Here is a 72,089-nt window from a genome sequence, read left to right as displayed (position 1 = left end):
AGCGAGGGGTCACGGTTTTTCTCTAATCGTGCACACTGCTTACACTCTGGCATTTCTTCACAGGGTCTTCGAGAGAGAGCATCGGCGTTTCTATGATGAATTCCTGCTCGATGACGAATGTCAAAATCGTACTGACCGAGCCTTTCTAACCATCTAGCTACCTGACCTTCGGGAGATTTGAACGAAAGTAGCCACCTGAGAGAAGCATGATCTGTACGTATCAAAAATCTCCTACCGTACAGATAATGATGAAAATGTACTACGGTTTTAACAACAGCTAAAAGTTCTCGACGAGTGACACAATAATTTCTCTCAGTTTTACTCGAAACTCTGCTGAAATAGCTTATCACTCTCTCTTGACCTCCCTGAATTTGTGACAGAACCCCGCCTATTCCTAAAAAAGAGGCATCAGTATCTAAAATAAAAGGAAGTTCGACCTCTAGATAAGCTAAAATCGGCGAAGAAATAAGATTTTCTTTTAATTTCTTGAAAGCCTCTTCGCATTCCGGGGTCCAGTCAAAAGGAATCTTGATTCCGGTCAAATGATGGAGAGGTTTAGCTATACTAGCGAAACCTTTTACAAATCTTCTGTAATACGTACAAAGGCCTAAAAAGCTTTGAATTTATTCTTTATTCTTAGGTGTCGGCCAAGAAGAAACCTTCTCTATTTTGGATGGGTCGGTCTTCACACCTTGTGCTGAGACGATATGTTCGAGGAAGCCTACTTCTTTCTGGAACAAATGGCAATTTTTCGGGCTCATTTTTAGGCCTGCTTGCTTCAGCCTGGCGAAAACTTGTTTAAGATTTTGAACTTATTCTTCAAAATTTTTGCCAAAGACGATTATATCGTCTCAATAAACGAGGCATATTTTGCCAGTGAGCCCATGGAGAACAGCCTCCATCATTCGTTCAAAGGTAGCCGGGGCATTACTTAAACCAAACGGCATAACCTTGAACTGCCATAATCCTCCTAAACCCGTAACAGAAGCTGTTTTTTCTTTATCCTTTATCCTTTAGAGAATCCATTTCGACCTGCCAGTATCCGCTCTGAAGATCTATGGTGCTGAACCAAGTTGCACCAGCTGTCAGGTCGAGTGTCTCGTCGATTCTGGGTAGAGGGTAAGAATCCTTCTTCGTTATATCGTTCAGCTTCCTGTAATCGATACAAAATCGTTTGAATCTGTCCTTTTTGTTGACAAGGACGATTGGTGAAGCCCAGGGACTAGACGATGGCTTAATCACATCGTTCGCTAACATGTCTTCCACAAGCTTCTTCACCTCTTCTCGGGCGTTGAGAGCGAGTCTTCGAGGAGCTTGTTTAATTGGTGAACTCTCTCCGACGTCGATCTTGTGCTTGACAGAAGTACATCGGCCCTTATCACCACCATCTTTGGCTAAAGAATCTATAAATTCTAGCAAAAGAGATTTAAACGATTCTACCTGAGCTGGATTCAACGAAATCGAAGATTTCTCAAAAAGGCTCTGTAAATGTGCAGGAAAATGTCGTTGAGAATCATCCTCTGAAAGTTCTATTTCACGAATTCTAGGAGGAGTCCAATAAATTCCATTTCTATCCGTACAAAGAGTTATTTCGCGATTGTTTGAAGCTAGTGAATTTCTCTTGGTCGAGATAACACAGTTATGAGCTGTAAGAAAGTCTATCCCCAAAATTCCTTCATCCTCTATATGTGCTATAAAGACCTTATGTGGAGAGTCGATACACCCAAAAAGGTTAATTTGGACAGTAACCTGTCTCAAAACCGGGGTCGTCTCTCCAGTGGCTGTTTGCAGGGATAAAGAGAGAACAATCTGTTCATCGGATTTAAAGAGATCCGATCGAACTACGGTTACTTCCGCACCGGTGTCTATCACCCAAAGACAATCGATGCCATTTACAGTACCGCGCGCGTAAAGACCAGACTGTCGTAGACTTCTAATTAAAAACTGTACTCTAAGAGTGCTTTTACTCTTAACAATCTGCGATGATTTTCGCCCCGACAAATCATCCGAAATTAGTTTTTTGGACGAGTCCCTGCTGAAGAGCTCGTCTGAGGACTTGCTTCCCCAATCTCTTTATCTTTCTTACGCCAGTTATAAGTGTTTGAATTCGAACTTTGCATCGGCTGCCCATTAATCTTTTTAATCAGGAAACAATGGTTGGCGTCATGTCCTATTTTTTTACAAAATATACAAGTCAAGCTGGTTTGATTTGACATGGCCGCGTTTTTAATTTCACGTTTGTTTTTCTGGTCTTGAAAAGAACCACGATTTCTTTGTTTAAAATTATTATTGTTATTTTTATTTCTAAAATTTTGAGGTTTTGGCTCCTCCGAGTATTCAAAACCTCGTCTTTCCGAGGTGTTTTCGGACACCTAAATCCGACGAAAGCTTGCTCGTCCCAAAATATTGTTTCCGCATTGCCTCCACCTCAAGGGCTTTGGCCGTTGGCTCTCGCAGAGAAGTGAGACCCGATGTCCCAACGGCCATTTTGATTTCTGGATCACTAATTGCGTTTAAAAAGGCTTGAGTCGCTAATAAATTACGAGACGGCTCGTGATCTGGCAATGCTACTCGTGAAAGCCGTTCTATATCCTGGCTAAGTGACGCGAGGTCTTCGTCTCGTCCTTATCTTCTAGTCTGTAATTGAGCCGTGTACAGTTTCGTCAAGTGGTCATTTCCATATCTCAATTTGAGTGCAGAGCTAAGTTTCTCATAATCGGAAATTTCTTCTTCAGACAATGCCGTTAAAACATTCAGAGCCGGCGTCCGAAGACAAGAGGCAAGGCTGTGGGCTCTCATGGCGGAGTCCCACTGATTATGCTTTGCAATAGTGTTAAATTGACGTTCATACTCTGCCCATGGAATCTTTCCATCAAAAATTGGCGGTTTCAAAGGACAAAAGGGTTTCTCATAAATCTGAGAAGTAACCCCAGGAAGTCTCGAATTATTCAATTGACTCAAATGAGAGTAGGGCTGAACCTGAGACAGAGGATCGGAAAAATCAACCTCATTATTCACTCTGTTTCTACAAACTGGGGATTCAACTACTCCCCTAATAAAAGGCACAGACCTTGAGTCTCGAACACCCTGGATTCGTCCTGGATGTCGGATCTCTTGAACAACGGGAACAGGAACAGGCGAGGGAACAGGAGAGGGAACAGGAGTAGCGACTCTAGAACCTTGTGGTGTAACAGCCGGTCCTCCAGTGCCACTCATTTGATGAACGGATTGAAGGGCCGCCACAGTCGTCCGAAGAAGGTCTTAAAGATTAGTTTCTGAACGCTCTCGAGCCTCCCCCTCGCGCCTTCGTTGTTCCTGTTGCTCTTGAAGCAGCTGGATTAGTTGTTGCTGTTGTCGAGCAGCAGCTTCTTGTTGTTGTCTTGCCGCTTCTTGTTGTTGTGTCAAGATCTTTAGCAGATGAAGCTGAGAGACCGCCGAAGGAGTTAAAAGAGGGTCCACTGAAGGTGATGAAATTTCTTCTGGAACCCTCGGATTTTACATGAGAGAAGATTCTTCTCCGCCACTTTCCCTTCGACGTGAGCGTGTCATACGACTATTGCTCATAGTTGAAGTTCGCGCACTGAATTGACTCGATTCATAAGAACTCAAGATCCCACTTCTGACACCAGTGTAACGTTCTTGACGTTACGTTAATAAAATATGGATCCGCGAGTTTAATCATCAAGCCAAAATCAAAGGCGAAAATAAAATGTTGTGAAAAAGCTTTAATGCTAGATATGTGTTTCTCGTTTAACGTCCGAAACAAGACTGTTTTACAATAATGTTGGTTGACGCAGCAACCTTATTCTTTTTAAACGACATGAGAGGTTTATAAACGTCTTTTATCTATGATGACTACTAGATCATTAAAAAGGGGGCAAAACGGGTGATTTCACCCTTTGTAACAATATATATTATACATTATTATAATTGAATAAAAATGGAGGTGATTAGGTCAAATAATTCAATGACAAAAGGAAATAATTGATTAAATAAATTATATTTCCTAATGAATAATATTTTCATTTCAATTAACCCGTTGAGGACACACGGGGTCCAGCGCACCCCACGCAGAAAAACAGTTCTCATTTGTGTTTCACGCTATGTATCGACTTAAAACCGGTGCGAAACTTTAATTTTATTCCATTAGACGGCTGGCGATAGTTCGAGGTCGAAGATTATAAGACATCTGTATATATACACACATATATATTTAATTAATAACCATTATTTATTGCTGAAAAAAAAAAATTCAATTCATGCATAAATACTTACGTTTACAGAAACAATATAACATCAATCAACGATAAAAAAAAAATTGAATTTTTTTAAGATTTTGCCACAGTACGGCCACACGGGGTCTACAGAACCCCAAAAAAAAAACACGTGCGCACTAATATGTCTCTGCAGGATGACTAGTGCCAAAGAGACCTTCGTAACGTGTCAAAACTTGTTGTGGAGACTTCAAACAACAACAGATGGTGCTATATATCTAATTCCTAAGGGTCTTTGTAGATTTAAAATTGCATTGAAATTTGTCTGGGGTCCGTTGGACCCCATGTGTCCTCAACGGGTTAATATGTGAGCAAATAATTAAAAAATATACAGGATCTTCTCAAGAATTATATTTATTTTTAATGAAATCAATTATTGGGAAAACAATTTTTTTTTCAAAAATTTCTCTTTTTTCAAAAGTAAATTTCAAATCATAATATATATATATATCCATGTATATTATTATATATGTATTTATGTATATGTACGTATATGATACATTAATATAATTGAATATAAACGGAAGTAATTAGGTTGAATAATTTAATAAAACAAGGAAATAGTTGATTTAAATAAATTATTTTTCTTAAGGGATAATATTCATATTTCAGCAAATAACTAAAAAATACATATGATTTTTTAAATAATTATATTTATTTTTAATGAATTTAATTATTGTAAGAATATTTTGTTTTTCTGATTTCTCTTTTCTTGAAAGGAAATTCAAAATTATAATATATATATATATATATATATATATATATATATATATATGTATATTATTACATATATATATGTGTATATATATATGTATATTATACAATAATACGATTGAATATGAATGGAGGTAATTAAGTCAAATAATTTGATAGAATGAGGAAATAATTGATTGAAATGAATGATTTTTCTTACCGAATAATATTCATATTTTAATTAATATGTGAGCAAATGATTAAAAAATATACAGGATCTTTCCAATAATATTTATTTTCAATGAGTTCAATTATTGTAAAAAAAATTTTTTTTTCTGAAATTGCTCTTTTTTTCAAAGTAAATTCAAAATTATGATATATGTTATGTTTATGTTTTTTATAAATAAATGAACAAGACTATGTAAGTAAAAGTAAGATTTAATAATAATAAATGATAGGATAATGTTGATGCGTTAATACGCTACAAGGGCTGAAGCCGTTCTGCGAAGTCAGTGTGTACGCCCTCTAAGGCTCATACTGTACGTGTTGTACTAACCATTCAACATACATACAACATCCTTCCTCTTTTAAAATAGACAAGATTGATAATTATTATGTTTGGTAATCGTTTCAGTACGCTGGTCTTTTTACCGTGCGTCCTGATCTAGTTTGGCTTAATTTATCATTACTTTGGTTTTGATTATTGCTCAATGAACTCTCTTGCACGCTTAAACTATTATTATTTTGTTGAGACAGTTTCAAAGAATGCTCATTACACCCGTTTTCACTATTTACTTCTCTACTATCATAGTTATTATTATCTTCATTGAATTTACCGCCATGAATAAGCATTCTTCGATTCCTTCTCATCATTTTTCCATTCTCTTTTTTAATCATGTATGATCTATCTCCATCTGAAGGTCCTAAAACTATCGCACTTTCGTTAGGTGTCTATTTGTTTTCATCTCTTATTTTAACAATTTCACCCTCTTTTAATTGATTTAAACTTTTAGAACCTTTGTCATAATACAATTTTTGTTTAGCTTGTTTCGCAATTAATTCTTTATGTCTTTTTTCATTAACTTTGTTAATTATTTTTCTTTTTTCTCCTTCTGGTATAAAATTACGTACTTTTCTGTTATACAATAGTTCCGCAGGTGTTTGGCCTTCATTATTTATTGGAGTATTTCTCATTTGTATTAACGCTATACAAGGATCTCTACCGTCTTCTTTGACTTTTTTTAATATTCTTTTCACAGTTTGAATATGTCTTTCTGCTAGCCCATTAGCCTGATGGTGTTGTGGACTAGTTACTTTATGGTTAATACCCCAACTCTTACATAATTCTTTACATTTCAGTGCTGTAAATTGAGTACCTGAGTCCGAATACATTTCTTCAGGTATTCCATGACGTGCGAATATTACTTTTAACATATTAATTGTCGTTTCCGCATACATATCTTTTAACATCTCAATTTCTACAAACTTACTGTACATATCAACCACTAGTAAATATCGTTTGTCATCTAAATAAAAAATATCAACAGCCACTGATTGCCATGGAAGCTTTGGTACAGTTTTGCTTATCATTGGCTCTTTTGCATTATTATTTTGATATCTCTTAGATACGTCGCAATTTTGTATTAAGTCTTCTATTTGTTTAGACATCATTGGCCAAAATAATGTTTTTCTCGCTAGCATTTTACATTTCTCTATACCTAAGTGTGCATAATGTATTTTTTCTAATATTTCACTCTGCATTTTTGATGGAATTACAATTTTGTTAGCCTTATACACAATTCCATTATACACACTTAATTCATCTCTATATGTGAAAAACGATTTTGCTTTTTCGCTTACTTCATTTTTGTTATTTGGCCAACGTTCTTTTATGTATTTAATTACTTCAATTAACTCATCATCACTCTTTGTTTTCTCTTTTATTTCTGTTAACTTCATATTTGTTATATTGTAACTACTATTTATCATAGCTACGTGAGCTTCTATATCAATTTGACTTGATTCTTCACTTTCATCTAAATATGACCTACTCAAGTGATCAGCCACTAACAACTTTTTACCAGTCTTATAAACTAATTTAAAATCATATGGCTGTCGACTTAACATAATACGTTGTAAACGCGCTGGACATTTGTTCAGCGGTTTATTAATAATAGATACTAACAGTTTATGATCCGTTTCTACTGTAAATTGTTGAGCACACAAATATTGATGAAATTTTATACAGCCATGCCATATTGCTAGAGCTTCTTTCTCTATTTGACTATAGTTCTGCTCAGTTTCTGTGAGTGCTCGTGAACCGTACGCTACTGGTTTATTTTTTTGTAAAAGTACTGCGCCTAAGCCTTGTTTTGAAGCATCTACACTTAGTGTTATTAGCTCATTTACATCAAAATATGCTAAAACTGGTGGTTCACAAAGTTTTTTCTTTAAGGCTTCAAAAGCAATTTGTTGTGTTTTACCCCATACAAACGGTATTTCTTTTTTTGTTAACATTCTAAGGCTTGCTGTTATTTCTGATACATTAGGTATAAATTTTGAAACATAATTAATCATACCTAAAAATCTCATTAACTCTTTTTTATCACAAGGCTCTTTCATTTCAACAATGGCTCTTACTTTCTCAGTGTCTACTCTAACACCTTCTTCAGATAATATATGTCCTAAATATTTAACTTGCTTTTGCTTAAATTGACATTTTCTTAAGTTAAATTTAACACCGCGTTCTTGAGCTCTCTCACATACTTTTTCTAAAATTTTATCATGTTCTTCCTCTGTTTCTGCTCTTATTATAATATCATCACCATATATATCAACACCATCTATACCTTTAAATATTTCAGAAAATACTTTATAAAATACTTCCGGAGCCGAACATAATCCAAACGGTAATCTATTATACATATATCTGCCAAACGGTGTGTTAAACGTGGTTAATTCACGTGATTCTTCTTCGAGCTCTATCATCCAAAACCCTTTATACGCATCTAATGTAGTAAATATTTTAGCTTTAGGTTTATTAGCGTTTATCTCTTCTACAGTAGGTATTTGTAGGTGTTCTCTCTGTATTTGTTTATTTAAATGTTGAGGATCTAAACATGTTCTTATTTCAGCATTTGATCTTGTCGTTACTACTAGAGAATTAACAAACTCTGTTGGCTTATCAATTTTACTTATTATTTTCTCATTTTCCATTTTATCTAAATTTTCTTTTAACTTAGGTTTTAATTTGAATGGCACGTGTCGACAAGGTTCAATTTTTCCTACAGCATCTTTCTTTAATTTTATTTGGTATTTATAACCTTTAATTTTTCCAACTTTACCATCAAATAAATTTTTAAATTTTTTAACTATAGGTAAGTTTTCTTTGTCCTCAATGCTTTCAACTTTACTTTTTGCTCTTTTCAATAATCCTAGCTTATCAATACTTGGTAAACCTAATACAGAAGCATTATTTTCTTTAGTTACTTCAAATCTTAAAGAGCTTATTTTACCATTAATCTTACATTTTTTATGAATAAAGCCAACTGTATCAATTTCTTTGCCATCATAATTAATTAACTGCACGTTACTTTTTTCTACATTATCAATTCCAATTTGTTTACATGTTTGCATTGATATTACATTACTTTGTGCGCCTGAGTCAAGTTTACACCTAATACTTTTATCATTTTCAACAAAATGCACTTGCTCATACCAACCATTATTTACGCTTCCTACAGTGTTAACATTAATCACTTGTATGAGTAATTCTCCTATATTACTAGTTACATCATCATACTCATTGGCTATCTTTTGTACCTTTTTAACATTTTTACATAACTTACCGAAATGACCTTTTTTCTTGCACGCATTACATATCTTGTTATACGCCGGGCAGTTGTTTCTCTGATGTTGATATCCACACCTTTGACACGTCTTCTTTTGTTCTTCTTGCGTCGATCTGTTCGTTGACTGCCTCTGTCCTTGTCCTCTCGAAGCTTCTCGATGTTGATCACGTGATCCGTGTGCTCCTCTCCCGGCTCCTCTCCCGCGCGTGCCTTGTGTTCTCTCCGTCTGTATTGCAGCTATCTTCGTTTTATGATTCAATTTCTTCACTTGTTCGTTTGCTAATTCTGCCCCTTTACATATTTGCATTGTTTTTTGAAGCGTTAATCCACTTTCTCTCAATAGTCTGTCTTTTAATTTTTTCTCATGTATTCCAGCTACTATTCTATCTTTAATCATTCTATCTTTCATGTTACCAAAATCACAATCTAAACTTAATTTTTTCAGATCCGTGACGTATGAGTCAAACGTTTTACCTGGTTGTTGATCTCTTGTAAAAAACATGTGTGCACAGACACTTTCATTTTTCGTTGGTATAAAATATTCTCTGAACTTTTTTAACACTTCCTCATATTTATCTTTGTCTGCTTCGTTCGTAAATACAAGTGTTTCAAATATGTCTTGACACGCTTCACCCATGCAATGTAGCAATAAATTCACTTGCACATCTTCACTTTTCTTGTGTGCACCTGACGCTTTTCTGTATCTCTCGAATCTTTTCTCCGATCTTTTAAATTCTTCTGCCGTTAAGTTTTGTAGGTTATCCGGGGGTCTTAAGCCTGTAATACCTTTTTCTACTTGATTCACCGTCACTGTCGGTTGAGGCTGTTCGGGAGGCGCCATTTTTCTTTGTTTCTTTGTTATACGTTGACGTTCACACCAATTCACTCTGTACTTTTATTTAGTCTTTTCGTCTTCTTTAATTCACTAATTTATGCTACTTTTTCACTTTAGCCGTAGCGCGATGTTATGTTTATGTTCTTTATAATTGAATGAACAAGACTATGTCAATAAAAGTAAGATTTATTAATAATAAATAATAGGATAATGTTGATGCGTCAATACGCTACAAGGGCTGAAGCCGTTCTGCGAAGTCAGTGTGTGCGCCCTCTAAGGCTCATACTGTACGTGTTGTACTAAGCATTCAACATACATACAACAATATATATATGTATATATATGTATATTATACATTGATACGATTGAATATAAACGGAAGTAATTGAGTCGAATAATTTGATAAAATAAGGAAATAATTGATTCGAATGAATGATTTTTCTTACCGAATAATATTTATATTTTAATTATTATGTGAGCAAATGATTAAAGAATACATAGGATTTTTATATAATTATATTAATTTTTAATTAATTCACTTACTGTAAGAAAAATTTTTTTTTCCTACTTTCTCTTTTTTTGAAAGTAAATTCAAAATTATAATGTATATATATATATATGTATATTATTATATATGAATATATGTATATATATGTATATTATACATTAATATAATTGAATATAAGCAGAGGTAATTAGGTTAAATAATTTAATAAAACAAGGAAATAATTGATTTGAATAAATCATTTTTCTTGACGGATAATATTTATATTTTAATTAATATGTGAGCAAATGATTGAAAAATACATAGAACTTTTTAAATAATTATATTTATCTTTGATGAATTTGATTATTGTAAAAAAATTTTATTTTTTCGAATTTCTCGTTTTTTAAAAGTAAATTCAAAATTATAATATATATATATACATGTATATTATTATATATATATATATGTATAAATATATTATAGAGTCTTGGTGATCGGTCAATTAAGAAAACGTATTTTTAGTTAACGTCTCGACCCAGATATGGGCCCTCCTCAGAACGATTTATTTGAAAACCGTCAAAAAAACAAAAATAGGATTTCATAATATAAATAATGGTACTAGAAGTAATCGGACATAAATATTATAGATGTAATATTCTTAGAGCTATTAAATATTGTTGATAGTAAGAGCCTTATGATTAATTTTGATAAGGATGTTTTCTGGTGTTATTTACCTTTTGAGTTAAGTAAGTGTAATAAGATGTAGTCGAATTCACAATTGCAATTGGTGGAAACAGTGTTCTTTTGAGTGACGGTAGACAATGTCAATCTTTCAGTTATTTTTGTGGCAGTTAAAGGTTGGTAGTCATTAATTTAAAAAGATTAAAGAACTATGTTTCTTCACAGTCAATATGTCATAGTGTTAAAAAGTTATTAAAGAAGGTCATTTAGCAATGAAATTAATTCACAGGTGTCAATTAAGTGGAGGTAAGCTCTTTATAATTAAGTTCTACATGTCTAACGAAATATTGTTGGTTGAACCACTTGGGTCAACAGGTGAATAACGACTGATGGGAGAAAACAAAATAATCCAGAGTGAAGGTGAACCTATTATAAACATTATACAGAAAAAACAATAAATATTTTGTAAGAAAGGTTATGTAGAAAGAAATGTAAATGGAGACTAATTAATTTTTTTTAAAACATAAAAAAAAAATAGTTTAGGTTAAACAATATTAGTTGTGTGGGCAGAGATTAGAGGTTTGTAAATATTGCTTAAATGTTCAACGTCTTGTCTGAGATTAACCGTATTGGTATGACCTACAATGTTGCACATTTCTAAAAGCAATCTTCTGTAATAATTTTGTTCTTCACAAAGGATGTTTGTGTTGTCGTAATTGAATGTGTGTTGTTTATCAATCCTATGTTTCGTTAGAGCTGTGTGCCGTTCATCTGTCTCATGTATGTTACGTTGGTGTTCCCTAATTCTGGTGTTGAGATGTCGACCCGTTTGACCTATGTAGACTTGATTACAGTCCTTACATGGTATTTTATACACTACATTTGATCGTTTGCCTATGGGGATCTTATCCTTACCTGTATCAAAAACTAGTTTTAGGTCTTTTTAATTTTTTCCAACAAACTTTACATTATATTTATCGAATAAACGATCAAGTGACTCAAATAGGCCGGCTATATATGGAATGGGGATATATGTAGTAGCAGGTCTATTGTTATCTTCAACAGGAGCAGAGTCAATATTATGGTCAAGTATGTTGTTGATGTAGGAGCGTCTCTTATTAATTTGTTTTTGTAATCGGCCATGAGGGTAATCATTAGATCTTAGTACATTGTATATGAGCGCCAAGTTTTTTTCCTGGAACTCTGTACTAGCAAGTTTTATACCTCTATCAACAAGGCTAAAGATGGTGCCTATTTTGAAGGACAAAGGATGGTGAGAGTTAAAATTCAAGTATCTTTGTGACCATGTTTTTTTGTGAAACCAATCTGTCTTAATATTATTATTGCTGTGTATCAACAAAACGTCTAAGAAACTGATGGCATTATTATCTTCTGTTTCGATAGTGAATTGTATTCTAGGATGATACCCGTTAAAAATATTAAGAATGTGATGTATTTTTTCATTTGGAACGGCGGTAAGAATATCATCCACGTATCGAAAGTAGAACGGTAAATTAAAACCTAGATCGTTTATGCAAGAGGTTTCAAGGTCTTCCATGACGAGGTCTGACAAGATTGGGGAAAGGGGAGATCCCATAGGTAAACCAAATTGTTGTGCATAGGTCTCGTTATTAAATTTAAAAATTGCGGATTCAAAACATATTTTTAAGGCTTTTTCTAGTTCAATCAGAGGGATTGGGATCTTATTTTCTAAAGTAGCCCAACGGTTGTTTATTGCACGCAATGCGAGAACTATAGGAACATTAGTAAACAATGAAATTACATCTAAAGATATTAACGTGTAATTGTCCGGGATAATCAATGTCTTAATTTTATCAACTAATAAAATACTATCCTTAACTCTCGAGATGGGAGGTTTGATATTGGTGGTGAGCCATGAATTGATAGTTTTGGCTAAGGTATAGGTCGGGCTATTAACAAATGAGACTATTATCCTTAAAGGGACATCCTCTTTGTGAATTTTTGGAAGCCCATATGCGCGTGGAGGGATACTATTGTACGTAGAAATGTTTCGATCTAGATTTTTGGTTATAAGTTTAGAGGTAAACCAATTAAAAGTGAGCTTATTCACCCTGTTTTGTAGGGAATTACACAAATCATATCTAGTAATTCTATACGTAGTGGTGTCAGAAAGCTGTTGTCTCATTTTTTTATTATACGTGTCTCTGTACATAGCAACGGACGTATTACCTTTGTCAGCTTTTAGAAACATTATTTCAGGGTTATTTTTTTTAAAATTCATGGTCTCACGGATTTTTTGATCAGTGACATAATTATTGAAGTTGTTTTTGGGGGTACTTACTTTTAATCTGCCAAAATCAAGAACCAAAGCTTTACAACTCGCAACCGAGTTCCAAAGTTCTCCAGTGAAGTTAGAAATCAATGATCTGCACATACACATCATAAATTCTGAAAGAACTATGATTAACCTCTCTGAAAAAATTAACTTGAAACTTGGAAGTACTTTGGGAAACAAATTTTTCGAATCCCAACATCGGATGCTTAACAACAAATGTATTGCTATAAAGAACAGGAATATCAATAAATTCACAAATTTACTTGCCCAAAAAAAATCTTTGAACAAACAAAAAAACTCTTATTCAATTGGAAATACTACCAAAAAAAATTGGTTAATTAATCTAACTGATACTCCTATTCCAGATGATGTTACTGAAATAGTACAATTAGGTCCCAATTTCGGTCGCACATACAACAAACGTGATCTTCCCGTCTTCAACCTTATTTCTAATTTTGAAGAAAAAATTACGAGTTTTTCGAATGAGTCGAGAAATCAAGCTAGATCCAATTTTACCAACCGTGTACTTGTTCTCCCTAAGTACCCCAAAAACAACTTCAATAATTATGTCACTGATCAAAAAATCCGTGAGACCATGAATTTTAAAAAAAATAACCCTGAAATAATGTTTCTAAAAGCTGACAAAGGTAATACGTCCGTTGCTATGTACAGAGACACGTATAATAAAAAAATGAGACAACAGCTTTCTGACACCACTACGTATAGAATTACTAGATATGATTTGTGTAATTCCCTACAAAACAGGGTGAATAAGCTCACTTTTAATTGGTTTACCTCTAAACTTATAACCAAAAATCTAGATCGAAACATTTCTACGTACAATAGTATCCCTCCACGCGCATATGGGCTTCCAAAAATTCACAAAGAGGATGTCCCTTTAAGGATAATAGTCTCATTTGTTAATAGCCCGACCTATACCTTAGCCAAAACTATCAATTCATGGCTCACCACCAATATCAAACCTCCCATCTCGAGAGTTAAGGATAGTATTTTATTAGTTGATAAAATTAAGACATTGATTATCCCGGACAATTACACGTTAATATCTTTAGATGTAATTTCATTGTTTACTAATGTTCCTATAGTTCTCGCATTGCGTGCAATAAACAACCGTTGGGCTACTTTAGAAAATAAGATCCCAATCCCTCTGATTGAACTAGAAAAAGCCTTAAAAATATGTTTTGAATCCGCAATTTTTAAATTTAATAACGAGACCTATGCACAACAATTTGGTTTACCTATGGGATCTCCCCTTTCCCCAATCTTGTCAGACCTCGTCATGGAAGACCTTGAAACCTCTTGCATAAACGATCTAGGTTTTAATTTACCGTTCTACTTTCGATACGTGGATGATATTCTTACCGCCGTTCCAAATGAAAAAATACATCACATTCTTAATATTTTTAACGGGTATCATCCTAGAATACAATTCACTATCGAAACAGAAGATAATAATGCCATCAGTTTCTTAGACGTTTTGTTGATACACAGCAATAATAATATTAAGACAGATTGGTTTCACAAAAAAACATGGTCACAAAGATACTTGAATTTTAACTCTCACCATCCTTTGTCCTTCAAAATAGGCACCATCTTTAGCCTTGTTGATAGAGGTATAAAACTTGCTAGTACAGAGTTCCAGGAAAAAAACTTGGCGCTCATATACAATGTACTAAGATCTAATGATTACCCTCATGGCCGATTACAAAAACAAATTAATAAGAGACGCTCCTACATCAACAACATACTTGACCATAATATTGACTCTGCTCCTGTTGAAGATAACAATAGACCTGCTACTACATATATCCCCATTCCATATATAGCCGGCCTATTTGAGTCACTTGATCGTTTATTCGATAAATATAATGTAAAGTTTGTTGGAAAAAATTAAAAAGACCTAAAACTAGTTTTTGATACAGGTAAGGATAAGATCCCCATAGGCAAACGATCAAATGTAGTGTATAAAATACCATGTAAGGACTGTAATCAAGTCTACATAGGTCAAACGGGTCGACATCTCAACACCAGAATTAGGGAACACCAACGTAACATACATGAGACAGATGAACGGCACACAGCTCTAACGAAACATAGGATTGATAAACAACACACATTCAATTACGACAACACAAACATCCTTTGTGAAGAACAAAATTATTACAGAAGATTGCTTTTAGAAATGTGCAACATTGTAGGTCATACCAATACGGTTAATCTCAGACAAGACGTTGAACATTTAAGCAATATTTACAAACCTCTAATCTCTGCCCACACAACTAATATTGTTTAACCTAAACTATTTTTTTTTTATGTTTTAAAAAAAATTAATTAGTCTCCATTTACATTTCTTTCTACATAACCTTTCTTACAAAATATTTATTGTTTTTTCTGTATAATGTTTATAATAGGTTCACCTTCACTCTGGATTATTTTGTTTTCTCCCATCAGTCGTTATTCACCTGTTGACCCAAGTGGTTCAACCAACAATATTTCGTTAGACATGTAGAACTTAATTATAAAGAGCTTACCTCCACTTAATTGACACCTGTGAATTAATTTCATTGCTAAATGACCTTCTTTAATAACTTTTTAACACTATGACATATTGACTGTGAAGAAACATAGTTCTTTAATCTTTTTAAATTAATGACTACCAACCTTTAACTGCCACAAAAATAACTGAAAGATTGACATTGTCTACCGTCACTCAAAAGAACACTGTTTCCACCAATTGTAATTGTGAATTCGACTACATCTTATTACACTTACTTAACTCAAAAGGTAAATAACACCAGAAAACATCCTTATCAAAATTAATCATAAGGCTCTTACTATCAACAATATTTAATAGCTCTAAGAATATTACATCTATAATATTTATGTCTGATTACTTCTAGTACCATTATTTATATTATGAAATCCTATTTTTGTTTTTTTGACGGTTTTCAAATAAATCGTTCTGAGGAGGGCCCATATCTGGGTCGAGACGTTAACTAAAAATACGTTTTCTTAATTGACCGATCACCAAGACTCTATAATATATTACATACGAGGTCGAGAATTCATATTCATCATATATGTATAAATATGTATATTATACATTAATACGATTGATTATAAATGGAGGTAATTAAGTCAAATAATTTGATAAAATAAGAAAATAATTGATTCGAATAAATGATTTTTCTTACAGAATAATATTTATATTTTAATTAATATCTGAGCAAATGATTAAAAAATACATAGGATTTTTATATAATTATATGAATTTTTAATTAATTTAATTATTGTGAGAAAATTTTTTTTTTCTACTTTCTCTTTTTTTGAAAGTAAATTCAAAATTATAATACATATATATATATATATATATATGTATATTATTATATATATATATATATATGTATATATATATACATATTATACATTATTATAATTGAATATAAATGGAGGTGATTAGGTCAAATAATTCAATAAAAAAACAGAATAATTGATTGAATAAATTATTTTTCCCAATGAATGATATTTTTATTTCAATTAATATGTGAGCAAATAATTGAAAAATATACGGGATCTTTTCAAGAATTATATTTATTTTTAATGAAATCAATTATTGTGAAAACAATTTTTTTTTTCAAAAATTTCTTTTTTTTTAAAAGTAAATTTCAAATCATAATATATATATATATATATCCATGTATATTATTATATATGTATTTATGTATATATATGTATATTATACATTAATATAATTGAATATGAACGGAGGTAATTAGGTTGAATAATTCAATAGAACAAGGAAGTAATTGATTTAAATAAATTATTTTTCTTGAGGGATAATATTCATATTTCAAATAATATGTGAGCAAATAATTGAAAAATACGCAGGATTTTTTAAACAATTATATTCATTTTTAATGAATTTGATTATTGTAAGAAAATTTTTTTTTCTGATTTTTTTTTTTTCAACAGTAAATTCAAAATTATAATATATATACATATATATATACATATATATATATATATATATGTATATGTATATTATTATATATATATATATGTATATACATGTATATTATACATCAATACAATTAAATATAAATGGAGGTAATTGAGTCAAATAATTTGATAAAATAAGGAAATAATTACTTGAATAATTTATTTTTCTTGATGAATAAAATTTTCATTTCAATCAATGTGTGAGCAAATAATCAAAAAATATACAGGATCTTTTCGATAACCATATTTATTTTTAATGAATTTAATTATTGTGAAAAATTTTTTTTTCAAAAACATCTCTTTTTTTAAAAGTAAATTCAAAATTTTAATATATATATATATTAGGGTGCTTTTTTTTGCACTTAATTTTTTTTTTCGGTCCCATCGTGAAATTTTGTTGGAAATACAACAAAAAAAAATTCCCTGAAAGATTGAGCCCTTAATATTAATATGAAGTGCTCGCCCAAGGCATGTAAAGATTTCCCGCTTCAAATACACGTAAACTTCAATTTTTTTCTTTAAAACATCTACAGTTCAGAGGCATTCTATGGTGTAGTCTAGGACGTCAGTAGGTTTTCTTCGGAATGAAATGCTCTACAAAAGTGCTCATTGCGGTGAAGTCGTAACTCACACCGGCGAAGTCGTACGGGCCACCCAAACCCAATTTTTTCATGAACTTCTTGTCTTTTTGCCCGTATCTCGTAAATAACAAGAGCTACAAAAAAAAAAAAAAATATTCAACAAATTTGTAGGAAATTTGATTTCCTACAAAAAAGTTTCATAAAACCAAATTGCTAACATCGATATTTATTGAGATATTGGGCTTTTAAGGTGAGGAAGTATGGAATTTTCATGAATTATTGAGTTAAATTGTCGAATTATTGATTGTCGAATATTTTTTTGTTTTGTAGCTCTTGTAATTGTAATGACAAGAATTGTAATTGTTAAAGCTACAAAACAAAAAAATATTCGACAATCAATAATTCGACAATTTAACTCAATAATTCATGAAAATTCCATACTTCCTCACCTTAAAAGCCCAACATCTCAATAAATATCGATGTTAGCAATTTGGTTTTCTGAAACTTTTTTGTAGGAAATCAAATTTCCTACAAATTTGTTGAATATTTTTTTTTTTGTAGCTCTTGTTATTTACGAGATACGGGCAAAAAGACAAGAAGTTCATGAAAAAATTGGGTTTGGGTGGCCCGTACGACTTCGCCGGTGTAAGTTACGACTTCACCGCAATGAGCACTTTTGTAGAGCATTTCATTCCGAAGAAAACCTACTGACGTTATAGACTACACCATAGAATGCATCTGAACTGTAGATGTTTTAAAGAAAAAAATTGAAGTTTACGTTTATTCTAAGCGGGAAATCTTTACATGCCTTGGGCGAGCACATAATATTAATATTAAGCGCTCAATCTTTCAGGGGATTTTTTTTGTTGTATTTCCAACAAAATTTCACGATGGGACCGAAAAATAAAAAATATAGTCCAAAAAAAAAGCACCCTAATATATATATGTATATTATTATATATGTATATATGTATATATATGTATATTATACATTAATATAATTAAATATAAATGGAGGTGATTAAGTTAAATAATTCAATAAAATAAGCAAATAATTGATTCAAATGAATTATTTTTCCTATCGGATAATATTTATATCCTAATAATTGTGTGAGCAAATGATAAAAAAATACGTAGGATTTTTTGAATAATTATGTTTATTTTTAATGAATTTAATGATTGTAAAAAAATTTGTTTTTTCCAAAATTTCTCTTTTTTTGAAGGTAAATTCAAAATCCAAATCTTGGTTCTCATCCATGTTAAATGTAATGAATACTAAATTTTCTTGGGAACTTGGACAGAATTGATCAGATTCAACTTATCAAAATTTGCAACGTTTCGTTGGTTTTATTTATTTTCCAACTTCATCCGGCAAGCTGTAACAGATGTACATAAACTTTAAAATTAAGTTGCATAAAACGATAGACATGATACATGTGAGTTACAAATTCAGAAATAATAAACTAAACAAAATTACAAAATATTTACTTTTGAGGTTAAATAGTAGTAGACCAAGGCCGGTTCTGGATACAAACACCTTCTTTACCGACCGAGCCGCTCCGCGCAGCCCAGACTCAAACCCTTTTCCGCGATGACGTCACAGTCTGACGTACCGAAGGTCAATTGCCGACAGTTCGAGGGTCAAAATCATGCTGTTTTACCTACAATCTTACCGACAGTTGATCGATCGAGGGTCAAAATCGTGCTGTTTTACCGACAATTTTGCCGACCGAAGGTCTGTAGTGCTCGCCTGTCCCACGATAGGACTGCTGATGTGTAACATGAACCACTCCGAATTCCTTTCCCACGGTAGGACTGCTGACGTGTAACGTCAACCACCTCACATTCCTTTCCCACGTTATCAACCACGTGACATTCCAAAATTAATGGTTCCGAGAATCGTGTTTCACTTATTCGGTTTGATATCCAAGGTCGACCGATAGTCGCGGTGCAGAACCTGCGGTGTCAGGTTACTATCGCTCTTGGAATGCCAAAAGGTGCGCGCGCATCCGTACAGCTGTCTTATAAAAAGGACGCTCATCACAGCAAACGATCATTACGTCACAACCTGTCAAGCATACGTGAGAGCTCAAGATGGAATCCGCGAAGTGTTTGAGATTGATCGATATTATGGAATCGGCGTTCAAGATTTTATCGGAAAAATCGTCGCCGACAGAAATTGCAAAATGGATTCGACTCGGAACCCAAAATATCAGGCTTTTGAATAGAATCTTACGCAACAACGCCTCAACGATCGGGGAGAAGACAAGAATTTTGACTACAATTGGAATTCTGAAATCGTTGACAGTCAAATTTCAACAATTGCAGAAAGTGGGTGACGGATTACGAAGCCGACGAAGAAGCGATCGAGTACGGTGGGAAGATTTGGAATCAGCTTTCGAGAGTAGAATTCGAACTGGATCCATCGTCAATTTGAAGCATAAAGATGTGGAGAGATTTCTAGAAGACGCAAAGGTACTAGCTGTGGCGAGACTGAAAAACGCTCTGAAGAAAGACGGGAGCTTGAAAGCCAACGTTATCCTGGCTTGTAAATTTGAACTCAGAAAAGTTGATCGCACGGTGGAAGAGATCAAATTTTTTAATACGAGAAATGAAATCATCCTCCGGACAACGGATATCAGCGAATGGTTCATCGAAAACGCGACGGAGCGTTTGTTGAAAAAGGTGGAAGATTTCCAGGAAAAGGATTCGGGCTGGTCGCTGACCGAAATAATCAATTTGACTGTGAATATCAACAAGTACGTGCCACTACGAGGCGGTGTCTTCACATACACACCACTACCCAAAGATATTCAAGATAAGAAGGCTGTCGTCAACATCCGTAACAGCGACTCGTATTGCTTCCTCTGGTCGGTCACCGCAGCTCTGTTCCCAGCCGACAACAATCCCAGCAAAATTACTTCGTATCCACATTTCAGCTCAGTGCTACGGTATGATGGTATAACGTTTCCTATGTCTCTAGACAAAAACACCATTTCAAAATTTGAGAAGCTTAACGGTCTTTCAATTAACGTTTATGGTATAGACCAAGGTGATCGGAAAAAAAGTGATATAGTACCGATTCACCTAAGTCAGAATAAGTCTGACAAACCTACAATTCATCTTTTGGCGATAGAAACTGAAACCACTGACGATGACGATGACGATGATATGGTAAATTATGAAAAAAATAGAATCTTTCATTTCACTTGTATTCGAAATCTGTCTCGATTGACAAGTTCTCAAATTTCCAAACGCGCACATCAGACGTGGTTGTGCGATAGGTGTCTGTCTCATTTCAATTTCGAAAGATGTTTGTTGAAGCACCGAGCTGATTGCATGAATTTAAACAAAACCAAAGTTATTCTACCTACAGATGAGGAAAAAATACTGAAATTCAAAAATTTCAAGCACAAAGAAACCGTTCCATTCTGATCCTCTGACTCCTTTGGCACGTTTAGTGTCTGTCTCATCTCCCATCACTCGGAATGCGTACAGTTTAGCTCGTAACCCTACAAATTCGAGCATGATTTTGCCGTTGTTCTCGTCTTTCATCAAACCGAGAACTTACTTGTTTGCTCGAGGCATTCCATAAGCGTTGTCAAGCGGATAATCAGACGTGTCAAATTTATGCAAGTCCGCCTTTATATGTTCGTATATATCGGGGACGGTAAAATTGTAAATTAAACTATCAGTATCTGTGTACATTAATTTGGCTAGGTTACCGAATTTCTGTTTGATATAATTATAATGAAAATCATAAATGTACGTTTTAGCTAGATCCATTATGGAGAAACCTGCATACAATGGTTTGTTCAACTTGACTTTCATCTTACTCATCTCAACGATAACCATCTCTTTGTCGAACACGGTGCAGCTGTGAAAATTAGGCTTGGCTATGATAGCTCTCGCACCGTACCGTCCATCCCATTCGGTGATCAGCCTGACATCTCTATACTTCCTAACATTTTCCATAGTTTTGCCAAAAACTGCGTTGTTCATTAGCTTGTAAAAATTTTTCTCAAATTCGTTGTCAGATTTTTTTCGCAAATCGGTATTTAAATCTATATATTTTTTCAGCCACGGTGTTTGCTTGAATTTCAGAACTCTATGAATTTTGAGTAATTTTAAACCTAATTGTAGACATTGTTTCAAAACGCGGTAGTGAACAACGTAGTTTTCCTTGGAAAATAGCGTGGGTGTCAATTTTGGCTGTTTATTGGTCGAAATCGGAGGTACATAGTGCTCCGGACACAATGGTAAATCCTTATGAGTTTCATGCAGTTCCTCAGGATATTCCAAATCTACCTCCAGTACGTAACCAAACTCCGCATCGTCCGAGATGGTAAGAACGTCGCATTGTCCGAAGTCTGATAACCATTCGAAGGAACTGTATGGCAGAGCAAAGCTCATAGCAGCACCGTACAAATTATTAACGTCAAAGTACATGAGATAAGATTCTTCGACCTCAGGATCGAATTCCTCTCCCATGTACCTGTTGTTGGCCTTTGCGTATCTGTTCGAACACTGTGATACACCACCACGAATACCCTTTTCGATAAACATAACCATGTCTATGTCGGTGAGAAGCTCGAGTTCGATGTCTGTACATTTTAACATTGCATCAAACGACAGACCGGGCGCTGTGTAGTAATGTAACGGGTCCAGTTTGTACGTCGTCCAACAGCTCTGTCGAAAATTTTGAAAAACGTCAGCCAGTAAAAACACGTCCGTCTGTAAATACAAGTCCGAATACTCTCCCAAAGTTTGGACGTTAAAAGTTTGCCATACGTCGCACGCATGCGCGTAATCGTCGTCTGATATATTCCGGTCGTTCAATTTTGAATAAAACTGTTCTTTGGCTGGTAAACGTTTCTCCTCGAGCTTCTCCCAACTGTCTATGTATTCGTACGGGAAGACACCTTTCCTAGTCATCAACCGAAATTTGTTCAAGCTACTGCAGAATTTACGTGTTATTGTTTTTCGGCAATCGTCCAGATACGATGATAATTTATCGAGACTACTGGGCATGAAACGGTACGAATCTATGAATCTAAACTTTATATCTGTCCCCTTAACGAATTTAGTGAAGGAAATGTACTTTTCTTTGTTTACGGGTAGAAGCTCAGTTGTGCCCTCGAACGATGTAGCCAGTGCTTTGATCAGGAAATGTGAATCGTAACCCGACAGATTGTGGAATATCACTGAGATGGTGTGCGAATTTTGGTAATTTAGATTACAGCTGCGGTGAGCAGCACCACGGTACTTTCCTGTGAAATGACAGTGATCTCGATGTTTCACGTCTGTGAGCGTAAACGGTTTTTCACAAATATGACAGACCGCCGACAAATCAAATTCGTTGATCTGATTGAAATTTAGTGGTTCCATCGGTACAACAGTCTTGTAGTATCCCTCTAACGAAAGTGCCAATTCCTTTAATTCGTTCACAAACCATTGGATGCAAGTTTCTCCACGATTAATTTTGAATTTTGAAAGCGAATCGTCAAACGCGCACTGCAGATAGTAAGCTATACTATACGGAAGATGCTTCTGATATATTGTTCTATTTTCCCCAAAACTTTCATGTGTGGGTTGCAGTAAACATTCGAGATCCGCGTAAATGCAGAATGGAACGGTTTCTTTGTGCTTGAAATTTTTGAATTTCAGTATTTTTTCCTCATCTGTAGGTAGAATAACTTTGGTTTTGTTTAAATTCATGCAATCAGCTCGGTGCTTCAACAAACATCTTTCGAAATTGAAATGAGACAGACACCTATCGCACAACCACGTCTGATGTGCGCGTTTGGAAATTTGAGAACTTGTCAATCGAGACAGATTTCGAATACAAGTGAAATGAAAGATTCTATTTTTTTCATAATTTACCATATCATCGTCATCGTCATCGTCAGTGGTTTCAGTTTCTATCGCCAAAAGATGAATTGTAGGTTTGTCAGACTTATTCTGACTTAGGTGAATCGGTACTATATCACTTTTTTTCCGATCACCTTGGTCTATACCATAAACGTTAATTGAAAGACCGTTAAGCTTCTCAAATTTTGAAATGGTGTTTTTGTCTAGAGACATAGGAAACGTTATACCATCATACCGTAGCACTGAGCTGAAATGTGGATACGAAGTAATTTTGCTGGGATTGTTGTCGGCTGGGAACAGAGCTGCGGTGACCGACCAGAGGAAGCAATACGAGTCGCTGTTACGGATGTTGACGACAGCCTTCTTATCTTGAATATCTTTGGGTAGTGGTGTGTATGTGAAGACACCGCCTCGTAGTGGCACGTACTTGTTGATATTCACAGTCAAATTGATTATTTCGGTCAGCGACCAGCCCGAATCCTTTTCCTGGAAATCTTCCACCTTTTTCAACAAACGCTCCGTCGCGTTTTCGATGAACCATTCGCTGATATCCGTTGTCCGGAGGATGATTTCATTTCTCGTATTAAAAAATTTGATCTCTTCCACCGTGCGATCAACTTTTCTGAGTTCAAATTTACAAGCCAGGATAACGTTGGCTTTCAAGCTCCCGTCTTTCTTCAGAGCGTTTTTCAGTCTCGCCACAGCTAGTACCTTTGCGTCTTCTAGAAATCTCTCCACATCTTTATGCTTCAAATTGACGATGGATCCAGTTCGAATTCTACTCTCGAAAGCTGATTCCAAATCTTCCCACCGTACTCGATCGCTTCTTCGTCGGCTTCGTAATCCGTCACCCACTTTCTGCAATTGTTGAAATTTGACTGTCAACGATTTCAGAATTCCAATTGTAGTCAAAATTCTTGTCTTCTCCCCGATCGTTGAGGCGTTGTTGCGTAAGATTCTATTCAAAAGCCTGATATTTTGGGTTCCGAGTCGAATCCATTTTGCAATTTCTGTCGGCGACGATTTTTCCGATAAAATCTTGAACGCCGATTCCATAATATCGATCAATCTCAAACACTTCGCGGATTCCATCTTGAGCTCTCACGTATGCTTGACAGGTTGTGACGTAATGATCGTTTGCTGTGATGAGCGTCCTTTTTATAAGACAGCTGTACGGATGCGCGCGCACCTTTTGGCATTCCAAGAGCGATAGTAACCTGACACCGCAGGTTCTGCACCGCGACTATCGGTCGACCTTGGATATCAAACCGAATAAGTGAAACACGATTCTCGGAACCATTAATTTTGGAATGTCACGTGGTTGATAACGTGGGAAAGGAATGTGAGGTGGTTGACGTTACACGTCAGCAGTCCTACCGTGGGAAAGGAATTCGGAGTGGTTCATGTTACACATCAGCAGTCCTATCGTGGGACAGGCGAGCACTACAGACCTTCGGTCGGCAAAATTGTCGGTAAAACAGCACGATTTTGACCCTCGATCGATCAACTGTCGGTAAGATTGTAGGTAAAACAGCATGATTTTGACCCTCGAACTGTCGGCAATTGACCTTCGGTACGTCAGACTGTGACGTCATCGCGGAAAAGGGTTTGAGTCTGGGCTGCGCGGAGCGGCTCGGTCGGTAAAGAAGGTGTTTGTATCCAGAACCGGCCTTGGTCTACTACTTTAAATCATCGTTAAGGGGTATGGCCACTGTAAATATTTTTAAAAATCGATTTTTTTTTTATTGGCTTCAAAAATAGTTGAAACCCTCTAGAATAAGGAAAAAATGTCCCGTGCGAGAAAAATTTTTTTTTGGCCCCCAAATCATCTTCAAGCGGAAAAACTGTCCTAGATATCGCGATGGATATCGCTGTTTGCACATTCAATGGCGGCCTTACCAACGTCTTGCAAATATTCAAGATATTCATACAAGATATTCACATACAACAGCACAAGAAAACAAATTTGAACTAACTGGTGATAAGAGGAATTAACGACATCAGAGTCAGGGCGGCTAGGTGGTCTAGTGGAGTAAGGCTCCGGTAAAGCATTGCTAGATACCAGGTTCGATTCCTGGCTCCGTCGTTAATTTTTCGAATTTACCAGTTTTTCAAATTTACATCTTGAAATATTCAAGATGTTGGAGGTGGAAATTGGTGTACAGTTATATAATTTCTGCATCGAAGCCGACGCCAAACGCATTACGCACGCGGAGACATATCTGAGCGACGCGGAAAAAAGTGCGCGTGCGCTCCAAAAATCTACCAGGAAAGACGAAGAAGACGAAAATTTGGCCATCAAAGGACAAATGTATGGTGCTGGGATTGCAGACTAACGGTAAAATTTTTTTTTACCTCCTTTTTTTTATTTCTTCCGATAAAAAACTATTCGCAAAACTTTAAACGCGTTTTTCTCGAAACACGGTTTTTCAAAATGGCACGCAGCATCACTCGAACAATTTTTATTTTTTTTACTTGAAATTTTGACCAGATGTGAACATTAACATTATCTTGAGAATGTCGATCGGGATTTTCAATAACTTTATTTATTGATTTTTTATTAACAAAAAACTAGCCATTTTTTCGTCAAAAATCAATTTTTTTTTTCAAACGCACGCCAAATCCACAAAAATTGATAATTTTCGAAATCCGATCGACATTCTCTAGCTATAACCCTCTGGATTGATGGTTTTTTTTTTTGTTCTAGATTCAAAAGTGCACCAGTGGTGCTGCGTGCCGCGGAGCCCTGCAAGCAAAACATGCCCCGGGAAGATAGCTGTGAAACCGCCATTTTGTTTTTTTTTTGCTGTAAAAAAATTTGATGATAAAGTTTAATGTATGCCCGATAACACCCTTAAAAGTTTTTTTTCAATTACTTTCAATTTTGGAAGCAAAAAATTCGTGAAAAAACCTTTTTTTTTGGACCGTTACAGTGGCGTTACCCCTTAAAATCCTTTGGTCCATAACATCAAGTCAAAAATATGTTTAAATAAGACTAGACAGATATATACATTTTTTTTTTTTATTAATAAAATTATAAATTCATTGTGCCAATAAATCAATTTAAATAAAATAAAATGGACAAATATAATGATGGACAAATACACATGTCAAACCTAGTGACTCTTAAATCACAGACCGTACTTCTCTCACACAGTGTGATAGTACGTGTGGAGCTCGCATTATCTGTATTGTCAACATGACTCTGTTGTCCATGACTAGTACTATTCATATTGTGCGCGAAAGTTCAACCTCTAAGTAAAATAAAAATAATTACTATGACCTCACTAAATCCTTAACATCATTTATCAGGTCACTGTAAATTGTACTGAGGTTTTGCGTGTCGGATCTAAAATTGACACAATTCATCGCCTTAATAAAAATCATTTCACTTAGGTTTCTCTTCATGTAATTTTTCTCCAGATCTCAAATCTCAACATCCTCGAACTGAAAGTTATGACCATCCTCAACAAAGTGATGTTCCGCTAATGCTGTTTTGTTGTTTTTTATGGACTTCTCAGGTCTGCAGTCAAGTTTGTGTTGTCTCACTCTGGCTTTTAATTTTTGCCTGGTCTGTCCAACGTACCATTTCCCACACGAGCACGGAATCCTGTATACCAGGCCAGATCTATCTTCTTTCTCCACTTTGTCTTGTCACAGAAATGAATAAGTTGGTTGGCGACCGTAAAACATATGAATAGATCAAAAGAGATCCTACGTCAAAGCTACAAAACATAAGCAACCGCTTGATAAAGAAGCCTGTGGATATTAGTATCCTTGACAACATCCAAGGTAAGCTAATGCGAACTCACAGTGCATTGGCACCAAGAATCTATGGCTTAAGGAAAACCCACAAACCTGGGTGTAAACTTAGACCAGTGGTCAGTAGCATAGGATCACCAGGTTATGAGATCGCCAATTTTGTTCATAAGAGTCTGCTACCGTTCGTAATGAGTCTGAAATATAATGTGACAGATTCATTTCATTTTTTAGACCAAATCAAACTGAAAAAGGTAAACGAAGACCATGTTTTAATATCACCGGACATAGTATCTCTTTTAACTAATGTTCATAACAGTTTAATAGGGAAAATCATCATTGAGCGGTGGGATGAAATCCAGAAATTTGTGCAATTGGACCAGACTACTCTACTAGAGCTTATTGATTTTTGTTACAACTCGGGATATTTCGTGTTTGATGGCAATTTTTACCTTCAGAAGGAAGGATGTGCTATGGGGAGTCCAGCAAGTCCTTCAATTGCCATCATTGCAGTAGATTATGTTGTTTCGATGGCGTTGACTCACCTTGACTTTGAAATTCCGATTATTAAGTCGTATGTTGATGATCTCTTCGCAGTGGTTCCAAAGGATAAAGTAGACAGCATCTTAGATGTGTTTAATAGTGTTGACAAGGACATCCAGTTTACCTTGGAAGTTGAGAATAACGGGAAGTTGCCTTTTTTGGACATACTAATAGAAAGATCAGAAGATGGTGATCTTATAACTTCTTGGTTCAAGAAACCGTACAGCTCAGGAAGAATTTTGAATTTTAATTCCAATCATCCATTGAGCCAGAAATTGGGGGTTGTAAAAAGGTTTTTGAACAGAGCCATGCGCTTGAGTCATGTGAACAAGACCAAGGAAAGTATTCGCATGGTTAGAAGATTACTGTCATCTAACAATTATCCAAACAAGATCATCAGCAAGTGTGAGAAAATTGTGTCCGAGAGGATTAGAAACAACATCAGGAGCAACAATGTCAACAGGAATTGGTCGTTTAGCAGATTTCCCTACATAAAAGGCTTGTCACCAAGACTGGGATCTTTATTTAGGCACACCAACTGCAAGTTGGTATTCTATAATGTATTCAAGGTTAAGGATCTATTTTCCCGGCTAAAAGACAAAGTGGAGAAAGAAGATAGATCTGGCCTGGTATACAGGATTTCGTGCTCGTGTGGGAAATGGTACGTTGGACAGACCAGGCCAAAATTAAAAGCCAGAGTGAGACAACACAAACTTGACTGCAGACCTGAGAAGTCCATAAAAAACAACAAAACAGCATTAGCGGAACATCACTTTGTTGAGGATGGTCATAACTTTCAGTTCGAGGATGTTGAGATTTGAGATCTGGAGAAAAATTACATGAAGAGAAACCTAAGTGAAATGATTTTTATTAAGGCGATGAATTGTGTCAATTTTAGATCCGATACGCAAAACCTCAGTACAATTTACAGTGACCTGATAAATGATGTTAAGGATTTAGTGAGGTCATAGTAATTATTTTTATTTTACTTAGAGGTTGAACTTTCGCGCACAATATGAATAGTACTAGTCATGGACAACAGAGTCATGTTGACAATACAGATAATGCGAGCTCCACACGTACTATCACACTGTGTGAGAGAAGTACGGTCTGTGATTTAAGAGTCACTAGGTTTGACATGTGTATTTGTCCATCATTATATTTGTCCATTTTATTTTATTTAAATTGATTTATTGGCACAATGAATTTATAATTTTATTAATAAAAAAAAAAATGTATATATCTGTCTAGTCTTATTTAAACATATTTTTGACTTGATGTTATGGACCAAAGGATTTTAACGATGATTTAACCTCAAAAGTAAATATTTTGTAATTTTGTTTAGTTTATTATTTCTGAATTTGTAACTTACATGTATCATGTCTATTGTTTTATGCAACTTAATTTTGAAGTTTATGTACATCTGTTACAGCTTGCCTGATGAAGTTGGAAAATAAATGAAGCCAACGAAACGTTGCAAATTTTGATAAGTTGAATCTGATCAATTCTGTCCAAGTTCCCGAGAAAATTTAGTATTTAGTAAATTCAAAATTATGACAAATATATCTGTATATTATTATACATGTATATATGTATATATATGTTCATTACACATTAATATAATTAAATATAAATACATTTATTTGCATGTATATTATACAATAATATAATTGAATATAAATGGAGGTGATTATGTCAAATAATTCGATAAAAAAAGGAAATAATTGATTGAATGAATTATTTTTTCAATGAATAATATTTTTATTTCAATTATTAGGTGAGCAAATAATTCAAAAATATACAGGATATTTTTAAAGACCATATTTATTTTTGATGAATTTACTTATGGTAGAAAAATTTTTTTTTTCAAAAATTTCTTTTTTTTTTAGAAGTAAATTCAAAATTATAATATATATATATATATGTTCATAATTATACATGTATATATGTATATATATGTATGTCGTACATAGATATAATTAAATATAAGTGGAGGTAATCAAGTTAAATAATTCAATAAAATAAGCAAATAATTGATTTGAATAAATTATTTTTCTCACCGGATAATATTGATATTTTGATTAATATGTGAGCAAATAATTGAAAAATACATAGGATTACTTGAATAATTATATTTATTTTCGATGAATTCAATTAAAGTGAAAAAATTTTTGTTTTTCAAATTTCTTTTTTTCAAAAGTAAATAAAGAATAATAATATACATATATGTATATATTTGAATATCATACATTTATATAATCAAATATGAATACATTCATTTATATATATATATCATGCATTCATATAATTGAATATAAATGAAGGTAATTAGGTTAAATAATTTAATAGAATAAGGAAATAATTGATTGAAATAAATTATTTTTTCCAACGGTTGATATTTATATTCTAATTAATATGTGAGCGAATAATTAAAAAATACATAGAATTTTTTGGACAATAATATTTATTTTCAATGAATTTAATTACAGTAAAAAAAATTTTTTTTTCTCAAATTTCTTTTTTTTTGAAAGTAAATTAAGAATCATAATATATATATATATATATATATATATATGTATGTATATATTTGAATTTTATACATTAATATAATTGAATCAAAATACATTTATTCATATACTCGTATATATTATACATCAATACAATTGAATATAAATACATTTATTTATATATATATATTATACATCAATATAATTGAATGTGAATGGAGATAACCAAGTCAAATAATTTGATAAAAAAAGGAAATAGTCGATTGAAATAAATTGTATTTCCTAAGAGATCATATTTTTATTTCAATTAATATGTGAGTAAATAATTGAAAAACATACAGGATATTTTCAATGATTATATTTATTTTCAATGAATTTAATTATCGGAAAAAAAAATTTTTTTTTTCAAATTTCTTTTTTTTTTGGGAGTAAATTCAAAATTATAATATATATATGTTATATGTATATATGTATTTATATGTATATTATACATTAATATAATTGAATATGAATGGAGGTGATTATGTTGAATAATTTAATAAAATGAGGAATTAATTGATTTAAATAAATTATTTTTTTAACTGATAATATTTATATTTTAATTGATGTGTAAGCAAATAATTGAAAAATACGTAGGATTTTTTGAATAATTATATTTATTTTCAATGAATTTAATTATTGTAAAAAAATTTTTTTTTTTTTAAATTTCTTTTTTTCTAAAAGTGAATTAAAAATCATAATATATATATATGTATATATTCGGATATTATACATTAATATAATTAAATACGAATACATTCATTCATATATATATTATACATTATTATAATTGATTGTAAATGGAGGTAATTGGGTTAAATAATTTGATAGAATAAGGAAATGATTGATTTAAATTAATTATTTTTCTTAACTGATAATATTCATGTTTCAATGATTATGTAAGCAAATAATTGAAAAATACGTAGGATTTTTTAAACAATGATATTTATTTTGAATTAATTCAATTATTGTAAAAAAAATTTTTTTTTTGTCAAATATCTCTTTTTCTCAAAGTAAATTGAAAATAATAATATATGTATTGTATATATATTTGTATATTATACATTAATATAATTAAATATAAATACATTTATTTGTATGTATATTATACAATAATATTATTGAAAATAAATGGAGGAAATTATGTCAAATAATTCGATAAAAAAGGGAAATAATTGATTAAATGAATTATTTTTTTTTATGAATAATATTTTTATTTCTATTATTATGTGAGCAGATAATTGAAAAAAGCATAGGATTACGCGAATAATTATATTTATTTTCAATGAATATAATTATGGTGAAAAACTTTTTTTTTATCAAATTTCTTTTTTTTTAAGAGTAAATTGAAATTAATAATATACATATATGTATATATTTGAATATTATACAATGATATCATTAAATATGAATACATTTATCTATATATATATCATACATTATTATAATTGAATATAAATGAAGGTAATTAGGTTAAATAATTTAATAGAATAAGGAAATAATTGATTTGAATGAATTATTTTTCTTAACGGATAATATTTATATTTCAATTAATATGTGAGCAAATGATTAAAAAATACGTAGGATTTCTTAAATAATTATATTTATTTTTAATGAATTTAATTATCCATAAAAAAATTTTTTTTTCAAAAATTTCTTTTTTTTTATAAGTAAATTCAAAATTATAATATATATATATATATATATATATATATATATATATATATATATATATATATATATATATATACATATATATATATATATTAGAGTGTCCCAAAAAAACCGACTGTTTTTTTTTTTTCAAAGAACATTGAAAAATCGTTAGAGTATCTCTAGAAAATGACCCTGTGAAAATATGAGCTCTTAATATCAATATTTAGAGGTGGCGATTTGTAATTTTCTATTTTCCATTTAAATAACATGGGAAAATTTTTTTTTGAACTTTGGAATTTTGTGATGGGATAACGAGCTACTTCATAAGTATGACAAAATCAGGTCTCATAGGAAATTTGATGCTCTACAAAAAAGGTCGGATTGACATTTTGCGTAAATCCAGCCGTTTCAAAAATATTGAGCCTCAAACTTCGGACTGTTTAAAATTATGCTTTTTTTTTCGTAAATACAACAAAAATTAATTTATATGTATTATAAACCCAGAATTATCAACTGAAGAATAAATATAAGAATAAATACATGCATATATTTATTGTTCAGTTGATAATTCTGGGTTTATAATAAATATAAATTAATTTTTGTTGTATTTACAAAAAAAAAGCATAATTTTAAACAGTCCGAAGTTTGAGGATCGATATTTTTGAAGCGGCTGGATTTACGCAAAATGTCAATCAGACCTTTTTTGTAGAGCATCAAATTTCCTATAAGACCTGATTTTGTCATACTTATGAAGTAGCTCGTTATCCCATCACAAAATTCCAAAGTTCAAAAAAAAATTTTCCCATGTTATTTAAATGGGAAATAGAAAATTACAAATCGCCACCTCTAAATATTAATATTAAGAGCTTATATTTTCACAGGGTCATTTTCTAGAGATACTCTAACGATTTTTCAATGTTCTTTGAAAAAAAAAAAATAGTCGGTTTTTTTGGGACACTCTAATATATATATATATATATATATATATATATATATATATATATATATATATATATATATATGCTTATTTTATTGAATTATTTAACTTAATCACCTCCATTTATATTTAATTATTTTAATGTATAATATACATATATATACATATACACATATATAATAATATACATATATATATTAGGTTGCTTTTTTTTTTGGACTATATTTTTTATTTTTCGGTCCCATCGTGAAATTTTGTTGGAAATACAACAAAAAAAATTCCCTGAAAGATTGAGCCCTTAATATTAATATTATGTGCTCGCCCAAGGCATGTAAAGATTTCCCGCTTAAAATACACGTAAACTTCAATTTTTTTCTTTAAAACATCTACAGTTCAGATGCATTCTATGGTGTAGTCTAGAACGTCAGTAGGTTTTCTTCGGAATGAAATGCTCTACAAAAGTGCTCATTGCGGTGAAGTCGTAACTCACACCGGCGAAGTCGTACGGGCCACCCAAACCCAATTTTTTCATGAAATTCTTGTCTTTTTGCCCGTATCTCGTAAATAACAAGAGCTACAAAAAAAATATACAACAAATTTGTAGGAAATTTAATTTTCTACAAAAAAGTTTCAGAAAACCAAATTGCTAACATCGATATTTATTGAGATATTGGGCTTTTAAGGTGAGGAAGTATGGAATTTTCATGAATTATTGAGTTAAATTGTCGAATTATTGATTGTCGAATATTTTTTTGTTTTGTAGCTTTAACAATTACAATTCTTGTCATTACAATTACAAGAGCTACAAAACAAAAAAATATTCGACAATCAATAATTCGACAATTTAACTCAATAATTCATGAAAATTCCATACTTCCTCACCTTAAAAGCCCAATATCTCAATAAATATCGATGTTAGCAATTTGGTTTTCTGAAACTTTTTTGTAGGAAATCAAATTTCCTACAAATTTGTTGAATATTTTTTTTTTTTGTAGCTCTTGTTATTCACGAGATACGGGCAAAAAGACAAGAATTTCATGAAAAAATTGGGTTTGGGTGGCCCGTACGACTTCGCCGGTGTGAGTTACGACTTTACCGCAATGAGCACTTTTGTAGAGCATTTCATTCCGAAGAAAACCTACTGACGTCCTAGACTACACCATAGAATGCATTTGAACTGTAGATGTTTTAAAGAAAAAAATTGAAGTTTACGTGTATTTTAAGCGGGAAATCTTTACATGCCTTGGGCGAGCACATAATATTAATATTAAGGGCTCAATCTTTCAGGGAATTTTTTTCTGTTGTATTTCCAACAAAATTTCACGATGGGACCGAAAAAAAAAAATATAGTCCAAAAAAAAAGCACCCTTATATATATATGTATATATATGTATATTATACATTAATATAATTGAATATAAATGGAGGTGATTAAGTGAAATAATTTAATAAAATATGGCAATCATTGATTCAAATAAATTATTTTTCTCACTTGATAATATTTATATTTTAATGATCATGTGAGCAAATAATTAAAAAATACGTAGGATTTTTCGAATAATTATATTTATTTTTAATGAATTTAATTATTGTTAAAAAAATTTTCTTGTTTTTCAAAATTCTCTTTTTCTAAAAGGAAATTGAAAATCATAATCTATATATATTTGTATATTATACATTAATACAATTAAATATAAATACATTTATTTGTATATATATTATACATCAATATAATTAAATATAGATGGAGGTATTTATGTCAAATAATTTGATAAAATAAGGAAATAATTGATTAAATAAATTATTTTTTTTATGAATAATATTTTTATTCCAATTAAGGGAGCTTTCCAGTGTGAAATTTTCAAAAATTCGATATTTTTTTTTTTCGCTTTATCGACTAGTATACACTCTTTCGAATATTCCCTGAAATTTTTATGCCGAAATTCAGATTATTTCGGTTACTGTACAGCATTTCTTGGTAGAAGGCAACGGAGCGCTACAGCTGCCGCGTCGGCCGTCTGCCCGTGCGACCGTTATTTCTATTGTCTCGTTCCTACCTGCACGTACATGAACTTGGCTCGCCAATTGTCGAAAATGTGAATTCGGACTATTGCATAATTTGCCGTTAATTAGCCGTAAATAAGTCGCGTGACTTATTTTTTTGTCACACTCAATTTTCAAAAAAAAAGCGGATGGCGTGCTAAATTCTTGAAAATCAATCAATCACTGTGTGTGGCAACTAGCCGCAAAGCACGTATTCTGCGGCAAGCAGATAGTAGAAATCGCTACGCAGTGTGCTGTGTGCACCTTCAATGAAGGTTACTACCCAATTTCAAAAATTTTGGAGACGATGGGATGGACGATAGGGCCGAGCGCCGCAGATTTCGCCGCTAAGTACAAGAATGCGCGCATCACCCAAGCAAACCGCCGGGCGTCCCTGGATAGCAAAGAGGCGAGGACAGCTCGTCGGACTGAACAATCCATTGAGCACGATCTTTTCGAAGAAGCAGAAGGGATATTGTATGGACCTGGCATCGCTGATTGACCGTAAGTGAACGATTTACCTAAAATTTCCTCACTTGAAACTTTGAACGCGTTTTTCTCGAAACAGCATTTTTCAAAACGGTGTCCAACTTGGAGGGCAGAGTTTTAAAGCTATCGAGTTGAATTTTTCACACAATATTCTTAACGTCATTGTTTATCGTGCTATGGAAGCTTTTTTTTTTTGACATCTTCCTATTTTTTTGCAAAAAAAAAAAAAAAAAAAAAAAGCCTCCATAGCACGAAAGCCAATTATATACCGATCAATAATCTTCTTGTGTTTTTTGTTTCAGATCAAAATTGTGACCCCCAACGTGGACACCACATCCAAGTGCATTTTCTGCAACAATTGTTTCATCATTTTTATAGATATTAATTAATAAATAAATCGATCTTTAAAAATTTTTTTTGTATTATTCAATACCCAATTAATAAACAAAAAAAACCAGACCGATTGGATTATTTTTTCTTTAAAAAAAAATCGCGAAAAACAGCGATTTTTCGGGCTGTCACACTGGAAAGCTCCCTTAAGGGGTTAGGTGGGTTTCAAAATTTCAAAAAATCGAATTTTTTTTTTTTTGCTTATCTTATAATTGAATATGTTGAGAATATTCCTTTAAAATTTTGAAACGATCCGAGTCATATTCTAAGAGATATAGCCTTTGGATGTTTCACCCATCAGGCTATAACCGAGCGTGACGCAGGTATACGGAGGCAGATATATCGAGGCAGCTGCTTAGCTATTGTTCGTTGATTTTTGTGATGCGAATACTAGGCTTAGGACTTGCCGGATGTAAAAAATTCTGTGGTTTGATGGATATAAGTTCTTCATTCTTGAATGCATCAACGTACAATTTTTATGTTGATAAAATACATGAGTGCGTCATAACTGTTGCCGAATCAATTTTGTTGTCTGCTACAAATCAAGAAAAAAAATTAACGTGTGATGAAAATAATGTTGAAGATACGACAGATGTTACCGTGTCAGGTGATGGCACGTGGAAAAAACGTGGGTTTGCATCATTATACGGTGTAAGTACGATTATTTACATGTTATTTGAATGTGAATCTTCAATCGCGTTTTTCTCGAAACTACATTTTTGAAATCGGTAGTCACGATTTCTCGAAAACTTATGAACCGTTCTCTTTCAAATTTTGCACACTTCTTCAAAATAACATTATCTCATACTTGAACGAAGGAATTTCTTTTTTTTTTATTTCAAGTTATTTTTCAAGGCCATGAAGGGTGCAAATTTTACTCAAAATAAGGGTTTTTTGTTTTCAACGCTGCCAAAAATGTAGTTTTTTTTTTTTTTTTTTCCTTCGTCCAAGTACGAGTTTTAAACATCTACTAACAGAAAATTTTTGGTTTTTGCATTTCAGATGAATCTGTCATGAGTTATCCTGACTACACCGAGAGAACTTTTTTTTGTGGGGTCATAGCAGACGACGTGTCCACGCCTTCATTTTCAATATTTTTCAATGAAAATTTCACAAACTACTTATAAAATATGTATCTTTTATGTGTTAAATTGATGGAATGAAATATTCTGTTGATTAAGTAAAAAAAAATCTTAAAAATGTACCTATTTTGAGCTTTTGAAACCCACCTAACCCCTTAATATGTAAGCTAATAATTAAAAGATATACAGGATCTTTTCAATAACCATATTTATTTTTAATGAATTTAAATATTGTAAAAATAATTTTTTTTTTAAAATTTCTCTTTTTTCAAAAGAAGATTCAAAATTAAAATATATATATATATATATGTACATTATTATATATGTGTAAGCGACAGACAAGGAACTTTGATGGAGTGGATTTGAGGTTATTAATCAACACTTGTATGATGTAGTAAACAACTGAAATATCAAATATTTACAAGAGTTAACAAAACGATAAGTTATTTACATTAATCGCACACACTTACAAACTAACCTGAATCAATACAATTGCCGATAGCAAACCTTTGTTATGACTTTTGTATTGTCATTAGTGCTCGTAGCTCGGAGTCATCTTTCATACTGACTCTTTGCGCATGAGCCAACGCGCGGCGCTACGTAGCTTGGTAACGTACCCAAGCTTACATCCCCCCTCTCAAGACCGATGTAGCGCATCGTCAAAATAAGGAACCAGCTTGCTGGCATGAAAAATGTTTGATTCGTTTTTTCTGGCTCTACTATTTAACAAAAACATTACATCTGAAATTTTTTCTTTAATTCTAAAGGGACCTGTTCTGATTGGGTCCAATTTATCCTTATTTAGTTTATTAACGCTCTGAACATAAACTAAATCTCCTACCTTATAGTCTATTCGCTTTACATTCTTATCATAATATTCCTTATTTTGGTCGTGTATTTGTTTAGATCTTCTGAACGCTATTTCTCTGTTGCTGATTAAATTTGACAAATTGTTATCATTCAACTCATCTGGTAAAAATGACTTGTTAGAGCCTGTGAGCAAGTAATTCGGTGTGAATCCGGTTGAGCTATGAATTGTGTTGTTGTAGTCCTGTGTGCATTCTTCTGCTATCTGAGGCCATGATTTTTCTCTATGCTCATAGATTCTACATCTTATTCTGTTCACGAGAGTTTGGTTTGTTCTTTCGTTTAATCCATTAGAAAATGCACAGTCCACTGCCGTGAAAACCAGTGCTATGTTTTGTTTACTTAGATGTTGTTTGAACTGAGTTGAATTTATACCAGGGTATTGATCTGATAGAATTAATTTTATGTTTCCATTTTTCTCTATTTTCTTAATTAGATTTATGAAATCTTTTGCCATTTGAGTCCTTGAGGTTACTATGTAGGTGAATCTAGTGAAGTGGTCCACTGCCAGGTGTAAATATTTTTTTGTACTCTTATTGCCTTTAAAACCTCCTATTGTGTCTATGGAAATAATTTCGAAGGGTTCCTTTGCTGGACCAAGTTGAGATAAGGGTGCTTTGAAGCAGCCTATTCTGGATTTATTTTTAATGCAAGTTTCGCAAGATCTGCAGGTCATTTTTATGTGTTTGTACATGTTTTTAAAATAAAATTTTTGACCGAAAGTTAATATTAGTTGTTTTGTGCCTATGTGACCTTGATTTACATGCATGTCCTTGATAAGAGATTTTCCGAAATCTTCGGTGATCCAAATTTTTTCTCTTTTGTTTAATACTTTATAAATTATGTTTTCTTTTATGATGCACTTATCATCTACTCTTAATGCTTTTTGATTTTCTTTAATATCTATTAATTTTAATAAATTTGAGGTTCTAATTGCGTAGTCCAACTCTGTATCTTCTCGAGGTTCCAAAACTGGATTTCTCGATAAACAATCAGCTTCAGAATTTTCCTTACCAGGATTGTATATGATGTCAAAGTCGAGCATTGAAATATAATTTAAAATATTCACTAGTTCCATGTCACTACATTTTTTTATGTTGAAGTTTTCTAGTGGCTTATGATCCGTAAAAATAATGAACTTTTTTCCTATTAGATGGAATTGCCAATACAAAATGGCTTCTTTAATAGCCAGGGCTTCTATATAAATTGCTTTTTTTCTTTTTTGAGCATCAGTCAATTTTCTAGAAAAGAAAAATACTGATTTTAAGGAATTGTCTTTTTGTGGTTGCTTCAATATGGCTCCAACTCCTTTATTACTTGCATCTGTGAAAATAAATATTGGAGCTTCTGGATCAAATATTGCCAAGGCTGGAACTGTACATAAAAATTGTTTTGTTAAATTAAAACTATTCCTACATTCTTCAGACCAGTGGAAAGTTACATTCTTCCTTAACAAATTTCGCAAAGGATCTAGTAGGACAACATGATTTGGGATGAACTCCAAGTAAAAGTTTACTTTTCCTAAAAATTGTCTAATATGTGTTATTGATGTAGGTATAGGAAAGTTTTTGATAGCGACTAAATTATCATTTATTGGTTTAACCATATTGTTTTCAATTTCGTGCCCCAGATAGGTTATCCTTTCTTGAGCAAATTGACATTTGTTCTTGTTCAATTTAAAGCCTTGATCATGTAATATTTGCAACACTATATCTACATGTTGTAAATGTTCCTCGTATGTCTTGGAAAACACTAAAATGTCATCTATGTAATTTACGGTAAATGCATCCAATTTATTTTTTTTTATTATACCTGCTAAAACTCTTCGGAAAATGGCAGAAGCAGATTTTAAGCCGAAAGGTAAGCATTTCCATTGTAAGTGCCTATTATGTGTTACAAAGGCTAGCTTGTATCTATCCTTCGCACGTATCGGGATCGACCAAAACGCCGAATTAACGTCTAATTTTGTAAAAAACTTACAATTTCTGGCACGTACGGTAAGATCTTCTATCCTAGGGAATGGTTGACTCTCTGGAACTATAATCTTGTTTAGTTCCTTAAAGTCCATACATAAACGATTTTTTTGTTTTTTTCCTTCCTCTTTCTTGTAAGCCAAGGTTACAGGAGCTGCAAAAGGACTGCTTGACTCCTCTATTAAATCTGCATTTAATAATTCCTCTACTTGGTTTTCAATTTCTGCTTTATCTTGAAAAGAGCATTTGTATGGTTTCTTTGAAATGTACCTATTTTCTGTCAACTTTACTGTGGCTTCATAACCCTTTACTGTTCCTATGTCAAATTTTGATTTTGCAAATATTTTCTCATTTTTTTGTATTATTTCATCGATTTTTTTGGCGCTCATTTTACTGAAATTACTTTTCTTGACCAATTTTGTATTTTCCTGTTTTTGAGATATCCTCAAATTTTCATCTTGGCATAACCTGAATTTTTTTATCGCATCTAATCCAATCAAAAATTCACCATCCATAGCATTTCCTTTAACAATGAAAAATTGAAAATTCTCCTCGATGTTACAAATTTTTATTCTTAAATCTACAATGCCCTCCGTTTTTGCAATCCCAGCTAAACCTTTGATGGTATCTCTCCCACTTATTATTTGTTTAATATTTTTTTTATTAGTTATGAATGTACTACTGATCAAAGAAACATTTGATCCAGAGTCGTATAAAGCTGTTGCTGGATTGCCATTTGCAAATATTTTTATTTTTATAAGTGGGAGGACTAATCGTTTTTTGATTCCTCTTGCCTAGCTAATATCTCCTGAACTTCATTATTATTTGTGACCCTGATATTTTCATTTTTAGGATTTTTACTTTGCCTATCTTTGTTATGGCATACTGTCTCCAAATGGAATCTATTTCTATATCCTAGTTTTTCGCAAATACTACATGGCCTTTTCTCATTTGAGCTTTTCTTGTTTACATTTTCATTTTTCTTATCACTTATTTTCCCAATTTGTTTTAGTTTTGACATGAGACTGTCTACACACCCGATGGACTTTCTATCTAGTTTATTTTGAATAAACTTTAGTAAACTAATCACGATCATGTTTATTTGAGTGCTTACGGATAGGCTATCATCCGCTTCTAATAATAAGCTCCTTTTCTTTAGCGCATACTCTAGTAACGATCCGCTGTAAAATTTGAAATTGTAAGCATACTCAATGTCTACCCAGGACTGCGCGGCAAAGGTGTCGATAAAAGAGTTATTCCACGCTTCCCAGTTCAATAAAGAAATCTGTTTTACCGATACGCTATACCAATCTAACGCTCCCTTCTCTAGGAACAATCTCAAAACTTCCGCGTATTTGTTTTGCGCGATACCCACTCTGTCACACTCCTGCACATATAAACGCATCCAATTACTCGCATTCATATTCTCACCATTAAACTTTTCCACTACCATGTCTTTCACGAGCGAGCTCGTTTTCCTCTCACTCGTGGCTGATGCCTCTCTGTTTCCGCTTGCCTCTTGCATTGGGGTATCCTCTTCAAGATATTCGTCATGAAAAACAACATTACCTTCCTCATCCAAGTAGATGTTTTCCAGTTCTTCAGACAACGTCAATACTACATTACGAAATTTGTTGCGTTGCTTCAGACTCTTGACTACGTTCTTCACAATAGCATTCTCGAAAAGCTTATCATGCTGAGCTCTCGTCTGCTTGTCCGCTGGAAACAAAAAACTTTCCTCTTGCCCAAGCAGCTGAATTTTTTTTACTTTCACTGCTGTACTTTTTGCTGAGTCTATGCCAGCCTCCGAGACGAAGTAAAATTTTGCTTTTTTCTCCATTGTATTGATTTGTAAGCGACAGACAAGGAACTTTGATGGAGTGGATTTGAGGTTATTAATCAACACTTGTATGATGTAGTAAACAACTGAAATATCAAATATTTACAAGAGTTAACAAAACGATAAGTTATTTACATTAATCGCACACACTTACAAACTAACCTGAATCAATACAATTGCCGATAGCAAACCTTTGTTATGACTTTTGTATTGTCATTAGTGCTCGTAGCTCGGAGTCATCTTTCATACTGACTCTTTGCGCATGAGCCAACGCGCGGCGCTACGTAGCTTGGTAACGTACCCAAGCTTACATATGTATATATGTATATATATGTATATAATACATTAATATAATTGAATATAAATGGAGGTAATTAAGTTGAATAATTTAATAAAATAAGCAATTAATTGATTTAGAAAAATTATTTTTCTTAACCGATAATATTTATATTTCAATTGATATGTGAGCAAATAATTAAAAAATACATAGGATTTCTTGAACAATTATATTTATTTTTGATGAATTTGATTATAGTCAAAAAATTTTTTTTTTTTCAAATTTCTCCTCCTTTAAAAGTAAATTAAAAATCATAATATATATATATGTATATATTTGAATATTATACATTAATATAATTGAATATGAATACATTTATTCATATATGTATTATACAATAATATGATTGAATATAAATAGAGATAATCAAGTCAAATAATTTCATGAAAAAAGGAAATAGTTGATTGAAATAAATTGTTTTTCCTAATGAATAATATTTTTATTTTAATTAATATGTGAGTGAATAATTTGAAATGATACAGGATCTTTTCAATAATTATATTTATTTTTAATGAATTTAATTATCGATAGAAAAATTTTTTTTTTTTAAATTTCTTTTTTTTTAGAAGTGAATTCAAAATTATAATATGTATATATATATATGTATATTAGTATATATGTATATATGTATATATATGTGTATTATACATTGATATAATTGAATATAAATGGAGGTAATTGAGTTAAATGATTTAATAAAATGTGGAAATAATTGATGCAAATAAATTATTTTTTCTAACGGATAATATTTATATCTCAATTAATATGTGAGCAAATAATTAAAAAATACGTAGGATTTTTTGAATAATTATATTTATTTTTAATGAATTTAATGATTGTAAGAAAATTTTTTTTTTTCAAATTTCTCTTTTCTTAAAAATAAATGAAAAATCATAATGAATATATATGTATATATTTGAATATTAGACAATTATATAATTAAATATAAATACATTTATTGATATATATATTATACATTAATATAATTGAATATAGATGGAGGTAATTATGTCAAATAATTTAATAAAAATAGGAAATAATTGATTAAATGAATTATTTTTCTCAATGAATAATATTTTTATTTCAATTAATATGTGAGCAAATGATTGAAAAATATTCAGGATCTTTTTAATAACTATATTTAATTTCAATGAATTACATTATTGTAAAAAAAATTTTCTTTTCGAAAATTTCTTTTTTTAAAAGAAAATTCAAAATTATAATATATATATATATATAATAGATAATATATATATGAAATATATATATATATATATATATATATATATATATATATATATATATATATATGTATATATATATATATATATATATATATGTATATACATGTATATTATACATTAATATGATTGAATATAAATGGAGGTGATTAAGTGAAGTAATTTAATAAAATATGGAAATAATTGATTCAAATAAATTATTTTTCCTCACTGATAATATTCATACTTTAATGATTATGTGAGCAAATAATTAAAAAATACGTAGGATTTTTTGAATAATTATATGAAGTAAATAACGTGATGGCTGATGAACAACTGAACTGTATTTTTAATATGATAAAGACATTAAATCTGACCTTTACATGTTATCGACATTACATTTGACGTTTACCTAACATACATAACTCCCGACAGGTGGCGGCAGTAGTTTCATTTGGATATGAATTCTAACACCCCCACTATATCAAAATGAAAAACAACCTAAATATCACTTACAATCTATTACAATCAGATACAACAATAAATTTAATTTTCAACCATACCAAGTTTTTTTATAAATTTATAATGCTTTTCACCTGATAATCCTTTAGTTAATAAGTCAGCTGGCATATTGGAAGTTGGCAAATAATTTATTTGAACTCGACCACTATTAACAGTATCTTTGATAAAATTGTATCTCACATCAATGTGCTTAGACCGCTTGTGAGTTTGATGATTATTTGCCATCTTTAATGCACTCTGACTGTCGTTATATAAAACTATTTTATTACAATGACCTCTTAATTCAGATTCTAAGTCCTGTAAATAAATAGCTTTACGACAAGCTTCCGATAAGGCCATGTATTCTGCTTCACAGCTACTTAAGGCTACTGTTCTTTGCTTCTTGCTTTCCCAAGAAATGGCAGACCCAGATTTTATAAAACAAAAACCTGTATAAGACCTTCTGTCTGAGGAATCACTGGCCCAATCTGCATCTACAAAGCCTCCTAGTTCTGCCCTTTCTTTGGAATATTGCAAACAATAATTCTTTGTTTTTGACAAATATTTTAAAATTCGCTTTGCATAATTCCAATGAATATATGAATAACAATTGTTAAATTGACTTAGGTAGCTGACTGAGAAAGAGATATCTGGTCTTGTCAAGACCGCTAAATACATCAAGCTACCTATTAAATTTTGATAAGGTAACTTATCTACACAAACATCAGACTTTTCAATGTTTAATTTACATTCAATAGGTGTATTGGCGGTATTACATTCAGATATATTAAACTTTTGATGTAATTGTTCAATATAATGCTCCTGATCAATTGTAATTACATTTGAAACTCTGTTTACATTAATTCGCATGCCTAGATACTGTTTGACCTGGCCTAGATTCTTTATTTTGAAATTTTTATTTAATGCATTTATCAGAGAGTCACTTTCAGTCTTGTTATTTGAAAAAATTAGGAAATCATCTACATATACACCAACAATAGTTTTCTTATTGTTATTATGGTTTTTTATAAATACACAAGGTTCCAATTTACATTTACTGAACCCTAAACTGCATAATATTTCCTCTACTTTTTGATACCAAACAAGTGAACTTTGTTTTAAACCATATACAGCCTTTTTTAATTTCAATACTTTGTTTGAATTTTTACTGGAGAATCCTTCAGGCAATTGCATAAAGATACTTTCTTTTAAATGTCTATTAAGAAAGGCTGTTGTCACATCTAAGTGAGTTATGTCCATGTCTAACTGCACACTCAATGCTAATAGTAACCGCAAGGTTGAATGTCTAATCACTGGGGAAAAGGTTTCTTGGTAGTCAATGCCAGCCTTTTGCGAAAAACCTTTGGCTACTAATCTGGCTCGATATCTCACTTTACCATCACAGTCATATTTCTCACGTAAGACCCACTTACACTGCACTACACTTGCATTATCTGGAGCATCGACAATCTCCCACACCTGATTGTCATCGAATGACTGAAGCTCCTCTGCCATTGCCTGGAGCCACTGGTGTTTTTCTGGACCATGGATAGCCTCCTCATAAGTCAAGCTGTCTTCACCTGTAGAGGTAGTAGTACATGTCATGTTAGCATGACCATATCTTGATGGTTTCTTCCTAGGTCTCTTCAATGTTTCTTCACAGGACAGTGGCTGACATGGTATCCCTTGTGGTGATGAGTTCTTTCCTTCCTCATCATCATCAGCAGATCCCTGCTGCTCACTCCCTCCTGCTGAAGATGTCCCTCCTGCTGAAGAATTCTCACCTTCTGTTTCATCTTGCATCTTTTGCCTGTCATCAGAACATTCACCATCTAGGTATTCACTTGAACTTGAATGATAAATAGGTTTAAGTTTCACCACAGATTCTTCACTTAATTCCCCCACTGAATCTGTGCTTTCCATGGGAACTGAGACAGTGATTTCTTTCTTTGGTATTCCCATGATTACAACATCTCTGCTGTTTGTAACAATATTAGAGGCGGGATCATAAATTCTGTAACCCATCACATTTTCACAAAAACCAACCAATATATATTTCTTAGACTTCTTATCCCACTTGGTCCTTTTTTCCTTTGGTATATGTGCCATCACAGTACACCCAAAAACACGTATATGTTCCAAGTTGGGTTTTTTACCAGTCCATAATTCAAACGGAGTCTTTTCAATACCTGAAGCTACCGATCTGTTTTTTAAATAGACGGCTGTATTTGCAGCTTCTGCCCAATATTTCTTTTCCAAATCAGCTTCGAAAAGTAAGCATCTTGCTTTCTCCACTATGGTTCTGTTTGATCGCTCACTGAGTCCATTCTGCTCCGGGGTATATGGGTTTGTTTTTTGATGAATAATGCCCTCAGACTTCAAGTAATTTTCAAATTCATTGCTGCAATATTCGCATCCATTGTCAGTTCTTAAATGTTTTATTTTTCTATTGTGAATATTCTCCGCCATAGACTTGAATTCTTTAAAATAGTTCAACACTTCACTTTTAGCTTTCAGGAAGTAAATGAAGGTCATCCGAGTATAGTCGCCTATAAATAGCACAAAATATCTAGCACCTCCAATTGACTTGATCTCCATGGGAGCACAGATGTCTGAATGTACAATTTGAAGTATTTCTGTTGCACGTGAACCTGTCACAAATGGCAATCTTGACTGCTTTCCTTCACAACATGTCTGACAGCTTGACTTGCCTGTTGTAAAAGAGTCAGGATAATTCAGTCCATCCACTAAACCACAACGCTTCATTTTGTTCATATCCATACTGTTTATATGGCCAAGTCGTCTGTGCCATGTTTCCCCACTGACTTGAGTTGAAGTCAATAAACAGTTCTGTGTTTGTAAATTAATTCTGTACACACCATCAATTAAATCAGCTTCAGCAACTTATTCGCCTAATTGATTTCTAATCAAACACTTGTTAGGCTCGAAAACTACACTGTTTCCATTCTTTATCAATTCACTCACTGATAATAGGTTAGTTGCGAGACTAGGTACACACAACATATTTTTGACAGTAATGTTGTAGTTATGACTTGTTGTTATTTCCACGTCTCCAGAGCATAAAACAGGCACTTTTGTCTCATTCGCAACTATTATCTCAGGTAAATTCTGTGAATAATTAGAGTTTTTTAATCAATCTTCATTCGCCGTCATGTGCATGCTTGCCCCCGAATCTATGTAGAAATCACTTTTGCTGAACTTTGCGCTAAGAAAAACAACGTTGAATGCGTTACTCTATTTCTCATTATCTGTTTTCTCGTTCGAAAGTGGACACTGATTACGATAATGGCCTATCTGCTTGCAACGATAACATGTTATCATTTTGTTAGTTTTCGTATTTTTGACATTTGAGTTCGATGTATATCCGCCATTTTGACTAGCACTACCATTGCTATGTTACGTGCCAGCCGGTATCCACGGCGGCGCCCTCCCTGCGCCCTACCTGACCAGCGTGCAGTTACCATACGAGAGCCTTACGTGCTCTTACCGATAGTCGTAGATTAATACTAACACACATAGTTACCATCATAACGATCAAATTCTTATATCGATAGTCCTCATACGCTAGATTAACCGTTATTTTATCAGTCATATTCATAACATGCATGGTATATATTTTTTCCCATTTAACCGTTATACCTTTCAACATTAGCTTTCACATAAAACCTTTGATTTACGATCTCAACCGTAATAACTCAAAGTAATAAACACCTGCAGTAATTAAGATAATCGAGTAGACTAAACACCGGAAACATGGGAAGAGAAATCACGGATAATTCACAAATAAAGAAACCCCTATTCCCAGAATCCAGGATAGCGCCCTTATTTTAACGATAACAAGAGCAATCAGCGATTCGCCGCTTGCTTCTCTAAACCAACTACCTCGCGCTAATCCACCACCGAGATCTCATGCACGAATCAGAAATCCTACCCTCAATTATTTCATCATCTTTGACCAATCATCCGAGACCCGCGAGAAACCGCGACTCCTTTTGAACTCCTCCTACCTTTCCTCTAATTCAACCTCTCCAGAAAATAGAATAGATCAGAAGAACTTCAGACATCATAGAGAACAGATCAGATCTCTACCTAAATCCTAGAATAAAATCAATATAAGTCATTCAGAACCTTCGAGACTTGTAACAGTTTGTCACTGTGATAGTGATTAACACCAATCTGTACCACGATTGTAAACCTACCATCGAGAACTGGAAGAAGACCGTTAATAAATGTGTAATTAACCTAAGTGTTGTCATAATTAATTATTTCAATCACGCATAGTGATGGTTGGCACGAGCCCTACCTAACGAACTTTCAGAATTGTAGGCGAGTTGAACGAGAAGATCTGAGGAGCTGATCAGCGGATTCCCGAGATTTACATACACCAACTACGTAAGTCAGGAGAACGATTTAAATCACGCGGCGAATCAGAATCGACTCGGAACGTTCCTCTCGGAACGTAACAGCTGCCAACTTTGCCGTTTTTCTTTTTTTTTATGCCAACTTCTAGCCACTAATGTTGAATTACGTTCGGTTTCACTAGAGTTGATTGATTCCATATCGATCAATTTCGTCTTGATGGAATCGGCAGTGATTGGAATTTCCGAGTGTTCTATAGCCATAATCATTGGCATAAATTGCTCTGGTAATCCGGCGAGTAATAAAGAACCCACCCATTCATCGTTGATGGCAAACCCTGTGCCACTTAAACGTTGAGACGTTTCCACTATTTGTGTCACATAATTCGTCATATTCTCACAATTATCTAATCTTATGGATATTAGATGACGAAGCAAAGTAATCTTCCTCGAAAATCCTGAATCGTCGAACAAAGCTCGTAGTTTTGCCCATAATTCCTTCGTGGTCTTTGTTTCCTTTATGTGCACAAATAACGATGAATCGATCGTCAAAATCAATTTTGCTCGTGCCTTTGCATCTGTCGCTGCCTCTGTAGCTTCGGTACCTTCTGTTTTCAGGTATTTGTCAGCACCTTCGAGAACCAGTAGGTTTTCTACAGCGAACGCCCAATCGTCGAAATTCTCTCTTCCTTTTAGCTTAGGAATGCTTGCGAGGTAATTGGAACTCATTGTCTTTCTTACACGACACAAAACCTATGCGAAATACTAACAAGAAACTTTATTTTAACGCGTGTTATGGTCTGGGCCCATAACCTGAAGTAAATAACGTGATGGCTGATGAACAAACTGAACTGTATTTCTAATATGATAAAGACATTAAATCTGACCTTTACATTTTATCGACATTACATTTGACGTTTACCTAATATACATAACTCCCGACAGGTGGCGGCAGTAGTTTCATTTGGATATGAATTCTAACATTATATTTATTTTCAATGAATTTAATAATTGTAAAAAATTTTTTTTTTTTTCATTTGTCTTTTTCTAAAAGTAAATTAAAAATCATAATATATATATATATATATATATATATATATATATATATATATATATATATATATATATATATATATATATGTATATTATTCTATATGTATATATGTATATATATGTATATTATACATTATTATAATTGAATATAAATGGAGGTGATTAAGTTAAATAATTCAATGTAATAAGCAAATAATTGATTTAAATAAATTATTTCTCTTTACGGATAATATTTATATTTTAATTAATATATGAGCAGATAATTCAAAAATACGTAGGATTTTTTGAATAATCATATTCATTTTTCATGAATTTAATTATTGTAAAAATATTTTTTTTGGTTTTTGAAATTCTCTTTTTCTAAAAGGAAATTACAAATCATAATATATATATATATATTTGTATATTATACATCAATATAATTGAATATAAATACATTTATTTGTACATATATTATACATTAATATAATTAAATAGAAATGGAGGTAATTATGTCAAATAATTTGATGAAATGAGAAAATAATTGATTAAATAAATTATTTTTCTTTATGAATAATATTTTTATACCAATTGATATGTAAGCTAATAATTAAAAAATATACAGGATCTTTTCAATGACCATATTTATTTTTAATAAATTTGAATATTGTAAAAACAATTTTTTTTCAAAAATTTCTCTTTTTTCAAAAGTAGATTCAAAATTTTTATATATACATGTATATGTATATATGTATGTATATATATGTTTATTATACATTGATGAAATTGAATATAAATGGAGGTGATTAGGTGAAATAATTTAATAAAATATGGAAATAATTGATTCAAATAAATTATTTTTCTTTACTGATTATATTTATATTTTGAAGATTATGAGAGGAAATAATTAGAGCATACGAAGGATTTTTTGAATAATTATATTTATTTTCAATGAATTTAATTATTGTAGAAGAATTTTTTGTGTTTTTCAAAATTCTCTTTTTCTATAGGAAATTAAAAATCATAATATATATAGATATATTTGTATATTATACATTAATATAATTGAATATAAATGGAGGTAATTATGTCAAATAATTCAATAAAAAAAGGAAATAATCGATTAAATGAATTATTTGTTTCATTGAACAATATTTTTATTTCGATTAATATGTGAGCAAATAATTGAAAAATATGCAGGATCTTTTTAATAACCATATTTATTTCTAATGAATTTAGTAATTGTGAAAAAAAATTTTTTTTCAATAATTTCTCTTTTTTTCAAAATTAAATTCAAAATTATAATATGTATATATATATGTATATGTATATTATTATATATATATATATATATATATATATATATATATATATATATATATATATATATATATATATACATATATATACATATATGTATATTATACGATGATATAATTGAATATAAATGGAGGTGATTAAGTTAAATGATTCAATATAACAAGCAAATAATTGATTTGAATGAATTATTTTTCCTAACGGATAATATTTATATTTTAATTATTAAGTGAGCAAATAATTAAAAAATACGTAGGATTTCTTGAATAATTATATTCATTTTTAATGAATTCAATTATCGTGAAAAATTTTTTTTTTAAATTTCTCATTTTTCAAAAGTGAATTAAAAATCATAATATATATATATGTATATATTTGAATATCATACATTAATATAAATAAATATAAATACATATATTTACATATATATCATACATTAATATAATTGAATATTAGTAGAGGTAATTAAGTTAAATTATTTAATAGAATAAGGAAATAATTGATTTGAATTAATTATTTTTCCTAACGGATAATATTTATATTTCAATTAATATCTGAGCAAATAATTGAAAAATACATAGGATTTCTTGAATAATTATATTCATTTTTAATGAATTCAATTATGGTGAAGAAATTTTTTTTTTTTCAAATTTCTTTTGTTTTGAAAGTGAATTAAAAATCATAATATATATATATGTGTATACATTTAAATATTATACATTAATATAATTGAATTTAAATACATTTATTCATATATATATTATACATCGATATAATTGAATATAGATGGAGGTAATTATGTCAAATAATTGGATAAAAAAAGGAAATAATTGATTAAATAAATTATTTTTCCTAATGGATAATATTTTTATTTCAATAATATGTGAGCAAATAATTGAAAAATATTTAGGATCTTTTCAATAACTATTTTTAATTTCAATGAATTACATTATTGTAAAAAAAATTTTTTTTCAAAAATTTCTTTTTTTTTAAAAGTCAATTCAAAATTATTATAATAATTAAATTATGTTTATGTATATATATATGTATATAGATGTATATTATACATTAATATAATTGTATATAAATGGAGGTGATTCAGTGAAATAATTTAATAAAATATGGAAATAATTGATTCAAATAAATTATTTTTCTCAACTGATCATATTCATATTTTGAAGATTATGAGAGCAAATAATTAAGAAATGCGTACGATTTTTTTGAATAATTATATTTATTTTCAATGAATTTAATCATTGTAGAAAAATTTTTTTTGTTTTTCAAAATTCTCTCTTTCTAAAAGGAAATTAAAAATCATATTATATATAGATATATTTGTATATTATACAATGATGTAATTAAATATAAATACATTTATTTGTATATATATTATACATTAATATAATTGAATATAAATGGAGGTAATTAAGTTAAATAATTCAATAAAAAAAGCAAATAATTGATTTGAATAAATTATTTCTTGTAACGGATAATATTGACATTCCAATTAATATGTGAGCACATAATTGAAAAATACATAGGATTTCTTGAATAATTATATTTATTTTTGATGAATTTAATTATAGTGAAAAAATTTTTTTTTTCCAAATGTCTCTTTTTTCGAAAGTAAATTAAAAATCATAATATACATATATGTATATATTTGAATATCATACAATAATATAAATGAATATAAATACATTTATTTACATATATATCATACAATAATGTAATTGAATATTAGTGGAGGTAATTAGGTTAAATTATTCAATAGAATGAGGAAATAATTGATTTGAATTAATTATCTTTCCTAACGGATGATATTTATATTGTAATCTATATGGGAGTAAATAATCAAAAAACACATAGGATTTCTTGAATGATTATATTTATTTTTAATGAATTTAATTTTAGTAAAAAATTTTTTTTTTTTCGAATTTCTCTTACCTTAAAAGTAAATTAAAAATCATAATATTGATATATGTATATATTTGAATATCATACATTAATATAATTGAATAATAATGGAGGTAATTAAGTTAAATAATTCAATAGAATAAGGAAATAATTGATTTAGATAAATTATTTTTCTTGACGGATGATATCTATATTTTAATTAATATGTGAGCAAATAATTAAAAAATACGTAGGATTTTTCGAATAATTATATTTATTTATAATAAATTTAAAGATTGTAAAGAAATTTTTTTTTTTTTCAAATTTCTCTTTTCTTAAAAATAAATGAAAAATCATAATGTAGCTTTCCGCGTAATTTAAAAAAAAGAAATATATTGTATCTAATTTTTTGCCGAAGTTATGAATTTTTGAAAACAATGGGAGTCTAATTTGTTATTGTTAATAAAAAATCGAATTTTGCATTATGAGATTCGCGCTTTGGCACAAAAAACTAACTCCCCCTACACAATCCACATGCCAAATTAAAAAAATATCTGAGAGATGACTGATCCGGTTGACGCGGAATAGCCCATTAATATAATTGAATATAAATACATTTATTCATATATATTGTTACAACGGGGGGGAATTACGAAAGATCTAAGAGAATCAAAGAGTTCTCTGTGCGATTTAAGCGAACGCCGAGCCAAAGAAGTCTCACAAACAAGGAATATTAAGAAAGAAAATAGATGTATTTGGACACAAGCTCTCTTTTTAAAGTCTAGAGACTGACTGTTTTTACAATAATATCGGTTGACGCAGCAACCTTATTCTTTTTAAAGACATAAGAGGTTTATAAACGTCTTTTATCTATGATGACTACTAGATCATTTAAAAGGGGACAAAACGGGTGATTTCACCCTTTGTAACATTACTCCCCCTCGAGGAAAAGAGTCGACCCGACTCGGAAAAGATAAACAATTACAAAAAATGTGATCTAGCAGTCAGTGCTCGAAGGTGAGTTGGAGCTGTGGCTCTAAAAATTAAAAGACTCCCTTTTTACTATCTGGCATTTGCCCACAGTCTCAAGGTAAACCACAGAAAACCTTGAGCAGATAGTTGAGCGTTCAATTGGATTTCAAAATTTGTGTGCCTTGTTTTATAAAGGTAAGTGTTAAGGGTGAGTTAGTGAGTTCTTCATGAATTTGAAGACATCAAAATCATCCGGATCGTCGCCGAAAAGAAAATTCATTCCTCTTCGTACAACAAGGCGGGAAACCATAACTGGGAAAACTCTGAGTCCTAGACAACGGAAAGGTTGATTCCCTCCGAGAACCGGCACAGGAAACAGGAAAAAGGAACGGGTGACTGAATCCAAAACTTCTTCAATAAACAGCACACCCTAGAGTTTGGAGGACAAATGTGAGTGGTGGTATAACAATTCAAATTCACCAGGTGAATTTGGGAGAATACACGAATAAAATAAATTAAATATGTAGTCAAAAGAAAAGGAACGATCTTATCTGAATATCCGGCGAACCCAGGCTAAGACCGGACAAACAGTACAGCTGGAGGTAACATCGGGAACAGCCAAAGACGGCAGATTCGTCGGGAAAAATCTATAAAAACTCAAAGAAACTAACATATGGGTTAGAAAAATAAGAGAGGATCGACCAATCGCTCACTACTTCATTCAAGCGTAGAACCGAAACACTATTCAAGCCAAAGAAATCGATGTATCAAAATTTCTCGAATCGACGGAAGTCGAAGATCCCGACCTGTCAACGAACTTTCTAACCTTTAGAGAGCTACTGAAACGATGCTCTTGACTGATAAGGAGCTAAACGATCCAGATGAACAACTTTAGATTTCGAACGAGGGGAACGTCTAATTCTAAAAACAACGTCGTTAATCCGGTCAACAATAAAATAAGGACCTTCCCAATTACTTTGGAGTTTGGGACAACGCCCTTGTTGCCGCCGAGGTTGAAATAACCAAACGGAATCTCCCTTCTCAAATTTTAAATTTCTAGCTCTAATATCATAACGATCCTTAGTCTTATCGGAGACCATACGAATTCTTTCCCTAGCAAATTCATGAACCTCGTCCAATTTTTGACGGAAAACGGAATTAAAATACACCTGGGACGAAGTCACGGAAGGATTGACGCCCTTTTCTAAATCTGACGGAAGTCGAAGATCCCGACCCGTCAACATCATAGCTGGAGAAAAACCGGTAGTATCGTGAATTGCAGAGCGATACGATAAAAGAAATAAGGGAATCCACTCATCCCAATCTTTCTGATCCTGATCAACGAAAGAAGAAAGATAACGAAGAAGCGTCCTATTCAATCTTTCTACCATTCCATTAGACTGCGGATGCAAAGCGGTAGTACGAGTTTTTCTAATCCCTAAAATTTGAAGGAACTCCTTCATCAAATTCGACTCAAAATTTCGACCCTGATCTGTGTGTAATACAAGAGGAGCTCCGTAACGACAGACAAATTCTCGAATGAAAGCTCGAGCAACGGTGCTAGCTTCTTGATTCGGAATTGGGACTACTTCTAACCACTTTGTAAAATAATCTGCTATCACCAGGGCATAGCGATTTCCTGACCTAGAAAGAGGAAGAGGGCCTAGGATATCCATTGCGACTCTTTCAAATGGAGCTCCTACGTTATAAATTTGAAGAGAGCTCTTCCCTTTTTCACGAGGTCCCTTCTTGGCTAAACAAACCGTACAAGTTTTACACCAATTTTCTACGTCAGCTCGGCAGTGAGCCCAAAAATACCTTTCTCTGATCGTACCTAAAGTTTTATTAGAAGCGAAATGGCCACCAACAGGTGAATCATGAAAGCTTGACAAAATCTCGGCTATCTTTTCTCTAGGAACCAGAAGCTGCCAACGTACCGACCTGGAGTCAGATGATTCCCATTTCCTATAAAGCAACTGATCGAGGAGAAACAAGGAGTCCGACTCCGCCCAGTAAATTTTCAAAGACTGACTCATAGAAGATATTTCTTCCCACTGAGGCCTAACTCCTGTGGATTTCCAATTCCGAACCAGGAGGAGATCTGAATCTTTTCCCTGGGCGATGATCCAGTCTTCTTTATTTTCAACGAGAGTAATTTGACGAACGTTAAGCGAGGGATCTAGCTGTTTATTTAAACGAGAGCACTGTTTGCAATCGTCCCCGCACGGACGACGAGAAAGTGCATCAGCATTACCATGCAGAACTCCGGGACGGTATTTAATTTCGAAGTCATATTGACCTAACCTCTCTAACCATCGAGCTACTTGGCCTTCAGGTGATTTGAACGAAAGAAGCCAAGTTAAGGAAGCATTGTCTGTCCGAATCAAAAATTTCCTTCCATAAAGATAATGATGGAAATGGCAAATAGATTTTACCATCGCTAATAATTCCCTACGGGTAACACAATAATTGCGTTCTGGTTTAGACAAGACTCGACTGAAATAACTAATAACGCGCTCTTGGTTATCCTGAATTTGAGACAAAACCCCACCTATACCACAGAGAGAAGCGTCAGAATCTACGATGAATTGAGAATCGGTGATGGGATAAGCTAATATCGGTGACGAAGTTAATAATTTTTTAAGGAGAACAAAGGCTCCTTCGCATTCGGGAGTCCAATCGAAAACAACTTTAATTCCTGTAAGAGCATGGAGAGGTCTCGCTATAGAAGCAAAGCCCTTAACGAAACGTCTGTAATAAGTACAAAGTGCTAAGAAACTTTGAACCTTTGCTTTTGAATCGGGACGAGGCCAATTCAAAACCTTTTCTATTTTAGAAGGATCTGTCTTAACACCTTCCGCTGAAACGACGTGTCCGAGAAAAGATACTTCCTTTTTGAAAAAATGACATTTTTTGGGACTCATTTTTAGACCAGCTTGGAATAAACGACTAAAAACCTGCTTCAGATTTTCCAATTCCTCATCAAAAGTCTTACCAAACATAATGATGTCATCGAGATAAACTAAACAAATCTTGCCAGTCAGACCTTGAAGGGCGAATTCCATCGCTCTTTCGAAGGTAGCTGGTGCATTACAAAGGCCAAAAGGCATAACTTTAAATTGCCAAAGTCCACCTAAACCTGTAACAAAAGCTGTTTTCGCTTTGTCTAACGGATTCATTTCAACTTGCCAATAACCACTCTGTAAATCAATCGTAGAGAACTAACGAGCACCAGAAATTAAATCAAGGGTATCTCCTATCTGAGGAAGCGGATATGCATCTTTCTTGGTGATCTCGTTCAACTTCCTATAATCTATACAAAACCTCTTGGAACCATCTTTTTTATTGACCAAGACAATGGGAGAAGCCCACGGACTAGAAGACGGCTCAATAACATCTGCTGTTCTCATATCCTCTACTAATTTTTCAACTTCCCTGCGACCATTTAAAGGAAGCCGCCTAGCTGCCTGTTTAATCGGAGCGTTATTCCCTACATCTATCGAATGCTTAGCTATGGTACATCTCCCGATGTCGGCAGAGTCTTTAGCAAAAGTCTCTTTAAAATCGTTAAAAAGACAAACGAGACTATTAGTCTGAGCGATATCTAAATCTTTAGAAGACCTAGTAAAGAGTTCCGTGAGATAAAAAGGAACGACTAAAGAGTCCGAAACATGTTCTAAAACGCGCAAAGACGAGAGGGTTTCTTTCTGTTCAGAAGAGTTAATAAACCTAGACGTTTCGAGGTTGATTTTACGGTAACCAGAACAGAGAGTCGAATCGCCGGTAGAAATGACGCAGTTGTGAGCGGAAAGAAAATCTACGCCTAAAATGCCTTCATCTTCTATATCAGCTACTAGAACTTCATGTGGGGATTGAACACAATCCGCTACTGTTACCTGCACGACCATCTTACCTACGACAGGGGTAATTGCTCCGGTAGCAGTGCGAATAGACGCAGAAGGATTAATTGAAGCAAGAGACGAAATCATATCTGGACGAACAACGGAAATTTCGGCTCCAGTATCTATCACCCACAAACAACTTAGTCCGTTAACGGAACCTTCAGCATATAGGCCGGTACGACGCAGGCCTCTAACCACGAACTGTGAAGTAATAGGGCTAAGGAACTTGGAAGAAACCGATGATATCCGCCCTTTTGAAACATCGGTAGCTAGTTTCCCGAATTCTGAGGAACAGAAGGTTGCGCTGCCCAAACCGGATTAGAGGGAGCCCTCTTGGAGGCATTCTTGCGCCACGAATCTTCCGCAGTCTTCATCTGACGGTCGAGTTTAAAACAATTCTTCGCGATATGTTCTCTTACGCCGCAAAACTGGCACTCTGAGACAGGCCGATTGGAGTTTGATCTATTGTAACGAGAGAAACCACTATTTTTCCTACCTGGAAAAGAATCTGAGCTAGGCTGATTGACTGAAGGACGGGACGAAGAATTTTCTGAAGGTTCAGCTTGGCTCAATCGATGAAGTTGACGCGAACCTAAATCCGCCTCGTTTATGGCTTCTAATTCTAAGGCCTTAATAATAGCTTCATGTAGAGAAGTTGGAGCTGCGAGCCTCAAATGATACCGAAGCTCCGGATTCCGAATCGCATTAATGAATTTCGCCCGAGCTATCTGATCTCTAGCTTTTTCTGCACAATCAGTAAGAGAATGTCGAGCGAGACGTTCGATGTCATTTCCGAGAGAGGCTAAATCTTCCTTGGGCCCTTGACGTCTATTTTCAAACTGAGTAAAATAAAGTTTGGAAAGATGTTCTTCGCCAAACCGGAGTTTAAGAGCCGCACAAATGCTGTCGAAATTTTCAGAATCCGAATCTGAAAGCGATCCAAGAACTACCAAAGCCGGACCAGATAAAGACGCTGTCAAATTAGCTGCTTTCTGGGACGGATTCCAACCATTAACCTTACCAATCATGTTAAACTGACGTTCGTATAGACTCCAAGCAGACGAACCGTCATACGAACCGGGCTTCAAATTCGATTGTTTCGAGGGCAACTCTACAATACTCGCGGGAGGTACAGAAACCTGATTGAGTCCGAACGAGCTCTGAGTTTGCGGAGGGAGAACATTGACAGTTCCGCGTGATTTTAAAAAGGCCAAGAACTCTGCCTGAATATCTACGCTAGGATGAGACGACGTGACAGGAGGCTCAACTACTTCCGAAATATCACGTGACGGAACATCGTGGCATCGCGGAAAAGAGCTAACCTGAGCTTGTCGCGAGACATGAACAGGTGGAAAATTTTTAGCAACAGGGGGAATTTCGCCTCCCCCATAAATAGCGTCAGACCTTGATTGATCCGGAATTGAATGAATGGAGGTCCTCCGTGCTGGGACCGGAACTGAAGGAAGAGAAGTCCTTCTACCTGGGGATGGAACTGGGCGTATCGGGAATTCCTGCGGCCGCTCCTGAAGCTTCTGCACACCTTGCAGGATCCCGATCAACGCCTGGGACACGATTTCTTGTTGTTGACGCTGTTGCGAGAGGAGTTCGTGCAGAAGATTCTGCTGTTCTTGTTGCTGCTGTTGTAGCAGTTGTTGATGTTGTTGTTGCTGTTGTTGATGTTGTTGTTGCTGCTGAATCTGACGCATCAGCAAATCTTGGTTTCCTTGGATGAGCTCTGCCACGAGAGCTAGTTGGGGCTGGGGCTGAACCTCAGCTTCCGAACTACGAGAAATCGAAGGAAACGCCGGTTCAGGAGAACGCTGGCACGACGAAACGCGTCCGGCAGCTCGTCGCTCCGCGCGTGATGCTCTCGTCAGAGGAGATCTTTGCATTTTTTTTTTTGTTTACTTCTTTACACTCAAAATCCACTCAAATGGCACAGAAGAGATCCCGCTTCTGACACCAATGTTACAACGGGGGGGAATTACGAAAGATCTAAGAGAATCAAAGAGTTCTCTGTGCGATTTAAGCGAACGCCGAGCCAAAGAAGTCTCACAAACAAGGAATATTAAGAAAGAAAATAGATGTATTTGGACACAAGCTCTCTTTTTAAAGTCTAGAGACTGACTGTTTTTACAATAATATCGGTTGACGCAGCAACCTTATTCTTTTTAAAGACATAAGAGGTTTATAAACGTCTTTTATCTATGATGACTACTAGATCATTTAAAAGGGGACAAAACGGGTGATTTCACCCTTTGTAACAATATATTACACATCAATATAATCAAATATAGATGCAGGTAATTATGTCAAATAATTTAATAAAAAAAGGAAATAATTAATTAAATGAATTATTTTTCCTAAAGAATAATATTTTTATTTCAATTAATATGTGAGCAAATGATTAAAAAATATTCAGGATCTTTTCGATAACTATATTCAATTTCAATGAATTACATTATTGAAAAAAAATTTTTTTTCAATTATTTCTTTTTTTTTTAAAGTAAATTCAAAATTATAATATGTATATATATATATATATATGTATATATAAATGTATATATATATGTATATTATACATTATTATAATTGAATATAAATGGAGGTGATTAAGTGAAATAATTTAATAAAATATGGAAATAATTGATTGAAATTAATTATTTTTCTTAATTGATCATATTTATGTTTTAAAGATTATGTGAGCAAATAATCGAAAAATACGTAGGATCTTTTGAATAATTATATTTATTTTCAATGAATTTGATTATTGTAGAAAAATTTTTTCTGTTTTTCAAAATTCTCTTTTTTTAAAAGGAAATTAAAAATCATAATATATATATGTATATTTGTATATTATACATCAATATAAATCAATATAAATACATTTATTCACATATATATCATGCATTAATATAATTGAATATAAATGGAGATAATCAAGTCAAATATTTTATTAAAAAAAGGAAAATTGTTTATTGAAATAAATTGTTTGTTCTCATGAATAAAATTTTTATTCCAATTATTATGTGAGTTAATAATTTAAAAACATACAGGATCTTTTCAATGATTATATTTATTTTTAATAAATTTAATTATGGATAAAAAATTTTTTTTTCAAATGTTTCTTTTTTTTCAGAAGTAAATTCAAAATTATAATATGTATATCTGTATATTATTATATATGTATATATGTATATATATGTATATTATACATTATTATAATTGAATATAAATGGAGGTGATTAAGTTAAATAATTTAATAGAATGAGCAAATAATTGATTTAAATAAATTTTTTTTCCTAACGGATAATATTTATACATCACTTAATATGTGGGCAAATAATTGAAAAATGCATAGGATTTCTTGAATAATTATATTTATTTTTGGTGAATTTAATTATAGTAAGAAAATTTTTTCATTTTCAAATTTCTCTTTTTTTAAAAGTAAATTAAAAATCATATTATATATATATGTATATATTTGGATATTATACATTAATATAATTGAATATAAATACATTCATTCATATATTTATTATACATTATTATAATTGAATATAGATGGAGGTAATTATGTCAAATAATTCGATAAAAAAAGGAAATAATTGATTGAATGATTTGTTTTCCTTAATAAATAATATTTTCATTTCAATTAATATGTGAGCCAATAATTAAAAAATATTCAGGATCTTTTCGATAACTATATTTAATTTCGATGAATTACATTATTGAAAAAAAATTTTTTTTTCACTTATTTCTTTTTTTTTAAAAGTAAATTCAAAATTATAATATGTATATATATATATATGTGTATATATAAATGTATATATATATGTATATTATACATTATTATAATTGAATATAAATGGAGGTGATTAAGTGAAATAATTCAATAAAATATGGAAGTAATTGATTGAAATTAATTATTTTTCTTAACTGATCATATTTATATTTTAATGATTATGTGAGCAAATAATTGAAAAATACGTAGAATTTTTTGAATAATTATATTTATTTTCAATGAATTTAATTATTGTAGAAAAATTTTTTTCGTTTTTCAAAATTCTCGTATTCTAAAAGGAAATTAAAAATCATAATATATATAGATATATTCGTATATTATACATTAATATAATTAAATATAAATACATTTATTTGTATATATATTATACATTAATATAATTGAATATGAATGGAGGTAATTAAGTTAAATACTTCAATAAAATAAGCAAATAATTGATTTGAATAAATTATTCTTCCTAACGGATAATATTGACATTCCAATTAATATGTGAGCACATAATTGAAAAATACATAGGATTTCTTGAATAATTATATTTATTTTTAATGAATTTAATTACAGTAAAAAAAATTTTTTTTTTCGAATCTCTCTTTTCTTAAAAGTAAATTAAGAATCATAATATTTATATATGTATATATTTAAATATCATACATCAATATAATTGAATATTATTGGAGGTAATTAAGTTAAATAATTCAGTAGAATAAGGGAATAATTGATTTGGATAAATTATTTTTCTTGACATATGATATTTATATTTTAATTAATATGTGAGCAAATCATTAAAAAATACGTAGGATTTCTTGAATAATTATATTTATTTTTAATAAATTTCATGATTGTGAAAAAAATTTTTTTTTTTCAAATTTCTCTTTTCTTAAAAATAAATGAAAAATCATAATACATATATGTGAATATTTGAATATTATACATTAATTTGATTGAATATGAATACATTTACTCATATATATATTATACATTGATATAAATAAATATAAATAGAGTTAATTATGTCAAATAATTCAATAAAATAAGCAAATAACTGATTTAAATAAATTATTTTTCCTAACGGATAATATTTACATTCCAATTAATATGTGAGCACATGATTAAAAAATACATAGGATTTCTTGAATAATTAAATTCATTTTCAATGAATATAATTATAGCAAAAAAATTTTTTTTCAAAAATTTCTCTTTTTTCAAAAGTAGATTCAAAATTATAATATATATATATATGTAAATTATTATATATGTATATATGTATATATATGTATATTGTACATTATTATAATTGAATATAAATGGAGGTAATTGAGTTAAATAATTTAATGAAATGAGCAAATAATTGATTCAAATAAATTATTTTTCCTAACGGATAATATTGACATTCCAATTAATATGTGAGCACATAATTGAGAAATACATAGGATTTCTTGAATAATTATATTTATTTTTGATGAATTCAATTATAGTGAAAAAATTTTTTTTTTCCAAATTTCTCTTTTTTCGAAAGTAAATTAAAAATCATAATATACATATACGAGTATGTATATATTTGAATATCATACAATAATATAAATGAATATGAATACATTTATTTACATATATATCATACGTTAATATAATTGAATATAAATGGAGATAATCGAGTCAAATGATTTATTAAAATAAGGAAATAGTTGATTGAAATAAATTGTTTGTTCCAATGAATAATATTTTTATTTCACTTAATATGTCAGTAAATAATTGAAAAACATACAGGATCTTATCGAAGATTATATTTATTTTTAATGAATTTAATTATCGAAAAAAAATTTTTCTTCTCAAAAATTTCTTTTTTTTTTCGAAGTAAATTCAAAATTATAATATATATATATATATATATATATTTATGTATATTATTATATATGTATATATGTATATATATGTATATTATACATTGATATAATTTAATATATAAATGGAGGTAATTAAGTAAAATAATTCAATAAGATAGGGAAATAATTGATGCAAATAAATTATTTTTCCTAACGTATAATATTTGTATTTTGATCAATATGTGAGCAAATAATTAAAAAATACATAGGCTTTCTTGAGTAATTATATTTTTTTTTAATGAATTTAATTGTAATGAAAAAAATTTTTTTTTTTTCGAATTTCTCTTTTCTTAAGAGTAAATTAACAATCATAATATTCATATACCGGGATAATCTCTTGAAACTATACATATAACGCGCATGCGCCAAATAATTTAATCTCATTGGTCGGTGAAATCGCGCCGCGGTGATGTTTTCATCTGCTGAGCAAGGCGCCAACGTACACAAAATGAAACAAAAGCTGTAATTCTCTCGCGCGTAAAGCCGTGGATTGAGGTTGTGCTGCTGTTTATTTTTACGTAGCGTGAATTGTCTAAGAAGAATAGTATCGTTCAGCAATACCGTGGTTGATTTCGGAAGATATTCAACCGACGCAATAAAGAATTTAACGGAAAAGCAAATATCAAATGATACAGAAATTGGGTGTTATTTATTGAAAGAAGGAATCTGAAATTCAACGTGAAATGTCATTAACAAGTGGGAGTCTGGACAAACAGAAGTAGGTAAGTAAAAACAATGTTTATTGTGAACAGATTCTTTATTTACATAAAATTAAAAATAAATGAATGGTTGAGACCCAGTAGAAGGTATTTCCAGAGTAGATTCGTTACGGTGCAGTGCTCCAGAAGTCAGTAACTAGTGCTGATGAACATGAAATACATAAAAGAAATGAGTAACAAGGAATAAAGAAATTATTCATCTTAAACACGAAGCTTAGGAGGACAAAGAGTAGCTATTAACAGAAAACGTACCCGACGCAATACTCACAAAAACCTTCGCCGTCATCATTGATTAGTTGACAAAGTTTTTGCAGCTCCATTGTACAACAATCAATGTTCCGTTAACAAAGAGGGTTCACCAGATATCCAAGAATAAAAAGAGAAAAAGAACAACAGTTAATATTACAGTGTAAATCATGCTTTTAATGAAAAATTAGGAAACAAAACAATAACTTACAAGACAATCGTCCGATAACACTGGGAGACCAATCTCCACTCTTCTGATCACCCCTCGTCTGGCCATTGGTTGCCTTTCAAAAAGTGCTGCCTTTTGTTTTGCCTTCAAAAATACCGAAAGATCCTGTTTGATAATAATAGCTTCTAATATTTTCAGGTACGAAATAATCCATTGTCAAAGCGGGACTAAATTTGTCAGGCATGGAAGCATGTAAGCAAATTTCCAATTACGTGATCTTTGACAATGACAATATTTTAACATGGATTCAATGATAAAATTCGTTTTTTTTTCCGCAGGCTCGAAGTTTAAACTTTAATTAACACGAGGAAAATTATGCCTTACCTGATGGTCAAAACGTTTAGGTGGCAAGGATCCTGGTTTCTCGAGCGGTGCAATCATTAGAACCATTGAACCTGGCTGTTTCGTCAGACATCAGGTGCCAGAGTGAATTTTATCAGGCCATCGCCACCTTCTTAACATCAGTTGAGGCAAAATTCAAGAGCGGGATATACTACAGATCACAATGGCTGAATATCCCATCATTTCACTTTGATCGAGCCAATAGCGATAAGTTTGTTACTTAACCGTTGCTGCCAATTCATTCTACCGAGGAATCATTCTGTGCACCATTGTAATTTAAGCATTATTATTGACGAGCATTGTTTTTCAAACTTTATACCACTTGATTTGGTATCTTATTTTGAAGCTTACTTTTACTCTCTTTGGCATTGAATTCAGATAGATAGTTTTTCAAGTCCTCAATTAGATTGTAGGGTTGAATTTTGCTCGGCAAACTGAATCAATCTAAATCTAGAACTGTCAAATAAGTTCAGTTAAAAATGTCTTTAAATTTAATCTTAGTTGACGGTGTCATCTGGCTAGCTAGTTGCACGATAACTTGAAACCAAATTCAATTTTACACTCTTTGTAGGGTCCTACGCTAAGACTGAAAGCTTGTGAATCTCCATGTACCGCAATTATTTCTGCATTTCATGTTAGCATTATCTGGAGCAAAAAAAATCCCATTTTGAAATTGAAAATGGAACCTGAAACACAGAGTTATTCAATAGCACGAATTGAAAACCAAGAATTTTATAATGGTTTCTGCAACAAAGGGACTCTTTTCAAATATCCTTGTTCGCAGGTGATGTTCGGAGGACTATGAACAAGATATTGTATCGCATTACATTATTTGGAAAAAAATCTTCATAAACTTCGTTAAAAATTAGATATTCATTTATTTTGATGGAACAAGGGACACAATCTTTACATTACTTCAAAATTGACATTACTCTAAAACATGAGTGTCCTTGAAGCTAATTGTAACATTGAGGCGCATTTTGAGAAACTTGATTTTCAACTTGTGTCTCAGGATGTGATTTACGTTCCTGAGTTCTACGCTTTCGATTAGATTTTCTTTGTTTCGAACCGCACTAACATGAAATACAGAAATCATTTTAATAAATCTAATATTACTTGAATTTTCAATTTGAGTATTAGGTTCCTTTCATTTATTTAATCGAACATCATTGAAAATTTGCGAAATAAATTTTGATAATCATTCGGAAATTTTAAATAGTAGTAGCAATGATTTGTTAATCGGAAAAAATACATTGACAATCGACTATTCGTAAATTTTGTTGAACTATTTTGAAGAAAAAAAAGATTCACAGTTCCGTTACAGATAGTGAGATATTTAAATTTCTTGAACGCTCGGTTTAATGTCACATTTTTGAAAGTGATAAAATTCAATATTACCGCCTGAAATCACAAAAGAGTGAGAAAGTTGCTTAGTTGCTTGAAAGTGGCGATGATCTTTGTACGTCTGACAAATTGAATGGGCAGATAACAGTGAATATCAGAGATGTAATTATTTCAGCCGTATCACCTGTTGATAGATAAAAATTCCATTGTTATTTCTAATGTACGAAATAATAAAAATGATTGAATGAAGTGTTCGCACCTACCTGCTGCGTTTCTTCCAAGCACCCAACATTTAAACAGATTTCTCATTTTAGTCGAATAAAGCCAATTTTCAAAGAGCATTAGCATCAACTTTCCGAGTCACTACCTCGACTGTTTAAGATTCTAACCTCAAAAATTCGTATGAACTACAACGCCGCCAGAAACAGAGTTTGACAGCTGACACTCGGAGTGGTCAACCTGCCCGAGCAGCCGATAAAACTCGCGCATGCGCATTGTATGTATAGTTTCAAGAGATTGTCCCGGTATGTATGTGTTTGAATATCATACATTAATATAATTGAATATTAGTGGAGGTAATTAAGTCAGATAATTTAATAAAATGAGCAAATAATTGATTTAATTAAATTATTTTTCTCAACGGATAATATTTATATTTTAATTAATATGTGAGCAAATAATCAAAAAAACATAGGATTTCTTGAATAATTATATTTATTTTTAATGAATTCAATTATAGTAAAAAAATTTTTTTTTATTTCTCTTTTTTTGAAAGTAAATTAAAAATCATAATATATATATATATGTATATATTTGAATATTATACATTGATATAATTAAATATGAATACATTTATTCATATATGTATTATACATTAATATAATTGAATATAAATAGTGATAATCAAGTCAAATAATTCAATAAAAAAAGGAAATAGTTGATTGGAATAAATTGATTTTCCTAATGAATAATATTTTTATTTCAATTAATATGTGAGGTCATAATTTAAAAACATACAGGCCCTTTTCAATAATTATATTTATTTTTAATGAATTTAATTATCGATAAAAAAATTTTTTTTTTCAAAAATTTCTCTCTTCTTAGAAGTAAATTCAAAATTATAATATATATATATATGTATATTATTATATATGTATATATGTATATTAGGGTGGGCCAAAAAAAATGAGTATTTTTTTTCTTCACTTTATACTCTGAAAACCGGTTACTAGATACCTCTAAAGAATTTTCACCAAATATGAGCTCTTAATTTCGATAACAAGGTCCTCCGCTATGCAATTTTCCATTTTTTCCTGAGTATTAGAAACAAAAATTCATATCTCTTTGACAACTGTTCGTTAAAAAATATCTTTTCTCATGTCCTTGTAGGAAATCGAACGCTCTACAAAAAAGGTCTCTTACAATTTTTCCGTAAACCTTACCGTTTAAAAGATATCAAAGCTTGAAGTTTGATTATTTTGAGAGAAATTTCTGTTTTGCTAATGAATTTTTTAACTCGCCTACATAAAATTTGATGAATTGCGCAACCTATAGTTTTGTAGGAAATTAACTGCTCTACAAAAATGGTGTCTTATGATTTGTCGATTAAGTTAAGCGTTTAAAAGATATTCATCGTCAAACTTCAATGCATACTAATTTAAACAGTTTTTGATGAATAATTCGAAAAATTTCAATTTAATTTATAAGCTTTATGAAAATTTATTCCAATGTGAGTTCCTAAGAAAAGAGAAATGTTTTAAACTATTTTTCTTTTATTTTTTTAGTTCTATATATTATAATATATATATAGTTACATATATTATATAGAACTAAAAAAATAAAAGAAAAATAGTATAAAAATATATATTAAGAATTGAAAATTGAAAAATATATATTATTTTTAGTTCTATATATTATAGAGAACTGAAAAAATAAAATAAAAATAGTATAAAAATATATATTAAAAATTAAAAATTAAAAAATATATATTATATAGAACTAAAAAAATAAAAGAAAAATAGTTCAAAACATTTCTCTTTCCTTAGGAACTCACATTGAAATAAATTTTCATGAAACTTATAAATTAAATTGAAATTTTTCGAATTATTCATCAAAAACTGTTAAAATTAGTATGCATTGAAGTTTGACGATGAATATCTTTTAAACGCTCAACTTAATCGACAAATCATAAGACACCATTTTTGTAGAGCAGTTAATTTCCTACAAAACTATGAGTTGCGCAATTCATCAAAATTCTTTGTAAGTGATTTAAAAAATTCATTAGCAAAACAGAAATTTTTCTCAAAATAATCAAACTTTAAGCTTTGATATCTTTTAAACGGTAAGGTTTACGAAAAAATTGTAAGAGACCTTTTTTGTAGAGCGTTCGATTTCCTACAAGAATATGAGGGGAGATATTTCTCAACGAACAGTTGTCAAAGAGATATGAATTTTTGTTTCTAATACTCAGGAAAAAATGGAAAATTGCAAATCGGAGGACCTTGTTATCAAAATTAAGAGCTCATATTTGATGAGAATTCTTTAGAGGTATCTAGCAACCGATTTTCAGAGTATAAAGTAAAAAAAATACTCATTTTTTTTGGCCCACCCTAATGTATATATATGTATATTATACATTATTATAATTGAATATGAATGGAGGTAATGAATCTTTTTCCTGAAGTACGAAAAATTACTCACTAGCAGCGCTAGTGGTTCGGTAGGGACAAACACTGTCTAACCCCCATATAAACACACAGTAAAGTGCACTAAAAAAAAATGTTCTTAACAGAAGACGACGTTCCTGGAGCAAAACTAAAATTTGCAACCGTAAAAGACAACAATTTAATAACACTAAAACGTTGGCTTGCGTGCCGTAATTTAAAAGTTACCGGAAAAAAAAACGAATTAATTGACAGGTTTGTATACAGACTCTAGTGAAAAAATAGCGGGAGATTCAAACTGTAATAAGAGAAATTGAAAATAATAATAAATTTCAGATTTATTTCAGAGTGAAATATGAATCAAATATAGATGGTAATGAAAAAAAATTAAATAAACGAATATGATTTAGTAACAGATAGAAACGTAATAAATGCTGCATGTCAATGTCCAGCGTCTGAATCTTTAAATTGCTCACATATTGTAGCATTACTTTTTAAACTAGAAGAATATACGCTTCAACATGGTTTTGAACCGCTAACTTGTACTTCTAAAATAAAAGAATGGAATCAAGGTCGCAAAACTGGAAACGATCCATCAAGTATCATCACTGCTGAGTATAAAAAAGTTGAATCAACGAAAAATTCAAGTGAAAAGCCTAAAAAAAAAAAATTGTAATGAAGCTAATACAAAAAAAGTAATTGATTTTAGTGCGCAGTCGAACCTAAGCAGTTCTGTGAGTGCTGATATAATGACAACTGATTTTATTCAACGCTTACAACAGAAAAATGAAAAATCAATGTGGATCGACTTACTGCAAATACACTATGATGATTATGATTTGGACTGTGATCAAAAGTTAATATTAAAATTAAAAATTGCAGAGTTTCAAACTAATTTAAGCTCATCAACGCTTGGTCCATTTGAGCTTCAGGTAGAACAAAATAGTCCGGCATGGCTCAATGCACAAAGATACCGAATTACTGCATCAGATTGTAAGTCATTTTATACAAGCAAAGATTTAACAAATTTAATAAATACAAAGTTATGGCAAGAAACAAAAGATATTAGTCACTTACCTGCGATTACTTACGGTCGAGAAAATGAATCAACTGCAATCCAAGATTACCTTACGTCTATTAATAGGACTCAGATTAAAAAACCAGGATTGATTGTTAATAATCGGTTCCCAGGACTTGGTTGTAGCCCAGATGGCTTAATTGTGGAAAACAATGAACTGCTCTACTGTATTGAAGTAAAGTGTCCTTACAAATTAAAAAATTGCTCACCTCTTAATTAAGCTGAAATCAAAGATCAAAGTAATCTGTGCTATACGGTTAAAAATGATCAAATTACTTTGAAAAGAAATCATGCTTATTACTACCAAATTCAGCTGACATTAGCTATTTTGGAATTACAATATTGTGACTTTATTGTGTGGTCGCCTAAGAATGGTTTTGTGGTCGAGAAGATTTCTCGAAATGAAAATTTTATAAACGCTCTAACAACTAAATTATGCAAAGTCCATAATGTCATAGCTATGGAATTTTTTGAGATGAGACTACCACGAAAGTTACCACTACTTGTGATGGATATATGAGTGCAATAAAAACTACAGTTAACTTATTTTTAATAATAGCATGAGATATGTGTATGTTATTACTATAAATGTTTTATGATTGTTTTTTGTTAAAAAATATTTTAAATCTTATGACTAATAATACTCTACTTACTGAACTAATCAGATATAACAAAATAGTAATAGTGTTATAATTATTTTCATAAATTTTATTGTAATATTTAAGTAACAAGTGGCTCTTGAAAATTTACTAACATTGCAATTACAAACACAATTTGTGATACAATAGGCAATAAAGTTTTGGGTATAATTCTTTGCATTATTCTAAACTGTTTCATTCGACCAATGAATCGTTCCACGGGTATTCGAGCCGAAGCAATTTCTCTTGCTCTTTTAACTTCATTTTTTGTAAATTTTTTTCTTGATTTCAGAAACGGTGGCATTAACACTGTGCATTTATACTTATTACATAAATCTTCTATGTTAAAACCACGATCTGCTAATATTAAGTCACCTTTCTCCAAATATTTAAGAAATCCACTTTTCTCGGTGATACTTCTATCAGTTATGCGTCCTTCGAAACCTTCTGAAAGAAAACAACACCCTCCAGTAGGTATAATTCCAATCAAAAACTTCACTGTGTTATGAGATTTGTAACTCGAATACGTATTTCCTTGTTGACTAAAATTTTTTGGCTTTTCCATGTTCCATTCAAAGCAATCAATAATTACTCGTACATTTTTAAATTTCTTAAAGGCTTGAGGTAAGTTTTTACTGATATCTTTAGCTGATGGAAAATTATTTAGTTGTTTAAATTTACAATACATTAGTTGTATCCAGGTTGTTGTTAGTTTAGAAATATATCCCATACTGACACCAAACCGGCAACTCAAATCATACAATAAAAAACCACATCGTAATCTCACAAGAGTTAAAAATAATTGATTTTTTAACGATAATGCTTTGAATTGTTTTATCGTTATGCGTTTATTAGTATCAGATCGTGAATGCCAGATCATCAGTGATGATTCAGTTGGCGGACCTAAGAAATTCCACAGAATATCAAAATCTTCTGGCATTAAGCCTGTATAAAACTTAAACCTTTTACGATCATTCATGCATGATTCATAATTAACAGTAGATGTACTTAACTTTTTCGTAAGTTTTTGAATCTCTTTTTGTAATTTTATTACAAAAATACTTTCAACTTCCATACAAGTTTGACTTTCTGCATGAGCTACAGATTCATTGATGTGCTCTTCGTTACTTAGTGGTAATTCAGTGAATTGAGAAGTTGAATAGTTATCTAATGGAATATCTTGAGTATCGTTTTGCTGAATTGGATTTGACAACTCTGAGTTAACATCTTTCCCTTTTTTCGATTTTTGGAGTGGACTGCACATAGAGTCGATCGTTGATGTTGAAGGACGTTTGCTTCGTGCTTTTGGGATCTATAAAAATTATAAGTTTATTACTGAGAAAAATTTTTTAAACAGGTAATAAAATTATTTATTTACCTATAACTTTAGTAATGAATTTGTCAATTATTTATGACTTTGACGCTAGCAGACATTAATTAATATTCTCCAGTAGCAAATCAGTCTATAAAATGGCTAAAACTTTAAAATAAGAAAATTCACATGTAGAAAATTACTAGATCAGTATGTGCATTTTTTATAAATAGTATTTTTCAACTTTTTTTTACTTAAGTTAAATTTTTTCATGTCTACTACGTCTATAATAATTAATATTTCAATACCAATTTTTTTTACTCCAATCGCTAACATAATTAGTTTAAAAAAAATGTATTATTACTTACTTTACTAATCGTTGCAGAAACAGGATCTGGATTTTCCTCAGTAGGACCTTTTCCACCAATCAAATGTTTAGAGCACACATATGAATATTTATTTATTTTTTCTACTGTTAAATCCACTCTCCTTGATGCATATATCCATTTATTACATCTAACGCCATCAATATGAGGTTTTAT

The 72,089-nt window shown here is 31.6% G+C and overlaps 1 protein-coding gene and 1 long non-coding RNA gene across 2 annotated transcripts; both read left to right on the top strand.

The window, feature by feature from the left end:
* The first annotated feature begins 27,410 nt into the window (after positions 1-27,410).
* Positions 27,411-28,733, top strand: LOC124180642. The gene has a single exon (XM_046566390.1). It carries the CDS (start codon positions 27,411-27,413, stop codon positions 28,731-28,733), a length of 1,323 nt encoding a protein of 440 aa, XP_046422346.1.
* A 39,786-nt stretch (positions 28,734-68,519) lies between these two features.
* Positions 68,520-68,749, top strand: LOC124181634. Its single transcript, XR_006870519.1, has 2 exons — positions 68,520-68,575; positions 68,648-68,749. It is a non-coding gene; the product is annotated as an uncharacterized LOC124181634 (long non-coding RNA).
* The last annotated feature ends 3,340 nt before the right edge of the window (positions 68,750-72,089 follow it).

The sequence above is a fragment of the Neodiprion fabricii genome, chromosome 4 (assembly GCF_021155785.1).
Source record: "Neodiprion fabricii isolate iyNeoFabr1 chromosome 4, iyNeoFabr1.1, whole genome shotgun sequence".
Classification (NCBI taxonomy): domain Eukaryota; kingdom Metazoa; phylum Arthropoda; class Insecta; order Hymenoptera; family Diprionidae; genus Neodiprion; species Neodiprion fabricii.
The sequence above is the reverse complement of the archived record's forward strand: the minus strand, read 5'-3'. Positions and strand labels throughout refer to the sequence as shown.

What these genes read in the sequence shown, in the direction of transcription:
- LOC124180642 (XM_046566390.1), top strand. Translation starts at nt 27,411, where the DNA reads ATGCGAACTCACAGTGCATTGGCACCAAGAATCTATGGCTTAAGGAAA.